The sequence below is a fragment of the Hydra viridissima genome, unplaced genomic scaffold (genome assembly GCF_058129835.1).
Source record: "Hydra viridissima isolate aposymbiotic clone 2 unplaced genomic scaffold, HvirCarnegie_v1 scaffold_1, whole genome shotgun sequence".
In the NCBI taxonomy this organism is placed as follows: Eukaryota; Metazoa; Cnidaria; class Hydrozoa; order Anthoathecata; family Hydridae; genus Hydra; species Hydra viridissima.
The window spans coordinates 30,204,409-30,275,834 of NW_028324300.1; the positions used below are offsets into that span (position 1 = coordinate 30,204,409).

The following is a 71,426-nucleotide window of genomic DNA, read 5'->3' on the forward strand; positions in this document are numbered from 1 at the left end:
AGGCTGCTAAACAGTTAAAATTAAAAAACTTTCAAGGCGTGTTTGTCAGGGATGAGTTACCAAAAAAGCCAAGAAAAAAAGAATGTGGTATTGTGAATACAGGAGATTCAAGCACTGGTGGGTTTCATTGGGTGTGCTGGTATAAAGACGCTGACAAAAAATACAGCTTTGACTCTTATGCTCAGCCTCCTCTTGTTGAACTGGTTGACTACTTGAAAAGTCCAGTCTTTTACAACAGTGAAAGAGTGCAATTTGGTAATACTTCTTATTGTGGTCACTTGTGTCTTTACGTCTTGAAAAAATTACAGGAAGGGGATGACTTTCAAGAAGTTATCAACACCTTGTGGTGACTGCTTAATGAACAAGACAGAAAAACTCACCACCATGAACGTCTTCCGATCACGTCATCACGATGTCTACACCGAAGAAATCAACAAAGTAGCACTCAGCGCTAACGACGACAAAAGGCACATCTTGGAAGACGGAATTCACACCTTGGCTATCGGACATTACAAAACAAGGCAATAAAGAAGAACAGGCATCTTGAAGAACTGGTATAGAAATAACATGATTATTTTTATACTTCTTCTTGATTTTTAAAGACGACTCTTAAGTATTGGTTTTGTCCAAGAACATGATATGAAGTGTTCACCATTTTTTATGCATCCTTAAGTATGGGAAGGGGTCGATGTCCTGGAACCGCCTTTTGACTATATATCTCGTATATTCCGCGCTAAAGTTTTCATAAAGTTTTACTAATAAATCGAGTTTATTAGTAGTCGCTTTATTAATAAATAATCGTTTATTAGTAGTCGCTTTTGTTTTTTATCTTTATTTTTTGTTACAGTCTGTTTCTTTCCAGTTGTTATTCTAGAATTGTCATCATGTGTAAGAAACTCTCTGATCAAATTTTTATATTCGTGATGTCAGCTCCGTTATGTTGTTGTCAACTCCGTTATTAAGAGGAAATCACGGAGTTGACAGTAACGGAGTAGACATAATTACACATAATCAATAATATCTCATTATTACTCATTGGAAAACATCTTTAAAATCTTTTATTGCTATATTGTCCAAAAGATTTAAAGAGTACTAAAACACGCCATATAAAAATTTGTAACTTTACGGAATAAAAAAGTGTAACGGAGTAGACTTCGAATAAGAATATCATTTTTAAAATAAGGTAATTAGGCTCTCATTTTTATATAAATAATGCTTGCAGCACGATATAACTTTAAATGTTAATAAATTCCATAGAACTGGACTTTTTTTCATTATTTTAATTAGTAAATAAGTAAAAAAAACAAATCTGTGACTATTTTAGAATGTAGTAACGGAGTGGACAAAAAATGTGGGGACAGCAAGTTTTTGACAAGAGCTACAACAGGATAAGGTGTAAATTAATATATGTATTAAAATACCATATATTAGCATGTCTAAAGCACCAAATTATGTCCCCGATTAGCCTTAATACAAAAGAAAAAAATTATTGAGTATAACAATATAGTCCATTGATGCAGGACATCTACGGAGTGGACATTTTTGATTAACAATTATGCACACAAAATTTTAAATTTTAGTTGGAAATATCCGATAAAAAGCTAGTTTATATTAACGATAAGTATTACTACCCACGTTGCTGTTTTTTATGTTATTTGTACAAGAATTGCGTTTTTATAGCTGTAGGACAAAATTTCAGTAACGGAGTTGACGGAATGAGAAAATGACTCATATATGCTTTATTAATTATTCCGAAGCGTAGTTGTCATCCACTTTAAGACTGCTTCCCATTTATTTGGCAGACGATCAAACCCATGGGAAAAGAAGTTGCGGTTTTTGGATACAATCTACTGTTTGACCTCGGTTATTGAGTCATCCAAATCGCTGTAAATTTTGTTTATTTGCTAATTTTCAACTAGCGATGAACGTGATAGTCTGTGGGAGCTTCGATAGGTGAATATGGCGGATGTGGAAGTAGTTTCCATCTCTTATGATTGATTCGTCAGCACGATGTTCAATATGAGGACGGGTATTATCGACGGGTGGAAAACAATTCTTCAGAAGCAGAGTTTACTTTTTTTGTTGTAACAAATCTGTAAAAATACAAAGACATTTGGCTTTCTTGTTACCGTAGAGTTCATGGGGAACCCACCCAGCCAATTTCCACACCTTTCCGAGCTTTTTGAGACAACGAAAGATTCTGGGCAGGTTATTGTTGAAGTTGTGAGCTGGTACTTGTGTTGTCTGACTTTCGTGCATTTTATTAACTACAACAGAGAAAATTATTTTTAAAAAGCACATAAAACACCAACGAAAAATAGGCGCGAAAAAACCCACAATAATTATGCATCAACCCAATGGAATATATAACAATATGATACAGAAATATTCTAAGTAGCAAGCTTAACAAAACACTCTCAAACTCGACTGTTAATCTTTTCAATTTCTTTCTGATGTAAAAAAATAACCATGGTTTGGTGCTAAATATTTCACATACTCTGCAGCACTAGTTGCAGTCTAAGTTGCATCAAAAGTTGTGGCAGTAAATAGAATAAACTTTGTATAGTTTAACTACCCCATGTTTACTAGAACTGTGAAAGATTAAATTCCTTTTGAAAAGTTTAGAAGAAATTTCATGCAACCAGTGCAGAATGTAAACTTAGCAAAAATGTATTGACTTTATATGAATATGTTCTACATAAAAATATGAATATTTACGGATTCATATTTTGGGTTTTAACTCAACTACAAAAATCTACGCGTGAAAGTCAGAATTTGTTCTTGTTCGAATGTTAACTAACGGATGATAACTTTTAATTTGGCCTGCAGTATTAGACTGATTACTTTACACCACAATCAAATTGAAACATCACAAATACATTGAAGTTATTGCAAGTTTTCACCTCTTTTAGAAAATGCATAATTTATCTCTAAACTTTTATTAATTAAAAAAAAAAAAAAGATTTCAAAGTCATTGACCTTATGAAAGCGTTTGTACAAGTTTTAAAAAACGCATAAATGTAAAAGGAAAATATTTACTGCTGATCATTTTATGGCAGAATTTACAGCAAGATCAACTAATTTTTTACACTGAAAGTTACGAGTTGAATGAAATATCCCCGACCGAGAGAACACCGACATGCTTTTGTCCGTGAGTAATGTATTTAGAACTTATTTTAAAACGTATCAAAAATGAATATGCGGGACTTTAGCTATCATCTGGCCCAAAGCAATCGATACTAAAGCACCCGTTACTATTAGGATATATGGTTTGAATAGCAATCAATTATAATAATACTCAAATCTTGTTGTGATGCCATTAAAGATATACATTTTTTAATTTGAGGAGCAGTGGAAATTTTTCCTCTTACACCAAAACGTTACTTGTCAAAGATGTTTGTACCAATTTTGTGTAACTCATTATCTATTCTTCACAAAAGGTATTCTTAAATGGACCCTTTTTTTCTACATTTTGTGGTCAATTATGTGGTTCAGCAAAAAATTAAGACGAATTTTAGGCTCCCAATATGGTATGCTCATCTTTTGTTGAGTGGGAAAATGAAAAGTTTGATAATTGGTCTTATAATAGTTTGGAGGAAGCCAAGTTTATGACCATTATTATAGCTGTAGTTTTTAAAATTTTTAATGTTGAAAATGAGCTCTGTACACTTGCCACGTTTACAGATAAAGGTATAAAAAGCACAAAAAAAGTTGCCAATTCTGTAAATGATGATGTCATTTTGCCACTAGCAACAAGTTTCAAGATATCTCTAACTGTATGAATCAGATAATTTATCATGTAAACAACTCTTGTTGTCTAAAAATAAACATGAAAACATGTCTTAGAAAAACTTTTGTCACTCAAGACAGACTTTTTAGCTGTCTTCTGTGGCCCCAAGTAAGCTCCTATCGCTCACAAATGTGTAAACTCATAAACGATTTAAATTTCAAACATTTCATGACCGATATTGAGACTTCTGTTTGGCGCAGTTGTAATGGTTGTCAATGAATTTTTTGGGTAAGCACAATGCAAATAATTAAAATGAAGTCATATAAAACATGCTCTGATAATTTAAAAATAAGTGTAAAAACTCTCCATCAACCATTTTCATAGATTTTCATAGATTTCCAGAAGCTTTTTCATTGATTTCCAGAAGTTCATGGTGACTTGAGTGAAAATCAAGACGAGAGCTTTTTATCAAAACTATAAAGATAATGAAGGTGGAACAGATTTTCTCATCTGTGGGTAAATGTACCACGTAAGAGAAAATGAATTACCCTAATAAAAGAAAATCTACAACGATTATTTTCATAGCGGTAGAGTTGTGTTTAACATCTGTATATTTAATGAATACAACTATATTAGGTTTTTTTTTGTGTAACTCAATATAATTAATTTTTTTAAGTTTTCATGTGATTTATGAATGGCATAAGTGTCATACCGTGGTGTGACCTAACAAAGTCCTATGCCTTAAGAAAGTCTTAATTTAAGAAATTATAAATTTCGTATACATAAACATTTAGAAAAAAAAGTTTAGTTATTTTATCTAACTAGATACACACCCTGTAAAAATGACAATTCATACCAACTTCATGTCCCCTGGGAACCCCTTTAGGGGTAAATAGTAAATGGGTACAAGGTTCACCTCAAGAAATTTCAAAGTCAAAAATGGCCGTCCGAGCAAGATATTCACATTCAAAGGTTTTGCTTCATAATTCTCATTTTCGCCATATAGATATTGTCAAAACTTAATATATATATATATATATATATATATATATTTTCTATATTGAGAAGCTATTTATTGCTACTAATAGAAACAGCAACTGCTTGACATGGGCACCACAATCATGAACTTGGCAGAGTGGATATACTAGGGTGTACGTTTTAACCATATCATAAATTTTAAGCCAAAACATGAAACAGACAAATAAAGGTAAAAAAGGGAATTTTATTCTGGTCATTTCATTTCAGTGTGTATAAAGAACAAATTCTAATGCTACAATTTCTGTCATTCCACATAAATTAACATGTTTACTACTTGACTCCATAACACATTGCAAAAACTAAAGATTACAATCAGGATGAGTTTGGATTGCTGAACTGCTGCCGATGATTAGCAAAGCTGGAATGCATTGCCTTGGTTGTTTGTTCACTAAAGAGTCCCAAAGAACAATTTTTTCTAGAAATTAACTGAGGAATATGAAAGAACAGAAACTGAGGAACAAAAGAAAAAGAAAAATGGAACAGCCGGACCAAAGATTTTCCAGATAGGCCAAGAGTCATCGTGGTTGATCAGCTAAAACCCTATTTTGGAGTTGTTTTTTTTCACCCCTTCAAGTCAGTCGATTATTGTATCATGGAAGCTTGTCCGCAAGTTCCTAGAGACAATGAAACCACCACATAGTCGCGAGTCAGGATGATCTCGTCTGAAACGACATAGGTGAACACGGGATCAGGGCATGGTGATGTTAGTTTTGCATCAGCACTGGCACCCAGAGCGTTTCGGTAGGCCTGGATCGCGATAGCTAAGTCCACAAGATTTCCAGACTGTCCTACTGATACCAGGGCTGTGTTGATCTGCCCTAGGCTTATGGTTACGGCTGAATGCCGTTGCGCATGGGATTGGTTCTATGCTGCCTTGAGATCATCGTGGCGCTGAAACCCAGCCTTCACAATGTTCAAGAAGCGGTTCTGAATATTTATCACAGCTGTTGCTATTATTTTTTCTTCCAGAAAATTTCTTAGAGGCTTCATGTTCCAGAAACTTATGAAAATATCAAAAAAGTCTTGGGCCTTCTTCATATTGACAAGGTACCTTTTATTGTTTCTTGTGATCTGAAGATTGCAAACATCATCTGTGGAATCCAAGCAAAATCTAGTAGTCACCCTTGCTGCTGGTGTCAATTGCATCAACAGATCTTGCCAATGTTTGGGCTCTCCGAGGAATTTTCTCCATAAAGGATTACTTCAAAGCTTTTGAATTGACAGGATACAATGTGAAACAGTTGCTGTTTCTATTTGTAGCAATAAATAGCTTCTCAATATAGAAAAAAAAAAAAAAAAAGTTAAGTTTTGACAATATCTATATGGCTTAAGGTGGCTACCCACTATTTAAAAAATATGTTAATAGAATCGCTTTTTTACCTCACACTTAAACATTTTAGTAGCATTCGAATCAAAACAGATTAAAAAAAATACAAATTTTTTATATTTTCAACATTACGTCATTAATTATGTGCATAATTCACTTAAAAACAGCATATTTTTCAACAAGGATAACTAACTACCAAATTTTTCAAATTAAGTCAAACTTTTCAAAAACATTGTTTATTGTATGAACTATGTGCTGAGTCAAAAAAAAAATTATATATTTTTTTTAATGCTCTGGAATTTGCAATTTAGTGTAATGCTTAAATCAATACCAAAATAGCCCAAGTTACCCAAATTTTTATTTGAATAGGATACCATAGTGTAAATATTTTTAACTCAGCACATTCACCTAACTACATTTTATCTCTGTAAAAAATTTCAAAGAAAAGTATTAAACCAAACTAAAGATATCTTTGTTAGAAGATAGAAAATTTTTAAATGGAGAAATTTTTAAATGGAGTTTGCCCCTTTTTAAAAAACAAAATTAGGGTAAGTTATAAAACTTTTATACCATTGTTGTACGTTATTTATTGTTTATAAATTTAAACCTTCCACAAATAAGAAGAAAAAAAAGTTCACTTTTTTTTTATTTTTTCAGATTTTAATAGTGGGTAGCCACCTTAAATGAGAATTATGAACCAAAATCTTTAAATGTGAATATCTCGCTCGGATGGCCATTTTTGATTTTGAAATTTCTTGAGGTAAACCTTGTACCCATTTACTATTTACCCCTAAAGGGGTTCCCAGGGGACATGAAGTTGGTATTAATTGTCATTTTTACAGGGTGTGAATATTTAGTTAAAACAACTAAGTTATTTTCCGCAAATGTCTCTTTTATATATACGAAACTTGTCATTTCTTAAATTAGGACTTTCTTAAGGCATAGGACTTTGTTAGGTCACACCACTGAACATATTTTTAAAAATGCTTTTCCGATTTTTTCATTTCATTTTAATGTCACTAACCGTGATCGGTTTTTTAAAGACGGACCAGTTTGGACATACCAATGCACTGTATTTTAAAAGTTACATTTTTTTATTTACCCGCATTTGCTTACTCTAGACTGATGTCTGGCAACATATAAGCGATGCACTTTGTTTATCTGCTTTTTTAATTCCTGTTTTACGATCTATTATCCATAAGACAAGAGAAAAACTCACAAGAGCTATGGTATATCATTAAACTATTTCATGAACTTTATCTAAAGTTATGTACAATAAGTCAAATCTACTAAGAATTTATCTTCATATGCAATAGGTGATATATTCTTTAAATTTGGAGCGTGATTTTTTTAGTTTATGATTTAGAATTTAAATTAGAATATAAAAACTAAAAGTTAAATAAATATTGGCTGTTGCTCTTGGAAAAATGCATATTGTTTTGGCAACCTATAACCTCTGGAATATGATGTTTCACTGGTCAATAAGGAAGCATTACATTGCTGAAATGGTATATATATATACACACACACAAACATACATACATACATACATACATACACATACATACATACATACATACATACATACATACATACATACATACATACATACATACATACATACATACATACATACATACATACATACATACATACATACACACGCATACATACATACATACATACATACATACATACATACATACATACATACATACATACATACATACATACATACATACATACATACATACACACGCATACATGCATGCATGTATGCATACATACATTGTTTTATTTCTAAGATAATGATAACTAAAGAGCTGTGTAAGGTATAAGTAGTTCTAGTTAATTACATATTTAAAATAACATGCACTTCTGCTAATATTAATTTATGTAATTTCTTCTCCTTAGATTTCAGATGCAAATATTGATATAATTGCTTTACAAGAAGTATGTGGTGATATAAAGCAGTATCGCAGCCAAATCAATGACTTACAAGAGTTGCTTCCAGTTTATCAATATACATATATCAGCTATGCCAAGAAAAACAATCAAAATCCTTTTTGTGAGATGGAAGGATTAGGGATCCTCAGTAAGCACAAAATTACAAACATGTTTTCTATGAATTTATCTCGTTCGTTAAGCAGTTCAGACATGAATAATAGAGTTGCTCTTCATTTGCAGTTTTCTATTCAACCCGGTGACTATGAATTGGCATTAATAGTGGTACATTTTTCAACAGATCGACAACAGCAAGTACTAGTCTTTTTTAACAGCTTTAAGTTAAAAGCCATGTAAAATTTATTTGTAATATAACTGGCAATTATGCTATAAGTATATTCTAATGATAGGTTTCCAAAATACAACTATAAAAAACTAATAGGAGTAAAGTATGAAATTATCTGGCTTTTTATAATTTATAATTTATAAACATTTTTTTTTTTAAATTTAGTTATTATTGAAAGTTTAACTAATCACAATTGCCAGATGTCTGAATTTACATTCTGTGCCTTTTGGTTTATTAAGATTCTAGAGTTTGTCTCTTAATCTTAGATTTTCAATTGATTTGTCTTCAAAACTAAAAAATGTCTATGAAAAAATTGTTTATACAAGTTTTATTTTATTGGTTTTTATTAAAATTATTTTTAGTGTGAAAATGTGGTTGAACTTATCAAATATATATATGCTGTTGGTGGGGAAAACATGGTGATACTTGGAGACTTTAATGCTTACCAAGATTTCACATGGCCAGTTAATGCATTGATGAATGGAAAGTTTAGTGTAAGTAGTTTGACTTTTAGTGATGTTAGATAATATTTTTATCATTCCTTGTCAAGTGAGTTAGGTGCTCCACATGTACCAATTCAGATTTTAATAAAAACTTTGTGAGGCTTTTTGTATATATAAATAGAAAATCTTTAAAATTTCAATTCATTTTGCTGTTCCTTAAATCTGATCTTTAAAAATTTACCATTTTTCTCTAAAAATGCAATTGTTAGTTTATTAACAATTGCATTTTAAGAACAACTTTTCTACAAAATATTTTTTATTTAGTATTTTTGCATGCACTAGTGATAACCAATCATTTCATAGAAACATTGTTAAAGGGTCTGAAAATTTATTTATTTTTTTGACAGTTTTAATTTAATATTTAAATTTTAACTCTCTCTGAATTTAACATAAATTTTGTTAACTTTAATCTTGACTTTAAGCTTTTAAAGGAGTTTTTCTGATAATTGAAACTGTATTAGTATTAAAAGTCTCAAACTTTAAAGATTATGCAATCCTAGTCTTCCAGGTGATCAAAAACCAAACATAAATTTATAACTGGCTGGAACTACATATAGGACACCATAACTTCTCACTGAATTGTGTCTAAACTTTTTGAAAATGATCTACCTTGTGTGGAAATTCACCCTATGTCTAGAATGTTCATATTTATTTATTGAATTTGAAAAAAATCTGCTTAATGCTAACACATTTGAGAGTAAAGCTGCCAAGAAGATCAATTTTCAAGCATGACAATAATCCTAAATATATAACAAAATCAATAGAGTCTTTTTGACTTGAAAAGAAAAAGTTATTGTTTTCAAATAGCCATCAAAAATAGCACTTATGGGAACATTAGGATCATCAGTTGGTCAAAAGTTAACAAATACAATTTATTTAAAAAAATTAAAGAAGCATTGAAAGAACGACATTTAGTATGTTTGTGGATTCCATGCCAAACTAGTTATGGTGCAAGTCACTTCTGTGAAAGTCTCAGTTCAATAAGACAAAGTGAAAAGAAAAAAAAACGAATGAAAAAAAAGAATTGTTGCCAATCTGTACAAGGGTTGTTGAAAATCTTTTCAAAATCTATTTGTGGATCCCTTGAATTGTTAGTACATTTGAAATGGAATTACCCAGTTTCAAGTTTATAGTGAATGTTTTTTTTTGTTGGTTGAGTGTACTAGTTGTTATTAGTTGAAAAAAATTTATTTCTAAACTTGATTATCCAGAAAATTTGTTTCAGAATTAATCCTAAATACTTTTTTAAAATTATATATGAGTTTTTTTTCATAGGAAAAATAAATTTCATTCTAATAAGAACATAAGTTATTCAAATTTTAGCATAATTTGAGTTTTAAATAAATTTTTAATTGTTTGTTTTATTTATTTTAATTCAGAAGGAGGCTCCTATGTCATGTCGGCGTAAAGGCATCATTTTTGATACAGAACAATACAGAGGTTATGGATATTTGTTTTCAGATGTATGGAAGTCAATTTATCCTAAATACTCAGGACTTACCTTCAGCAATATGGTGAGTTTTTCTGTTCTATTTGCAATTTACATTTGTTACTTTAATATATTCATTGAAGAGCTGTTTGATTCCCTTTTTATTGTTTCTGATCATTGTTTCTTAAAATTTTATAATTCAATATTTAAGACTAAAAATGATTTTAAAAATGTTATAAATTTTTAAATTACTTAAGCCAACACCTGGTTTCATAAATCGACCTGATAGAATATTAGTTTCAAATTCTGGTTTAAAAGTTCTTTCCACCGTGCTTATGGGTAGAGGACAGCGGTATGCATTGAAGTATGTGAATTCCTTATGGTGGGAAAGACTACGCATAATTTATAAATCAATGTACTTTAATCAAGAACCATCCCAATGTGCTGGTACTTGTGGGCCACATGGGTCATGCAGGTAAAATATGTTGTTATCCTAGACTAAGTTATTAACCTAAACTTAAGTTAATACCCAATCCTGCAATAAATACTGTTACACAGTTTTTGAATTTTGATAACATTATACTCACATTGTAAACAAATATTTTTACATTTTTGCACATTTATCATATTAAATTTCTTTCAACTTGATCACAGTTTATAGTCTAGCAGATTTAAATCTGGGCTTCTAGAAGGGATTAGTAAGCTCTGTTTTGTGAATTTCAACTATTGCTGTATGAGCCTGCCATGTGAGCTGGAGCAGAATCTTTAAAATCTAATATCCAGAATTATTCATAATCTTTTTAAGAAGCTTGATTACCAAGTCCGAAATGTCATATTGTGATTTTGCACTTGTCTTCACACCCTGCATACCCTTCACATCCTGATCATTTTTTTTAATAAAAATTTTCTTCAATGTTTAAAGTTTTTACATACTCCTTGTTAAAATATCCTTCTCCTAAGATGTAATTATTTGTTTATGATTTCTTAGTATTCTGCTACTCATTTTTTTGATCACTGATGGAGTTTGTTTTCTGGCAACTACTTCTTTGCTAATCTTCATTACCTTGAATTAATTGTGTGATTGACTAATAACCAAAGATTTTAAAATATTTAGAATGTTTTCCAGTGTTTTCTTTACCTATGTAAATTAGCTACAGCAAAATGATTTTCTTTATTACTTCATGCTTACTAAGTTCTATTTGTTCAGTGGCTCACTGGTCACAAAGTGAGTCACTGGTTCTAACAAAGCTATATATTGATAGGGCTTATTCAAATACTTAAGATTTTACAACTTTGTGTAAAATTATTAGATATATCATTTTGGTATGTTTATCTAAAATTTTTATCTACTGTCATAATTATTCTGGTAATACGTTGTAACAAATAAGTTTCTGCTAGCAAACAATTTTCTGTTTAAACCAATCAAGTTGTTTAAAAAAGTTTTCACTAAATGAATTCTTGTTTAGTATTAGTAAGATCATTAAAAAATGTATACTGATAAAATTTGTAAAATGTAAAATCTTACAAAGAAATAAACTGTAGTCACATGTATAATATGTACTGTAGTTATCTTTCAGAGAAATGTTCATGTTAAGTAAATATTAAATTAGTGAGTTAAAAATAAATGTTCATACATATTTCTATGGATGGTTCATGCAACTACATACAGCTGGATACAGGGTTACAGAATATAGTTAAGAATAGATTTTCATTTGGTATATTTGCAGCTATTTCTATAAGTTCTTTTATATTTATGCTTATTTAGTTTTTTGATTATATTCTTAGATGTGGAGTTTGTATATCAGGTGGTAACAACAATGCATGTGCTGATCATTTTTGCACAGAATGTTCTATACAGAAGTTTTTGATTATCCACTTTGCATTATTTATATTAGTTGCATCATTTTTGTTTCTTTTTATTTCTCTTGTGTCAAAGCTTTTGAGACGAAAGTTTTTCCTCACGTTTTGTTTCTCTAGATCAAATTTGCAATTTTTGCATCAAAATTATATTATTTTTTTTGCACTGATTATTTGTATTTGTTCATGCATGTGTTTAGAAGTAATTTTAAAAGATATTTTATTATTAGTTGATGCTCAGTTACCTGAAGAGCTCCATCCATCAGACCATCTTATGGTTATTTCAAAAATAAACCTACTTTGATTTCATATCATGTAGATAAATTGTTTATTCTACAGATTTATCAGCAGAAATTTTTCATTAAACCGGAAATTCAGGACAAACTTATTTTAATTTATATAAGGTGTGTCAAAACTAACTTTGTAAAACTACAAAATATTTTTTTTTTAAATCTTTGTTTTATAGTGTTTAAAATGTCATAGTAATTTAACTTATTTAACTTTATTAGTTGTATAATTATTAAAAATATGATAAATATAGAATTTTATTTATTAGAGTATTTTTCCTATTGTTAGAGTGCTGATCAATTGTCAATAAGATGACAAGACATGTAGTTTGTTGTTTAAAACAGTTTTGATTAAATAAATTCAATTTTAAGTCAAAAGAATGTGAAGATAGAATTAGCTGGAATTATTTCACCTGTGGGTTTTTTTTTTTTTTTTTTTTTTATTTAAACAAGCATTACACATAAAATACAAATTTTTTCATTTGTTGTACAATCAACTTCTTTTTTTTTTCCTTAAATTTTCTTCTTACTTTTTATACTACTCTTTAAAGCCAATTATATCTTGCAAGTTCTTTTGTGCAAAAACAAGTACTAAAAAAAGCAAATAAAAAACAGTAAAATCGATAAAATTGAGTTTGTTTATTTTTCTTGTGTGATAAAGGTAGTATTTTTGTTTGCTTTTTTTTCCCTTTGTTAATTGTTTAAATGTTTTTTGTGAAAAGTTTATTGTAAAAAAAGTTTATTGTAAAAAATTATTTATAAAAGATATTCTTGTTTTATTCACTAAAATTTATTCATTTAAAATTTTTGAAAAAATATTTTTAAAAAAAGCTTTGTATAGCAAAATTATTGTGTTTTCAAAATGTTCTAGAAAATGATTGAAAAACTATACTCTGCAGCATCAGATATTATTGAAAAAACTCTAAAGAAAGAAGCCTCAGTGAAAAGTCTTTGCTATTCACACCATTTCCAAAATAAGAAGTTGTTGTTTGCCTTAGTTGTAGAGACATTAAAATGTAAGTTTTTTTCTCCCTTAAACTTTTTATGGAAGGTTTTATAAAGTCAAAATAAAACAGTAGACTTTTGATAACCTTTTTTTAAAATAAATAATGGCTGCAAATTAAAAAAAAGGTAGAAATTTTTACAATTTATCTTCAATGATGAATATCTTCAATTAATTGTATAACAATTAAAATCTTCTGTTAATTGTATTTTAAGTGAATACTCTTCTGTTAATTGTACAAGATGGTCCAAAGGTTTCTCACCCCCTCACCCCTTCTTATTTTTTCAATTTACTCAGTTACTATACACATAAAGCATCATTGCTAATGAATGTGAGAAGGTTCAGATAGCAACATAATGAAACAACAATTAATAGTCAGCAGGTACCCAATGACCACTTAGATGTTGGAAAAAGTCATCAAAAATTGGACCTTCAGATTAGACTATGTCAGAGCCAGCTGTGGTGGTCATATACCAGAAATCACATTTAAATTATAATGCCAAAAGATTATTTTTCGAATTAAGTCAATTTCATGTCAATTTAAAAAATCATCTTTGTTTTATTCCATTTCAAAGTTCTATACCTCTAAAATAAACACCCTTAAGTAAAATAATCAATTGCTCTTCTGTAAACTTTAGAGCTCCTGCACATCATGGTTGTTCAATTGAGGAATGATAAAGTCAGTAATCATGGCTCTATAGCTGTCACCATTAACTGAAATGTTCTGGTCAGCATCATTTTCGAACAAGTTCAGACCAATGATTCCACTAGCTCATAAAGCACACCAAACAGTCAGTTTTTCTGGATGTAATGTACACAACATACACTTGAGGGTTATCTTCACCCCAATTAAGACAGTTTTGTTTGTTGGCGTAGTCATTCAATCAAAAGTGAGCTTCATTGCTAAACAAAATTCACTTACGAAAATTGGGATCAATGGCAATCTTGTTTTGGTCCCATTCACCGAATCTACACCTTGCCAGGTGATTGTGAGGCTTCAACTCTTGCTGGAGTTGGATTTTGTAAGCATGCAAACCAAGATCTTTCTGTAAAATCTTTCATAAAGTGGATTGATCATTTTTGCACAGAATGTTCTACACAGAAGTTTTTGATTATCCACTTTGCATTATTTATATTTGGCGCATCATTTTTGTTTCTTTTTATTTCTCTTTTCATATCCAATTGCTGTGCGTGATGGTGGATCGACTGATTCGGGTCTTCCTCTATGCTATGCTCTGCAGCACCAATAACCTCTTCTGGATGCATATTATCATTTATCATAGTGTGCAATACATATTTTGAACAAAACCATGATTTGCAAAGTAAATTTGCACAATGTGGAAGCATTGATCAGGCATCAGTTTATTCATGCTGAAATGCCCAACCAAACTAAACACTTGACAGCTGTCAAAATGGCTGCCAGTTAAAAAAGTGTTGCTGACTTACATTTCTATACCTCTAAAAAAAATACCCTTTGTTAATCTTCTGTTAATAGTATAATAATCAATAGCTCTTCTGTTAACTGTATAATAACCAAATATTTTTCTGTCAATTGTGTAATTGATACTGTTCTATTACTTGAATAATAATCAAGTCTTCTTCTGTAAATTGTAAACCAAACAAATAATCTTTTGTAGCAGTTTGTTTTTTAGTTAATATAGCTTCTCATAAATCTTGCTTTCAATTTCATTTAAAATTTCAGCAATCCATATTGCTGTAACCAAACTTTCTTTTTCTAAATAACAATTTATTTAAATAAGTAATTTTTTTAATTTTCAGTTTAGTTTAAGTGACTAAATGAGAGACTAAAAGAACCATGGTAATGAGAACCATGAGAGGTCAAAAGTTTTTGACAAAACTTTTGGCCTCACATGGTTCTTGTTATGATAGTTCTTTTAGTCTCTCATAATTTTTTTTTGTAGCTTTAAAGTCTATTTTAAAATGAGAAATTTTATTTTAGGATGAGAAACTATTAGTATTCTGTAAAAACACAAGTTTGATATTTAAGTGTACTATTTTGTAGAGCTCAGTTGCAATTAAACTAGATATTTATTTTAAACTTGTAATACATTTCTATTATTTTGATCTGTGGAAATTTATCAGTTTCAGATATAAGAATGCAATAAAGTTTTAACATTTAGTAGCAAGAAGGTTCTTGTTTATCAAACTTGCAATATAGAAGTTCTACCCCGTGCACTTCATGTTGTAGTAAAGTAACTAAAAATTCTCACAATTTAACATTTGATTTTTAATATTTTACTGGTTACTGATATTGTGCTGGAAATTTTGAAATTTTTCTTCATAACTTTTAGATCACAAAATTTTGGGATTGGTGTTAAAGGAATGTCCTGATCTTTGGAAAGGTGTTGATAAAGAGGTTTGCATCTCTGTTCATTTAATCCTTGTTTTTCATTTTTTATCTAGTTTTTTAAACTTATTTTCTTATTGAATTTTTGTGTTATGATGTGCTTTATGTTCATTTGTGTTTAAAAATAAGTTCAGATTCAGTTTTATTTTTAGATTCTGTTTTAATCTTTGATTTTAAGGCTTAGAAATTTTATTCACTATTGTTTTAAAATGTTATTTCAAAAAGCCAAGTTATCTTAATTTTATCAAAATTCATAAGTACTTTTTTTTTTAAAGTCATTCTTTCTTTCAAAGTAAAGCACTTTTGATATTTGATAAAAGCATTATTTATATTGCAATTTTATAACTTTGTTTTAAACAAAACCAAGTGACATCATCATGTTTGTTTCTAGACACTAAAAAAAAAGTATGAAACTTACAAAAAGAATTTTATGTTTGGCCATTGTCACTTCTATCTTGTTTATGCAGCATTTTTTTATTGAGGAAATTAAAACTAAGGATAGCTTAAAAACACATGTTTCAATGCACATCAAAAAATTTGTACCCAAGACAAAACAGGTGCATGTTTGGGGAAAGGCTGCCATTTCTGAGTATTTCTGGAAGCACATTCTTGAAGGTGATGTGCAACCAAGTAAAAAATATATGTGGGATGAAGGTATTATGCAGATCAATAATTTCAAGTTAATTTATTCCACAGGACCCTCCTTACTTCCAAAAACTGCTCCTAAAAATATTAGAGATTTAGTTATAATACTTAATGGAAGAGAAGAAAAAAATGTCTATACAAGTTTGCAATGGTTAAATGCACTTAACAAAGAATTGTTTCCACTACTTGAAAATATTGGTATTATAATTCTTGGTAATGAACGATGCAACAACAGTTGGTTAGTAGATTTCTGTAAACAATCTCAATTGATAAAGTTTGTTTTTATTGTTTATGATATAAACTTGCGAACTCCTCCTGGTTACTTTTATCAATGGCCTTTAGGTGTTGCAACTTACAGAAATTTTCCTCTTATCAAAAAAAATGAAGTAGATCTACACACGCAACGAAAATATTTTTGCAATTTCTTAGGTACTGTTTATGCTAATTCTTCTCGAACACAGCTCAACAGTTTTTTAAATATGGGTCGCTTAAAGAAATTATGTTTTACAAAAGTTCGTTACTCCTGGCTTCCTAAAGAAACAAAAGAAACATTTGAGCTTTATCATAATATATTAAAGCAAAGCGATTTAACTTTGTGTCCAGTTGGTTTTAACTCAGAATCTTATCGTATTTATGAAGCAATGTCTTACGGAAGTATACCTGTCATTGAAGATGTAATGACTGAAGGCCACTGCTCAGGGGATTTGAGTAATGATTTATATAAGGCACCATTTCGTCTACTTAAGAAATATAATGCGCCAGTTATTTTTGTTAGAAATTGGAGTGAAATGTTTACAATTATAGAGACAGAAAGTAAATTGTCCCTTAATGAAAAGGTTAGAAGACGTGAAGATATTTTACGTTGGTATGAGGGGTTCAGATCAAAAATAAGAGATGTGTTTTTAGATATCATCAACAGTAAATTTGAATAGGATATCTGTTTTATCCTATGAATGATTCTGCATTTTTTCTATTTCTTATTTGTATATTATTTATATTATTGATTTAAAAACAAATTAAATATTTTTAGTTTTATTCTATTCATGTCTCTTATTTGTTTTAATTTATTTTGAAATTTATTTATTACTTATTTAAACTTGTACAATTTTCAATTTTTTAATGAAAGTTCCATTTTACACAAACCTTTTTTTTTTTTTTTGTTAGAGAGTTTAAAAAAGGAATTTAAAGCTATATTAGATTTGTAATTATTTTTAAATTTATTTTCTACTTTAACATAATTTTAATTGAAAAATATATTAGTTTTATTGAGAATCATGTTAGTTTTTTTTTTGAAAAAGTTATTACTCTGGGAACTGATGAGCCAATCTGTATCTGTGCCAATTATCTTTACTTTATGTTGAAGAATCAAACTTAGTTAGGACGAAGATCTAAACTCTTAGATATCTTCATAAGCATCCAGCATAATATAACATCCCTCATAACATAGCATGACACCCCTGATAACATAATATAACATCCCTCATAACATAACACACACACACACACACACACACCCCTGATAACATAATACACAATCCCTCATGACTTAACTTAACAAACTTATAAACATTTCCATTTTTTTAAAATGTTCTTCTAAATGTTCTTTTTTCTTAAATCATGAGTTTTAAGCTTAAAGATTAGCCTAGTTTTTTTTATAATCAACTAGATGCTTGCCTTTTATGGAATATTTCTTCTAGTGTCAAGTGTTACATATTTTGTTTTTAAATATCTTATTTTTTAAATTTGTTCAGAACATGTCTTTTCATGATATAAAGTATTCTTATTAACTTTAAAAAGTTTCTTTTAGCCTCCAAAATCACTGCAACTTGTTCTTTTGTATGAAGAGCTAGTTGGGAAAGGTGTTCCTTCTCACCTTGCATATAGTAAAGTTATTAAAAAAAAATTGACACATCTACATGATGTTTGGCTAGAAAAGAAGGAGCAACACCCACAATTACTATCTTACAATGATACAAACAAAGGTAAAATTGTTTCCCACAATTGTGACCTATTTTCTTCAATTTGTGATTTATGTTTCATAATTCTGTGATTTTTTGTGATTCTGTTGAAAAGTTATAAATGTTAAAAACATTTAAATATCTATAAAAAATAATAACTTTTTAATAAAAGTTAAAAATTTTTCTGAGTAAATAAAAAACCTTTAAAAAAATTTACAGTTCTAAAATAAAAATAATAAATATTTACAAGTTTATTCTTATGCTTTCTTTCAGTAAACTTACCTCGTTATGTTCGAGTGAATGTTTTAAAAACAAGTACAGAAAATGTTGTTGAAAGGTTACAACAAGATGGAAAAATTTTAGTGGAAAGAAATGTAGGTTTTAATTATAAATATTATGCAGTTAAACTTATTATTTATACTATAATCTTCTTGTGATATTTAGCAATACAAAGATCTTCACATAAATGAATTCTGTATCGATAAAGATATTCCAGATTTGCTGGTCTTTGCAAGTAGAACTGACTTTCATAAAAATGAGATGTATAGAAAAGGTGAAATTCTGTTGCAAGATAAGGTCAGTTTCTTCTATCCTTGATGTATTTTTATTAATGTTTAGGAGTTTTTAACACCTACTCTAATACATATAATTTACACACACACATTAACATAAGATCAGTTTATTCTTAAATAGTATCATAGTATATAGAGGGTGAGGCAACTAAACTTAGAATATCTTGAACAATCTTTTTTATATTTTTGAGTGTATGTAATAACTTTTTTGTTCTTTTTCAGAGTGAAAGGTTCAAAAATTTGTTTCAAAAGTAAATTTAATGATAGGATTAACCACGTTCAGTTAAAAGAGCTAAAAGAGAATGAATAGCAGACATGCTTAAACATTTGACGAATTGTGGAGACAATTTGGGTGTCTATGAGCACTGTCATGTTAAGGGTAAAATTTCAATTGAAGACATTAAAAAAAATTAGGAAATGGAGGCAGGTATAAAAAACAGAATTTTGTATTTCTAAAGTCTCTCAAAACCAAAATATTGAAAGATCCAACAGAATCCATGAGAAAACTATCCAAGGACACAAAAGTTAGCCCTTGGACATAAGTAGGACTTTCCATACTGATTTACAGGTAAGCTCATATGCAAGGACCTCAAAATGCACAAACTGACTGAAAAAATGAAATTCAGAAGACATGAAAGTACTAAAAAGCATTGCATTTCTTAGTTTTAGATTATCACAATCATTGGTACAATAATAAGTCACTTTCTGATGTAAAAGGAATCTTTAGAACCAAAAACCTAAATCATGGATCTTAAAGTTGTGGCATTTGATGGAAAAAAGATGCCTCTTTGTTTTTTTAAACCTGTTGAAAAGTGGGAGCTGAAGTTTTTCATAACGTCCTACAAGTTACCATGGCTGATAGGTGAACCATCCATCATAGGAGCAATATGTGGACCCAGGATGGTATTCTGCCTCATGCTGCAAAAAAATACACTAAATACTGGACTAGGTACTTTGGGGAAAATTGCAGCATTCAACTAGAAGATCTTCATGTTTCAGTTTTGATCATCAAGCAAGTATTGAGATTAGAGTAGGACATAGTATCTAGAGATTTCATTTTGAATAGTTGCAATGCTGTTAGACACTGTGTTCAGGCACTGTGTTCATTAAGAGAATTTTTGAATAAAATATCTCTTAATGCCCTTAAAAACATTTGTTAAAGTTATATTGATGTCAATAGGTTGGTTATTGAAAAATTAAGTGTTATGTTTACTGTCTTTGATTTTCTAAGTTTTGCTGCCCCACCCTATATATTAGAAATAACTGGTCTTATAACAAAGTATTGCTAAAACTGTAATTAAATCTTGTCTTTTTTTTAGGCCAGTTGTCTTCCAGCATTCATTTTGAATCCTCCTAAAGGTTCCATAATAATTGATGCGTGTGCTGCTCCCGGTAATAAATCTTCGCATCTAGCTTGTCTAACTAAAAATCAAAGGTGTGGATATTTTTTACTAGCTTTTTTGTCTTTGTTTTTTTTTTAGTTTTTGCTGTATTTGTTATAAAATAGCAATACATATGTTTTTCAGAATTCTTTTAGAAATTAGTATACATAAGAATTAAAATAGATAGAATTGGCTTAAATAATTATTTGGCAGCAGGTGTCTAGAACAATCATATTTCTAAGAAATTTAATTTTAATATACAAAATTCAATTTTTATCTGTTTGCCTGGAGTGAGCTACACACTGGAAAAAGATATAGAAGTGAAGCCAAGTTCTGAGGCAGTAGTTATTTTGAAAAACAGCCATCAAATTTACCTTTTGTTATCAGAGGTGTCTGGGGGCAAAAGAGGTCATAAAGTTTTAAGCATAAAGGTGTTAAATCAAAGTTTTTTTATAAGGAAAAATTAGAGCTACTTTAGTATAATAATGTTAGCATATTTTTTTCAAAGTAATTTTTGAAAAGTTAAATGATCTTACTTACATGACTGCCGTTGTAGCTGGTTAAGAACAGTGCAAACTTGATTAAATTTTGATGCAATAACATAATAACAGTAATGGGACAACAGACTAACAAACATCAATAAGATGTACAGATTTTATGTTCTTTACCATTATCAATCTTTACACATTTGTACCTGATCAGTGTAAAAAAAAAAATTTTATATCTGTTTTGCCATCTTTTTAGTTTTTATTTTTGATGTTTTTGTTTAAATTGAATATATATATATATATATATATATATATATATATATATATATATATATATATATATATATATATATATATATATATATATATATATATATATATATTAGGGCCCTGCGAATCGCTTTGATTCGATTCGATTCGTGAATCAAATGACGCTAATGTTTGACTTCGCTTTCACTAAAGTAATTTTAAATTCGATACTTTTTGTTTGTGCTACATCAAGCTATTTTCGCATCAAGCTATAAAATGACTTCTAAAAAATTGGCAGTTACAGAATTCTTTGAAAAAAAAGGAGTATTCTGGCAATGCAAACAAGAAAATTGCAACAAAAAGTATTCTGTTCAGAAAACTGGAACTTTATCTCATCTATGGAACCATTTAAAACGTGACCATAAAAAACTACACGTAGAAGTTACAAAAAAGTGCACATCTGCTACTAAAAGAAAAAAGAATTCCAATAACACAATCGAGCAATCATCAAGTGCCTCGTTAAATTCGTATTTTATTCGACCTCCAATAGATACAGTTATTAAAAAAAACTACGACCGTGCAGTGCTTAGATTTGTAATTGAAGATCGAAGATCATTTGAGACAACTTCTGGATCTAGCTTTATTAATCTGTGCTCGGTGCTTACTCAAGGGCAATATCATCCACCACACCCGACCACTTTATCTCGAAATTTAGGTGACATAGTCAATGATTTATATATTAACTTCCAACAAAGTATAAAAAGCCAGTTAGTCTCCAAACCTAGCATCACTTTTGATCACTTTAAAGCCGACAATGACGATAACTTTCTTGTTTCTACTTGCTACTTTATTTCATCCTCTTGGGTTTTAGAATCATGCTGTTTGTCAGTTGCAAATCTGGAAGTAATAAATGCTTGTCACAAAGCTACTTCCACTGAAGAAATTTTAAGAAACGTGCTGTTAAAATTTGACTTGACTTCAGATAATATTTTCCGAGCTACAACCGATACTACTCCTAGTATGCTATGCACACTTAAACTTCTTGGGATTGATTGGCTAGGGTGTTGTGCTCATAAACTCCAAATTTGTGTGAAATCAGCTATACACAACCAACCAATTCTTATTACATTAATTAGCAAGGCTCATAAAATAGTAGGATTTTTTCACTCATCATCAGTTGGACAGGCAGCTCTCAAAAAGTATCAGATTTCTCAAGGAAAACCTGAGTCAAAGCCTCCAATGGATGTGGAAATGCGCTTTAACAGCACTTCTAACTTATTGGAATGGATTTAAAAAAATAATGATTCTATAGAGATTGCTCTAGTTGAGTGTTCACAAAAAAAAACTGTATAAAAGTGCAACCGACTTGTCTAACTGAAACACAAGTGCAATTATTAACAACAGTCGCTCCTATTTTTAATGCAGTATCTGAAGCCACTACTATACTAAGTGCGGAAAAAAGCGTAAGCATTAGTTTAGTTTATCCGTGCATTACAATTTTGAAAAATTATCTTCGCTTGATGGATAAAAGAGGGATGGGTAAATTTGTTGACGATCTTATTACGCAGTTGGAAATGAGGTTTGATTTAAGTGAAGACGTTTTTCTTACCGCTACTTTCTTAGACCCTCGATTTAAATCAGAAATGTTTACTTTGGCAGAGAAACAAATTGTAAAATCTTATCTAATGACATCTGAAAAAAAAACACGATTTAAATATTACTATGATTCCGCTGAAATTCAACTCAAAGTAGCAAATTTGTCATCTGAAGCAAATAAAATTTTTGATAAAATGTTTGAACATATCACTAAAAATCGTACTCTACCAGAGAAAAGAACTTTAGATCAGCAATTACATTTTGAAACTACTGCATACATCGAAGAGAAAACGTTGGGACGTTCAGATTGTTCTATTCTGTACTGGAAAAACAAACGTAACATTTTCCCTTTATTATCAAAAGTTGCAACTGATTTTCTTGCTGTTCAAGCTACAAATTGTTCGTCTGAAAGAGTTAACTCTGTGGGAGGAGGAGTGATCGACTGTAAACGCAATATTCTTTCCGAGCAAAATGCGGAACGATTAATTTGGGCTAAAAGTAACAAAAAGAGTTTGTTCAAATAACATTCAAATTTTGTAATATTTTGTATAGTATACATGAAAATAAAGATAAAAAGCTTAAATTTCTTTCAACTAGTGATTCGATTCGTGATTCGATTCATAATTCGATTCGATTCGCAAATCAAGACCTGCTTCGATTCGAGATTCGATTCGAAACTAAAAATGCCGATTCGCAGGGCCCTAATATATATATATATATATATATATATATATATATATATATATATATATATATATATATATATATATATATATATATATATATATATATATATATATATATATAAAGGTTTCATTTGTTCTATTGTTCTTTCAACAGCAAAATATTCTCATTTGATCTTGATCGCAATCGTTTAAAACTTATGCAGAAGCTGCTTCATATTTCAGCATCTACCTCTGTCAAAACAAAACATCAAGATTTTCTTAAGGTGATCTTAGTAAAATGTTTGTTTGATAAGAAAAAATTGTTTTGTTTTATAATTAATTTAAATAAGTATACTTTTATATTGTTAATAATATTTTATTAACTTGATCAGGTGCTTGCTATTTTTAGCTTTGTATATGATTTGACTATTTTAGATTTGTTCAAACATCCATATTTAGATATCCTAAAGTAAATAGAACTCAAATCAAAGTTTTCAGAAGATCCACAAGATTCTTTAACATTTTTCCTTCTGACTGTCAGTTCACCTGTAAATTAAATTATAAGAAAAAAGTTCAAATTTCAACTTTTACAATAAGTAAATTATAATTATGAAGGTAAATAAAGTCCCTTCACTTTCAGCTTGTTAAGTAATAACTGTCAAATTTTCTGGAATTTGGCAGTTTGTTGTTGTTACATTATTTCTGATTACATAATTCAGCTGTACTCTTTATCATATAATTTATCATATAAAATATAAATTGCAATACTTTCAAATTAATATGATGTTTTTGCAACTTGTCTATTATAAATCAATGTTTTTTGTTGAAATAAAGAGAACTCTACAGGAATCTTATTTTTATAATGTAAATGTTTTGGAATATTTAATGTAATTGCAACAATATAACTTATACTAAATACTCCAAACATCTAAGACAAAATGTTTCAATTTACAAAAAAATGTTCTACTGCAATATGAAAAAAAAGTTTGATTTGCAATTAGTATCCATTTTTTTTTTTAACTTAATCAGCTTGAATGCTACCCAAACTTATTTCAACAAAAATCAATTTTGTTACAGTATTTTCCACAGAGGTTTGCGTTATCTGATGAAGAAGATGTTTAATATTGGAACATTGAATTTCTAGTTTAGATATCACTTTGGAGAACGCTGACTAGAATTTCTAGAAATTCTAGTCAGCATTCTCCAAAGTGATATCTAAATATGACTTATGATTTTCTTTTAGTTTCTAATGACTAACAATGACATTATTAATTATAGTTTATTTTTGTTAAGTTCAACTTTGTAGAGGGTTTTTTTTTTGTCTTTAAGATTTTTACAAAATCAAGAAATTTAAAATGTGTAAGAATTACATTTCGTCCCATGTCCCCTTAAATTTCTGACTTCAAATTTTCTTATAAAAACACCAGTTGAGATTTATCTGCTATTATTGCTTTGAAGGTTTCTATTGATTTTAAAATTATAGGTTCAACATTCTGATCCTTTATACTCAAAAGTTGAATACATTTTGTTAGATCCATCTTGCTCAGGTAGTGGAATTGTTTCAAGAATGGACGAGTTGTTAGATGATAAGGATGCTGTAATGATTGTATGAAAAAAAAAAATTTTTTTTTTATTTGTAAACATACTCTTGTTTGAAATATTTAAAACTATATATTATGATTTGATTTGTAATGTAATTATTCAATTTTGTGTAAATGAATTTTTTTTTACATTTTGTTTTTATATTACTTATTTACATTGTTAAACTTGTAGACAAATGAAAGTAGATTGAAGGGACTTTCTGGTTTTCAAACTGCAGCATTGAGTCATGCATTAAGTTTTCCAAATGTCAAGAAAGTAGTTTATTCTACTTGCTCCGTGCACAAAGAAGTGAGTTTTTTCTTCCTACTCTAAACCTGGTAAAAATAAATACTAATAAACATAAAGCATGTTTGATTTATGGATTTTTAAAATTAAGGAAAATTAAAGTTACAAAAAAAGGTTCACTTCAGATAAAACTTCAGATAAAACTTGGCATTGTTAATGTCATGTTGTCCGAAGGGAGACATAATTCTTTAATGCTACAGTAATAGTCAAAAAGATGAGACCACATCTTTCTTTAAAATTTACTGTTAGATTTTGGTGAAATAAGTAGTTTTTACTACTTTTTGGTTTTAATTGTTTTAACTAATTTTGTTTTAAAAAGTTTACTTGTAAAACCTTAATTGGAAGGCACCCTACAAAGAAATTTGATTCTTATAACAATCTGAATTAAAAAAGTTAGCCAATAAAATTTTTGGCATTTTCTAACAATAAATTTCAAGCTATATAATATTTTCAAAATTATAAATAATATAATTTACTCTATTTTTTTAAGTTATATCTATGTTTTATTAATAAAAGATCTGATAAAGATTTCTTTTGCAGTTTAATGTTGTTACTAAAATATGGTTAAAAGTCTTTGATGCTGGTTTTATTCAGACATTTTATTTCCATTCCTCAGGAAAACGAAGATGTAGTGGAAAAAGCTTATAATCGCTTCAAAGAAACATTTGAGCTTTGTGATGTTTTTCCAAAATGGTCAACTCGAGGACAAGGAATGTGGGATCAAGGCTAGTTTTTATTTCTTCTTCTTGTCTTACTTATTTCTGTTAACTATATACAAATTTTTTAACAGTTACCGTCTTACAGAGTTTCACACATTTTGCCTTTTATTTCTTAATATAACTTTTTTTATTTCTCTTTCTAGCTTACAAATGTATACGCGCAATTCCTACAATTGATGAAACTAATGGCTTCTTTGTTGCTCTTTTTGAGCGTATTAATGTTGTAAAAAATATTCAAACTGAAATCCAAACATGTGAAACAAAAGACATTGAAGAAAACATAAAGTTAAAAAAGTCGAAAAGAAAACGTTGTTTAAACTTTCCTTTGGAAGTTAAAACTGAACCGTTTGCTTGCAAAAAAAAGAGAAAAAAACGGACCGGTGTGAAACAACCGATTGTTCGCCCTTCTAAATTGGGGAACAACAAATGATTATTTGATGATAATAAAATATATAAAAAAAATTTTTTTTTTATTTTGCCTGCCATCTTTAACTCAACTCTAAATAAGTGTTACTATTTGAAAGCGTCTTATAGAGTATTATTTATTTTCTATATTTTATTATGACCTTTTATCTAAAACCAATTTTTTGCATTTTTCCTTTAGTCTCCTAAATAATACTCATTTTCATCATACGTTGTTTTTGCCTAAAGAAGCATGGTAATTAGTTCTTTTTTTTCTTAAAATAAATGAAAAAATTTAAATGGTTGATAAGTAAAAAAAAAATTTCTTTTATGTTTTTCTTTTTTTTTTTTAGTATTCCGTCTTACAAAAAATAGAAAACGGTGAGTATCACTTTGTTCCCACTACCGCCTTCCCACCACCCTTTTTTTTTTTTTTTTTTTTTTTTTTTTTTTTTTTTTTTTATTATAGAAAAAAGTCATGTGATAAAGAATATCTCAACAGATATCTGATTTTTTAACAGCTCATGACGACAGCGTTTGGTCGGTATCATGGCACACTAACGAAACAGATAACAATGAAAATATCATCACTGGTGGTATTGACGATCTGATCAAATGCTGGAAATGGTAATTTTAAAAATTAACAATTTAAATTACAATGTTAGATGTAATTTTCATATTAGTTAATTCGCTTCATTTGTAATTTGTTTTAAAATGAAATGATTTTTTATCGGACAGGTCAGACAATAGTTTAACGTCAAAATGGAATTTTGAAGGACATCAGCTTGGAATTGTTTCTACAGATATAAATAAAACTGGGAAATGTATATTTCTCTTCTTTTCTAAATTTTTTATTTTATTTTTTTCTAGTTTGAAATTTCTCTTTTTGATAAAAGAATATTTTCCATTTGTTACATTTAGATTTATCTGTTGTTTTTGTTGTTTTTTATGAACGTATTTTTATGAACATCTAGTGGCTGCATCCAGCTCTTTAGATAGTCATATAAGAGTTTGGGATTTAGATGAGGGTAAACAAATAAAAAGTATCGATTTGGGCCCAGGTATAGCCTTCTGTGTTTTTTTAAAAAAAAATAATGGTCATATAAATTATTTTGTAGCTTTATTAGTTTACGTTTTATAAAAAAATTTAGTTGACTCGTGGACAGTGACTTTTTCACCGGATTCAAGATATATCGCTACAGGCAGTCATACAGGCAAAGTAAACTTGATTGGTGTTGAAAGTGGAATAAAGGAAGAAACTCTTGATACGAGAAGCAAATTTACGATGAGTATTGCCTACGTAAGTCTTGTTCGCTAATTTAATATTTAAAATATATTGCATTTAAAATATAAATTTTGACTTTTGACGATTTTAACTGATTAATTGTTTTATATGTAGATAACTTTTTCCTTATTTTTAAGCAAATAATTTTTGCTTAAATTATCATTAAACGATTATTACCCGCACACACAAAAAAAAAACTTAAAGCATAAAACGTTCTCATAAAACGCCCTTATAAAGCGCTCTCAGTAAATTTCCTTATATCAGTAACTTACTAATTTCTTAAAATTATCAAATTTTATTGATCAGTTTTATTATTTTAGAGTCCTGACGGCAAGTATCTAGCATGTGGTGCTATTGATGGTATTATTAATATCTTTGACATGACAAGTAGCAAACTACTACATACACTTGAAGGTGATTATTTGAATTAAATAATGTTGATAGGAATTTATCTGAATAATTAGAATAATTATTATGTTAAAAGAATTTTTGTGACATTTTTTATACTAGAATTTCATTTGTACTTTGTAAAGGTAAAATCAAGCTAGTTTTTCTACGGCTTAAAAATTTTAGGCCATGCTATGCCGATTCGTTCGTTAACTTTTTCCCCTGACTCCCAAATGCTGTTAACTGCATCAGACGACGGACATTTAAAGATGTATGACGTCCAACACGCAAATTTAGTTGGAACTTTATCGGGACACGGCTCATGGGTTGTTAGTGTTGATTTTTCACCAGATAACTCACATTTTGTTTCAGCGTAAGTTGTTTGTTTTTTATTAATCACGTTGTTTTAATTTTTCATCTGTTAACTTTTGGTTCCAACTCTATTAGATCAAGTGACAAGAGTGTGAAAGTTTGGGACGCCGGCAGTCGGCAGTGTATCCATACATTTTATGAACATAAAGATCAGGTTTGAATTTTTCTTCGCTTAAAGTTAAATAGCTTTTTTGTTATATATTTTATATAGTTTATATATGTTCTACAGATTTTTTCCCTGTTTTATATTTCTCTACCCCGAAACAAAGATTATCAATGTAGGAGAATGTTTTTGTTTATTCGCTTTAAAAAGATATTTTTTCGATTGCGCAGTAATCTAAACTCGTACTTTATAGGTGTGGGGTGTTTGCTATAACAGTACCGGCTCCAAAATCGCGTCAGTTGGCGACGATAAGTCTATAGTTATTTATGATGTTCCTGTTTGAGTTGAATAATAACATTAAATGCTCTTTTCCAAACGTGTTGTGTTAACGCGCTAAAGTTGCATGAGTTTCATAAATCGGAATCCATTTATTATTTTTGGAAAAACGTTTTTATATAAAATGTGAGCATATTGACTTCGAATGGTTTTGTTGCTAAAACTGTTTTTCTTTGATGAAGTTTTCTTCTCACTGTTCGTTTTTTTTGTCGTTGTTCGTTACTTGACGTTGTTCGGTACTTTTGTGTAACACGATAGGGAAGACGGGCTTGTAATGACAAACTATAAATAGCTGAAACTTAAGTAATTTGTCCATTTTGAGAAGTCAATAGGCCGGGTGAATAAAAATGAGCAATTGCTTTTACTCAGTAATTGGTCAGCTTTACGTGAATAAAAACTTCAACAACTTTCTTAAGTTTTTGTTCACGTAAAATTGAGCAAATACTGAGTAAATAGGTTACCTTTCGTGAATAAAAATATGAGGAAAACTGCTGAAATTTTTATTCACGTAAAGCTGACCAATTACTGAGTAAAAGTAACTGCTCATTTTTATTCACCCGGCCTAATAATTTGACTGCAATTAACTGCAAATGATGGTGACTTAAAAATGAAATAAATTCAATTGTAGTGTAAGAAAAGTATTAAAATCAATACCATGAGTTATTGGAATATTTTTAAAAGATTTTACTGTTTCACATTTACTTTGTTAATTCCTATTTTATATTTATAAACCTAATCTATTTATACTTAAACGGTAAAACAATAAATAAAATCAGGATTTCATGTGGTGATGCGCATGCTTTCAATTAAAAGCTGTTGTTTTGGTCACGTTTGAAGTTGCCCCTCCCCCACTTTGTTCTTATTAAACAAAAAAAATAAATAAAATGGGTTGGGGGTAACTTCACTCAGATATTTTCTCATGAAATCTCTTCTGATTATTTCCCCTTTTTAATAGATTTCAGTGCATCATGTATTTAACTTTCAAATTCGAGATTTCTTTGCAACCTTCATACGCTTCCGTTGTTCTTCGTATTTCCTGTTCTCTACCCAGCTAACACAAAACGTTCAAATACGTTCGAAGAACGTTGGAAACGTTCTTAGAACGTCCCCAACCGTTTCTAACGTTCTACGAATGTTTCTTGAACGTTTTGTGTTAGCTGGGTAGGTCTCGAGATCTGGAGAAACCACTCACACAATCTCCTCTTTTTCAATATTTCTTTAGTGAATGATATAGTTATCTTTATTTTTAAAAAAAAAAAGTTTGTTTACGACAAACAAGCTGTTTTTTTTTCTGTTAAGAATTTAACGACGCGCCCATAGCGGTTACAAATGTATCATTGCGAAATAGCAAACGATTCTTTTTAGAATGAATTTTTAAAGCACTAAAAAATTATGTTCATGGAAACAAAAGAAAAGTTGAAGATAAATGTTTTTCCCACACTAACACTTTTGATTATGTCTCTTTTTTTTTATCACTGCCTCAAGCCCAGGACGGAAGGACTGGCAGGTGCTGATTGTATAGTCCCTTGACATTAAGTTGACTTTAGTGACTTGATACTTAAGTGGGTCTTTTTGCAAACCTTAACTACGCTCCACACACTGTAGTCAAGGGGATTCAGGTCAGGGCTGGATGGTGGCCAAGTGTTTAGGCCAGAAATTAACCATATTGTCCTGAAGATATTGTTGGGTTTTTCTGTATCCATGACAGGGTGAATTGTCCTGTTGAAAGATGTAAGTGCCTTCTGGGAATGTCTTCTTCAGTAAGCTGATATACACATAAGAGGTAACTTTTAGTTTCTCTTTGATCTAGACATTTCTCTCAATTAGAAACGATGATTCCTAGCATCATGACGAACTGAGGGTGCTTGACATGATACAAGCTTCTTTGATCGCTTCAATCTCAAAGTTTTTAGTCTTTCTGTCAAACGTTGACATGTAGGTTAGGCCACACTGACTTTTCCAAATGTTTTTAGAATTTTTCTGACTGTCCTCTCATCAACATTGAACAGTTTTGCTGTCAACATTGAACATTTTTTACTTTGTATACTGTAATTTTAGACACTCCAGAAATACAAATCACTTCATTTGCAGGAAAATCCGCGTGAATCAAATTTAAAACTTCAGTTTTTTTTGGCTTCCATTGTAAAACTTTAAAATATTTTTTATTCACCATTTTATTCAAAGACATTGAACATTAACCAACGAAAACAAATTTCGGAAGTTTTTATTTACATCACGAAACCTAACCGAAAATTACTCAGAGTATCGCTGACGCACCCTATAATTACGTTCAATCCTACTTTTCCACAACTTCATGAAAAAGTCATTTAAACCAAATTAAATATGTATTGGCATCACGAGATATATATTATGGTAGAAGGTGAAAAATAAGATTAGTTTTGTTAGTTGCTTTAAAGACCTCTCCCGGGAATGCAGTAACGTTTCGCAAAATTTAGAACAAGAAAGTGTATGGCTAGATGTTATGAAGCGCAGTTTAAAATGGCTTAATATTACACATGCCAATATTACGGTGCGAAATCTGTTGTAAAAACAATGCTGAAGTACCAAATGCAAAAACCTTATCCCTATTTCTTAATCAGCTCTTATTTTCGTCCTGTAAAATGTGCCAATTTTGTTGTCATTGGAATATCTATAAGGTTATAATAAACATACAGAATCTATGTTCTTTATTGCATTACTGGTATTAAGCTTTCTTGTTTTCTAAAATGATTGAGACTTTCAATGAGTATTGGTTTATGAAGCTACCAAAATTAAATTTGTTTTAAATAAATGGTTCAGGTAATAAAATAATCTGGGGTCGGTCAACCGATGGAATAGTTAATAAAGATTCTTTGGTAGACTATTGTTTTTTTTCCCCCGGTTACTGTTTTAATTTTTTAAAATGGGATATCTAATTTTTCCCATATTAGGTTTACTGATTCAAATCTAAATTATTCAAAATCAGTCTCATAACTAAAGTTGGTAAGAAAATAAGCTTTAGGAAAGTTAACTTAACGTTTAAAATGTAATGTTTTCTTATAAATATTTTATAGAAATTAATAATCATTTTTTTAGAGAATTTTCAGAATCATTAACGTATCAAAACATGCTCTAAAGTATCAAAACATGCTCTAAATGAACTTTTATTTTTATCTATTTTTTTTTCATATTAAACAATTTCCTCTCAATTTTCTACGAAAATTTAATAATAAACTAAAAGCTGTTTTTACACTATTGTTCATGACACACATTAACATTGGTACATAGTGAACTTTTTTTTTAAAAAAAAAAACATAAACACAAACAAAAGACACAAAAAGATGACAAAGTTTATTACCAATAAAAATAAACTTAATGCAAGTAGTTTTTTTTTCGTCAATTTGTCCACGTGTCTTAACATAGTAAAAGAAAAATTAATGCAAGTAGTTTTTTTTTCGTCGATTTGTCCACGTGTCTTGATATGGTAAAGTTTCATTTTTATGAAAAAAAAAAAACTTTGAAGCCCAAACCTGTAAGCTTCGTGACTTCCGAAAAGCATATGACAAAAAGCAATTCTGGATGCATCGTATATGCTCGGATTTGAGCAAGACAAAGTTCTGATTTAAGTTCTAGACAATTATTGTCAAGGTTTACTGTCCCAAGTGGTTTACTGTCCCAAGTGGTTTGTTCACAAAAATTTCTGTTTACTACAAAGATACTCCATAATTTCTCTATAAAATAAAAAGTTTGATAGAAATATACAAATATTTTTATATTGATAGAATATACAAAAAATTTTATTTCAAAATCTTAGGAAAAATCTTAGTGCTTTTAAGCAGTGAGCAAAGACAGTGTTGGGTAGAAGGACGGTGTCTCCTGAGAAGATTGGTTTAGAAAAAAGATTCCCACCCAAACAAAAAATCTAAAACTTCTAATAAAAATATCTTTTCAGCAACTTTTACCTGTCAAAAGGAAAAGGAGAAAGCAAAATGAAGGGGAAAGTTTTTTGTAACTCAAGCAAACACTTTTTTGCCGCTTGTATTTTTTATCTGTATAAAAGTTTATAAAAGTTGAAAAAGTTATGAACCTTAATGCGTATCAAATATCGGAAATTGTAATAAAATCTGAAAGACTCTAAGACCATCACCAAAGTTTACCCTTATCACAATCGGTTTGAAATTTTCAGCTGATATGTGAGACAGTTTGATCTGAGTAAAAAAGAAAAAAACTTGGTATTGTCTAACTATAACTATTTCCAATCATGTTCTTGTAAAAATTGTCTGAGCAACTTTCTATTTGAAACTCCCTAAACCAAGTTTCATATAAAAACTTAAGAATCATAAATTATTAGATCGATAACAATCAGTAAAATTACAGAATAAGGTCCAATTGATTTTTTGTTTCGGCACTTAAGACCACTTTACGTGTGAATGATGAAAGCGATTTCTCAAGATATTTTATTTTTTTGCACTACCAACTCGGAACAAACATTTGATGACGTATAAGCCAAATTGTTTTAATTAAGGTTAAAATATAACATCGGAAAATGGTTTCAAATTAATTATGTGCTGATTTATATTTAGATTAAAAAAATTAAAATTCCATATTTTCATATAAAAAGATTAAAAATAGAGAAAATATATGCGTGAAAGAAAAGATAGTAATCTAAAATGCTGTATATATATATTTTTTCATGTATATATTGATCATATATTTTACAAATTCAGCGTGTAGTTAATTTGTAGCTTCAAGCAGTCCATAAAGAACAGTTCTTAACCATGACTGCTTTAGCTTGTTAGTTTTTGATTATTTTGTTAAATTTTGCTTGTTAAATTATGTTATGGAGACTAAACTAAAACTTTTTTGATGAGAGGCAAAATTTGTAAAACAGTAACAATGAAAATGAAACAATTTTCATATTGATGGTGTTTAAGCTGTAGAACAAAACAATTGTAATTAAAGTTTTCATAATCATTAACGCTATGACATCATTCTTCGCCATAATAATGATATTCTAAATTTATCATATATAAAATAAAAATGGATACAATTACAAACATTTTCTGAGTTGAGTGTGTTATAATAAATCCTCCTATATAAATAAATTATGTACTTAAAACTTATATTACTTCATAACAATTGAATTATATGAATGAATATAATTTATACCCTTATCTACAGTTTAGTTATGAAGATCATCAGTGTTTTGATAATGATGCTAAAGTCATAATGGTGGTGGCAGTGTTTATGATGAGAATAATAATGTTTTGTAGCCATGCTATACTTATTTTTAAAAACAGTAGCATTTCTTAAGGCTTTAAAATGGTAATATTTTAAAAGTTAAATAAAATTGTTAAAAATGGTGCTTTTCCATTATTATAGGGCTTGTATTTTTTAGAAAAAGATCAGTAGTTAATTGTACTGTTTTTCCCATGTCAGAAGTGGCAAAAGACAGATTGGTAGTTCTCGGAACAAGATTTGCAACTTATGAGCATGAAAATGCTCTAAAGGAAAGTCTTAATAATCAGCTATCAGCAAATTCAGCTGTCATACAACAACCTAATCCAAATACTTCTTCGGCAGATAAGGCATCATTTTGGAAAAAAAATTCTAGCAAAGTTCCAGGAAGGTTAGTCATGCCTTACACTTTATTAACCTTAGCTTGTTACATTTACTTGAATTAAGTATTACTGACATTGTTAACAAATTTTCATCTATTTAAATGAATTTGATGATACCTTTAAAATTCAGTACTTGCAATAAATTATACAAAGAACATTTGATAAGCTAAACTCAATAAACGGTCTCTTTTTTCTGTAAGAGCAAATGTGGTTGCATAAAAGATAATAAATTTCATAAGTCATCTTTTAAGAAGTAGTAATCACTGTAACATATAACTACTGTTTTTGTTCTTTTTGAATGATTTTTATGTGTTTCATTTTTCCTTTTTTTTTTTTTTTTTTTTCTTCTGATAAACTAAAATTTTAAAATGTCACAAAAAAAGTTTTATTATATAGCTTTTTTATTTTAAAGTTTAATGTGAAATTTTCTGTTTATTTTCTTAGACCTGTTTATGGTGCTCAACATCCACCTTTGCAAGCTGTTGAGTAAGTTACAATATTTACAATAGTTATGATTGAGTTAAAGACCTGTTGATGCTTAAACAATACATTATTAAACTTGCTGGACTTTAAAAATGATATTTAATTTGCTTTAGTTAAAAAGTTAAATTAAAAAAATTTTTTGCATAATATTTAACATAAAGTAGAGAAAAAATATTCTTCAGTTTTTATGGAAGCATCATTTTAAAAGCAATAATTTTTTATTTTCTGATATTTGCATTTTTCATAATATACTCATCAGGTTTATGCACACCTCTATGCAAATTTTTTTTTCAGAAATTATTTTTTTGAATTCTTATTATCAGATTTGAACTTATCAAGTATTTCTGCTACTATTACACAATTGTTTTTAAAAGTCATTTGAAACCACTATATTCCACTATCACTATTTCCATAGACACTTCATCTAATATTATCTTTTATGATTATACTTGTAAGTTGATTGATTTCATAGTTTTGTTTACTTTTATAACATTTTTACCATTTTATTTTTGTTTTTTTAATACAAATATTTGTTGAAATGATTGATAGCAGTCAAGTTGTTAAGTTTTGTTTAGTTTAATGTAAACTTAAGATTTATTAGGCTTGCAAATGAGCTAATACATTGAGTTTCTGTTTGATAATTACTTTAAATATTTACCAAAGCTATTATGAAGAAAAGAGCCATTTTGTAAATATTTGTTTTTAGATAAGAGATTTTTTATTGGCGCTCTTTTTTTTTTTTATAGTTTTGTTTGTGTTTTTTTTTTGTAAAGAAATACTATACACTTTTAGTGCTCATCTTGCTACATATATCAAAGGTAGTCGAATGAAATATAAAAATGGGAAATCGTTCCAAGAGTTTGAAGGTTCTACTTTGGATGCATGGGATGAAGGAGATGATGACTCACATTTGAGCAGTTCTCTAACAAAGCAGTCTCATACAGGCATTGCTAGTTATGAAAAAAATCAGAATGAAGAAATCTGTAGACCAGCTCTTGAGAGGGTATACTCTGATGACTCACAAGATCGTCAACCACAAGCAAGTGGTATACAAGAGGAAGCACGAATTTCAATTGCAACAAGTTTAAAGCAAGCTATGAAATTGAAAATTTCTGAAAAATTAGGTATATTGATTTTTTACTAAAAAAATGTTGTCAAACAAATATTTTAAATTTTATTTTAATCAATATTTTTCATTTAAATCAAAAATGTTTTTCAAGTCAAAATTTTTGTGTTTTTCAATGTTAGCAAAGGTTCAAAGTAAAAATTTGTCTCCTGAACATGAACCTACAAACAGCTATTCAATTCCTCCACTACCTCCTTCTCCTATTCACCAAAGTTGTGCTGACATGAAAGATCAGGAGAACTCACGTTTAGAAAAGTTTGGCAAAATTCTTGCTGGTCCAACAACAGATCTTGGTGAAATTTCTATATATTTAAAAAAATCTTTCTCCAAAAAATACTATGTCATTTTAAAATCAGGAAAATTAAAGTTTATTTTCATTATTAAATTTGTTTGTAATGATAGTTGTTATAAATTTTTTTTTCAGACCAGTTGCGTAAGTTGAGTTGGAATGGAATTCCTGGAGTTGTTCGTGGAAATACTTGGAGATTATTATCGGTATTTATGAATTTACTATTGAAACACAAAACTGCTTTAATTTAACACCTTGTAATTTTAGCATAATTGTTATGTTTTTTATTAATTTCTATGTAAATCAAGCTCCTGAAAAACTGCTATATGAATCAAGTTAATTTCCAGGAAAATCGCTATATAAATCAAGTTAAGTTCCAGGAAAATTGCTGTAAGAATCAATTTATGTTCCAGGAAAATTTTTCCTATATAAATTTACAAAAAAATTAGTTTTGTAAAGCCAGGTACAAGAAATCACCAGGTGCAAAAAATTACAGCTTAAAGATACAGTTTGAGGGTAGTTATTTATTGATAAAGAAGCAATACTAACATCCATTATAGTAACAATGCTAAGCTAAACGAATATTTTCACAAGTAGTTATCATTTCTTTGATTGGTTTATCTGTTGACCAGTAAAAATAGAGATTCAAATTTAGATAAATTTATGCACCATCAAAGCTCATCTTCGAAAGTTCCAAGTCCACTGTTTGTTAGGTCCTATTTTCAAATTTCTAAATAAGAAGTGTTCCAACAACAACATAAGGATACATTTATGGAATTTTTTGGTGTGTGGTAAGATATGAACAAATAAGTGTTTTTCCTTTTTTTGTGGTATTAAATTAGATTTTTTAGTTTAATCTCTGAAAGATTTCTTTTGTCTTTTTTATCTGTTAAGTTATCACAAACCATTTAGAAAAATCATTTTGTGGTTTAATTTAGCAGATAAATAAATTTTTGAAATAAATGTACCTACATCAACATTTTTTTAGTTTGAGCAGTTTAGGGGAAATTAAAGCTCCTAAGGGTATAAAGATATCCTAAATATTTTTATTGGAGTTCTACCCTCAAAATATAATAAGGCATCAATTCTATAAACACTTACAGGATATTTGTAAATACACACTGTATTTTACAGTGCTGTATTTAAAAATATCTAAATATTCAATTCTATAAAATCTAGATGCTCTCTGTAATTATAGAACGCAGACCAATTTTTTGTACTTTGTGCAGCTGATGAAAAAAAACTATTTAGATAAATTTTTAATGTAGTAACTTGCTGTTATAAACTGATACAATCAAATGTAAAAAATTATAAACAGCAGTTAACAAAGCCATCTGCTAGCATCAAATTAAAAATTCTTAATTTATTTTAATGAATTGATTTTCTAATGAAGCATAAAACTAGAAGTGCAACTGAAATTATTGATTATAAAAGTTTGCTAAAATTTTTTATTCATATTTTAATACTAAATTCAAAAGGGAGTAAAAGTGGAAATGTTAAACTACAGCAGAATTGGGTAATATGGAACTTATCCTGACATTTAATCCTGTGGGGCCCCTGAATGCCATCACATAAAATTTTATGAGCATTTAGCAAATAATACGAACTGAAGTTTATATCATTTTAAATTAAATTCTGCTTTTTGTAGTACACTAAAAAGTTATCATGAAATATTCTTTTAATATGAAAGAAAATAATTTATAATAATATAAATGGCACTGATATTATTTCCTCAGGTAAAAAAAAAGTAATAAAATAAATTTTTTTCTTCAATTTTCAATATTATTTACTTCCTTTGTAATAGATTATGAGTTGCACTTTTAATCATAAGTTTTAAGTTTTTTTATGTTGGGCTTTTATATAGTAAAGTATGCTTAAAAACAATTCCAAAAAATTTTTTTTATCCTCTGCTGAAATCTTGATTTATATACGCAGGTATATATGTAGCAACAAAATATGTAGCAACTAATCTTGATGGAAATGAACAGTCTCTAAATTTTGTTCTTTTTATTTAGGGCTACCTTCCCCCAAATATTGATCGTAGGCAGGAAACACTGAAACGCAAACAAAGCGAGTACCACAATTTTGTCCTGCAATATTATCCTACTCGTCATGATCAATTACATGAAGAAACATACCGACAAGTAGATATGTCTATAGATTTTGTTTGTATTATGTTTTGAAGCTAGATATTAGATGTACATTTTTAATTAATCTTGCTTCTGAATAGTATACCAAAGTGTCAGAGTTTGTAAGGTTAGATATTTTCTTACATCTGTTCTCCTCTTTTGAATCATTGTTATCTTCATGCTCCAAATTATTTGCACCATTTATTTCAAATTTATGTTCAAGTCATTCGTTAATATATTATTTGCAAGAAAACTTACAAAAGATGTGATCTGTTTATTCCAAGAAAAACTATTTTTTCATTATCTTCTTTTTACATACAGTATGTGAAAAAAATAATCATACATTTTTAAAAAATCTCATCTTTCATGTTTATGACCAAAATATTTGTACTAATCACATAAAATTTTAACAAAAGTTTATCTTAATATACACTAGAATATTAATATCAAAGTATCAGTAGTAGAAAAAAATCTTTTTTTTTTGTATGGAAATTAAGAAATTTAAAAGCAAAGCTGCAGCATAAAAAATAATCGTAGAGTTCAAAATAATCTCAAATTGACCAAATATCATGAAAATTAGTATCAAGATTTCATGACCTCATCTATATGATTTGTCATTGAGTTGACCAAGTTTTGGGTCTCTTCTGTTGTTATTTTATCCCATGTGCTTAATTAAGCTTCTCTTAAGTTGTCTTTGCATCTAAATGCTGGGTCACCAATTTTTATGTCCAAAATATACCACAAATGTTCTATCAGATTCAAATCCAGACTTTGAGATGGCTATTCCAAAAAATTGAGGTTATTTGTATCAAATTATACCTTCATTTTCTTAGCAGTATGTTCCAGATCATTATCCTGTTGGAAAATGAAATCATTTTCCATTCTCAATTTTTTAGTTGATGGTCACAAGTTTCGTTTGAGAATTTCACAATACATTGAAGCATCGATTTTGCTTCTCTTTCTTTTTTTTTTTTTTTTTTTTTTTGCCCCACTTTCTGGATACTAGCAACAGTTTGATCATGATTCTTAACGAATAGATCATGTTTCTTAACGGTTAAGGTTACTGTGATTTTCCAGTTTCTTCTTGGATCTGACAGTATGATTTTCTTTGATTTTTTAAATCAACTATGAGCTTCATTGATGGAAAGACAAATCTTGTTTTGTTGATGCCATTTTGTTTAAAAAAATTTTTATTTTATTTTTAAGATAAAAGTGTGTTTGTTAATTATTTCCATTATTACTTATCAGTTTGATCATTTAATTTTCATGATTTATGCAAAAACAATAACCTATTTTTTTAGTGAATGATGCTTTTTTTGCAGTCAGTTTTATGCATCATTTGATCTATTTTTTAAAATTTGATAGGTTTGACAAGCAATTTGTTTATCAATACACAAATAAATTCTTAAAACAATATTTGATATCAAGAAAAAAAAATTGTTTGACATACAAATCATTTTTTTAATGCGATTTATGTTTGTTTGTTTTTTTTAAGTGTATGATTTTTTATTTGCATACTGTATTTCTGGTAATGATTTATTTCTTAGATTCACATTGATATACCAAGAACAAACCCCCTAATACCTATATTCCAGCAGAAAGTTGTACAAGAGGTATTTACATAATTCCGATTTTTTTCTTCCTTTTTTCTATTGTCTATTACACTAAAATTTCTCTTACCTCCTATTCCCAATATAATCTTGTTAAACTACAAGCAACAATAAAACAATTACTAATGATTACTAACAATTGCTAATTATCACTAACAGTTGCTAATGATTACTTAAAGAAATGTTATTAGAAATGTATTTGGGTGTAACTAATAAAAAATGTATAGTCTGTATAAATATTGAGTTTACTCATATTTATCAACATAATTTGAACTCAGTATATATTACATATTAATATATACACTTTGAAATTAAAATGTAATATATACATGAAGCTGTCTAATTTTGTGTACCAATTAAGTCCTATGATGACATATCTATTTCAACATGGGCAGCTTGAATGCCATCATAAGAAAAAGTCACCAATTTTATTAAAACCAGCTGTGTGTACCTAAATATGACATTAAAATAAGTATTCTAATAGAAGTACAATTCAAGGAAATAAAATGCATAAAAATATCATTTGTGTATAATGATTGTTAAAATCATGATCTTGATTATATACGGCATTAAAATTACTACACATGCTAAAATTTACATTTGTTGATTAAAAAAAGAATATTTTTAAAGGTGTTGTTTTTTTAATCAATAAACTAAACTTTGCTGAAGGTAAATATTTTCACCAGAAATAATGAAATAACAATATACACATTTATTATTTATTATTGTTATTATTATTGTTATTATTATTATTTTATATTATATTATTATTATTTATGATTATTGTTGTTATTGTTGTTATTGTTGTCATTGTTGTTATTATTATTGTTGTTATTGTTGTTATTATTATTGTTGTTGTTATTATTATCATTATTATTATCATTATTATTATTATTATCATTATTATTATTGTTATTATTATTATTATTGTTATTATTATTATTATTATTATTATTATTATTATTATTATTATTATTATTATTATTATTATTATTATTATTATTATTATTATTACTATTATTATTATTATTATTAATTATGCATCTGAGGTGTTTAAGTTAAATCTTTTTTGTTTTGCATTAAGCTTTTTGAACGTATCTTGTTTATTTGGGCAATTCGTCATCCTGCTAGTGGTTATGTACAAGGAATAAATGATCTTGTTGTTCCATTTTTTATGGTATTTCTTGCAGAACATATTGGTAAATCCAAGCTATTGAAAGTTTATTACTGTTTTTGTTTGTTTGTTGTAACAACCATAAAATTTTCATTTTTGTTAACTTTATATTTTCTTATCTCCTTATATTTCTGTAGACAAAGAAGTGGAAACATACAACATTAATAATGTAAGCAAAGAAATTTTGGACATGGTGGAAGCTGATACATTTTGGTGTTTTTCAAAGTTGCTTGATGGAATACAGGTTTGAAAAAAAAAGGGGGGGCTGAAATTTGGTTCAATGTTGTAAAAGAAATTTCTTTGTGTGTGTGTTTGCTATAGTACTAAGTATTTAATTTGATTTTATTTTCTAGTTTAGTTAGTGACAACATGGTTAATCTTGCTTTATTTTTAAAAAAATTTTTACTAATTTTTTTGCTGGGATAGTTATGAAATTTTGTAGTCATGATTTTTATTACTTGAAGTAACATAATTTGTATTACTTGAAGTAAAATGATTGTGCTATTTGAAGTAACATATAAAAGCATAAAAACAGTTAATTTTTTTTTAGGACAACTATACGTTTGCACAACCTGGAATACAAATGAAAGTGAATGCCTTAAAGAATCTTGTTAGTAGGATAGACGGTAGCTTATTATTATTTAAAAATATTTAATAACCTTAAAAAAAAGTTAATTTTTTTAAGTGGAGGAAATGAAGTACTTTTTATACAACTTAATTTCAAAAGGCTGATCATTTATTGACAACCAGTTCACTAATACACAAAATACATGGTGGTTTAAATCTTTTATAAGGTTTCAGTTACATTCTGTTTAACATAACCATAGCAACATCAGTGTTTTTTTTTTAGAATTGAAGTCTCAGTTTTTCTTGTAGTTTGACACATTCTTATTTGTTTGAAAATTTTTTATTTTGAAACATGTTTAAAGCAATTTCCCCAGATAAAAATGTCCTCCTTTTTGGTAAAATTTTAGAAGAAAGATATTTTTGAAAACCTAGTCTTCCTGAGTATTTTGTTTTTTCAACAATCTTTTTCATTCTAATCATATTTATTATAAATATGTTTACAAATGTATAAATTAGATTTTCACGAACATACTATACATTCAATTGATTTCTATGTCGTGCAAATTGTCTTCCATATCTTCTCTTGGTTTTGTTATTTTGATTTTGATGGCAATAAAATGATTATGCAGTAAAATGATTATGTGAGTTATTTTGGGTTTGAGTTATTTTTTCATAAAACACAAGTTTCACTGCAAAAAACTTATAATAAATTTCAGCTGTCATGCAGGTTTGTATCTCTTTTTGGTTTTTGATTTAAACTAACAATTGCTTCAGAAATCTTTTTATTACAACTACCTTGTTTTTCATGGCTTTTAGCCACCTATTGAATGAAAACTCTTTAACTAATAGCTTTAGTAGAGGTGGGAGTCTTAAGAAGGTCATTACTAGCAGACATCTCATCAATATTTATGCTAAACATTTATTCAATTTAATGATTTTTTTTTTTTTACCAATTAACTTAACTATACATGGAATATTATTGAATTGGTATTAATGAGTACATTTTTTAAAATTTTTGTTTTTGTTGACCCAGTCTTTGATGATTTTATTATAAATTAAATGGACAGCTTGAATGTAGCAGGAGGCGGTGTAATCGTAAAAAAGAAAAAAAAAAAGTGAAAGTTAAAATCAACCACCATCTTGAATATTTTCACATGCTTTTTTTTTTTTTTTTGCATCTTCTACAGGTAATCATCGCAAAACACTCCATAATACCCAAACTTTAAGTGCTTTGAAAACACAGAGTTGAAAAAAAAATGTCATAAAATAATTTTCAAATACTCGACATTGAATAAATACAAAAGAAAGAAAGAAATTGATCAAATAAAATTTAAAAAAATAAAAAAGCAATACTAATATTATATATATATATATACAAACGAAAATGAAAAGCCTGAAGACAAAAAAAAAATGGGGGTTACGTTGTTATTGAAAATACTTAATCACAAATGTATTTGTGAAACTCGCATTAAAAACACCCTGCTAGGTGTTTTGCTTTAAATTGAGAGTTTTGCGATGTCTATCTGCGGGTGTTTTTTTGCCAATACTGTAATAAAGCATTAGTATATTGGTAGCTGATTTATTCAAGTTTGACGTACAATTGTTTAAAAAAAGAAAAACATCTCTAGTTTGTAGAAGTCTATAAAAAAATTTAAAAAAAGTTTCTGGACAGATGTACAATTCTTTAGAGGTATTTAAAACAATACATATTTTTCAGAACCGCTCAACCAACATATATCTGATCACAATATTGATTATTTGCAATTTACTTTCCGTTGGATGAACAATTTGCTGATGAGAGAATTGCCTCTTAAAGCTTCCATTCGCTTGTGGGATACTTATTGGGTGAGAGCGCTTTGTTTTTATTGTTAATATCACGCAATAATGTTTTTTTAAAAATGATTTTTTTTTTTTTGGGCATTATTTTTGTCATTGCATTAGGCGGAAAAAGATGGGTTTGCGATGTTCCATTTGTATGTGTGCGCCGCATTGTTAAAAAGATTTTCTAACGAAATTAAAAGTAAAAATGAATTTCAGGTATGTTCATTATGGTTATTTAGAACCATCTGAAATTATGCCATTTATGGGATTCATAGTTAATCTTAAATAACAATTTATTTTTTCAAGTTCGTAAATTTATGTGACACATTTAATCTTAAGGTGGAATTATATGAGAAACGTCTTTTGTTTTTCGTATCTAACGTTGTATTTTCAGGGTGTAATGATACTACTTCAAAATTTGCCTTGCAAAGATTGGAATGACGATGATATTTCCTGTCTAGTTGCGGAAGCTTTCAGACTTCAGTTTATGTTCGCAGACGCACCTAAACATCTTGGTAAAAAGTAAAACTTGAATACTTTACTATTCCGAGTTTATTTCCTACCTGCAATTTTATCAGCAAAATTCGTTCTTTTTAAACGCGTGACGTATCGTAGTTTTTCGACGCTCTAAAATGTTATGATGTCATATCAAACTTGACAGTCTTCACGTACGGCTACTAGAAAGTAATTTTTATATGGTTAGTGAACATAAAACTTCGTTTATACATTTTTGAGTCCTCTTTTTGCTGTGCTTTAGAAAACTTTAAAAGTTTGGAAATTCGCAATTTTTTATAGAAAAGTTTTGAGATTTGCGGATAGGCTACCGGTATTGTAAATATGTATTGTCTGAATGTTAAATTATTTTTCAAGAGTTTTTAAACGTTCTTCAAATTTTCCATGACTAAACTACCTGCATCAATCAATCAATCAATCAATATATATTTCGTGTTAAGGATGTTACAAAAAACACAGGTCATTGCAAATAGTAATTCACTAATAAAACGCAATGACTAAATAATATAAAGAAAAGATAAGAGAAAAACATAAGAAATAAACTAGTCACATAGTAAAAATAGAACTTTACAAAAATTTATAAGTAACACTTATAAAACAGACTTTTAAAAGAATTAAAATATAGGTCAAATAGTTATTATAATGTATTCACATATACATACATATATACGCATATACACAAATAAGAAATTATAAAATGTACATAAACATAAAGAAAAAAGTTATAGAGGTTAAGAATAAAGTTAAGCGTAACTTTTTAGATAAAAATGATGGAGTGACTTTAAGAACAGATTCTTGGATCTAAGGATAAAATCTGTTTTTAGGGTGTACGGAAGAGTGTTCCAAGAAAGGATAAACTGATATGTAATAGAATTTATTCCATGTTTAATTGTCTGTTTTTGTGGGATGGTTAAGTTGTTAAAAGTGACTGATCTTAGGTTATGCCCACACGTTGTCCTACTGTTAAAGTAGTTACGAAATATGGAAGGAAGGAGACCGTGTTGTTGATCCCAGACAAATGAACAATTTAGAAACTGGATTAAATCATAGAAGCGAAGAACTTTGGATGTCAGTAGGGAAGTCTCTTGGACAGAAATGAATTATTCGTATTGCTCTATTTTGAAGCGAAACAATTTTAGACAGACGGACGGTTTTAGATTGTCCCCAAACTTGGCATGCATATTGTAAATGTGAACCAAAAATTGAGTGATATATAGATAGTAATGTTTCAAAATTAACATAGTGTCGAATTTTTGCTAACATGCCGTTGGCACGGTTTAATTTGAGAGTAAGGTTATTTATATGTGTTTTAAATGAACGTTTCTCATCTATCACAACACCAAGATTAGTTATGTAACTAGACAAAGGCAGCTTTTGGCCACTTATTCTAAAGTTCAAGTATTTTGGAAGATTCTTGTTAGTTTTTTTAGAAAAGTTAGTATACTGCGTCTTAAATATTACTAAATATTAAATATTACTTAAATATTACAGGTTTTCCACGACTGTAAATAACCTTTGCCCAGAAAATTAAATGGAAAAAATACAACCTAAATCTTTTTGAATTAGAACAATAGGTTTTCTAATAAATTTTTAAGATTTTGCTTCCACTCTCAAAGTTTTGAATAAAAAGAAAATCTTTTATTAAAAAAAAAAAAAAAAATCGAAATAAAAACAGAATTTATTTTGCCGATTCAGAGAAAATTTTAGATTAAAAGACATCAAAATGTCTTTTAATGCATTCCTCTTTATGACAAGATTTTTCTCTGCGTTTTCCACAACCGCATGTACGTACACCCTATTGTATGTATAACATTTTTGGAACTTTTTTTTCTTTTCTCAAATGATTTCCTATATCATAAATAGGTGAAAACTTATATAGAAAGATTGAAAAATACCTAAATTCGTCTAAAGTCCTTTAAAAATGGTCACTCCGATTTTAAAAAAAAAAAAGAGAGAATCTCAGAATTTTTTAAAGCTACTAAAAGTATTAGTAAAGCGTTATAAAGCTTTCTGAAACTTTCTAATGAAATACCAGCAGACACTTAGAAGAGTGTGCCTTAAAAAGAATCAAACTATTCCAAAAAGAATTAAACTCCAAATACAAACTACTAGATGGTATCAGTTTCTTGGAATAAAATTCGAAGAAAGAAAGACACGAATAATGAAGTATCTAAGAATGTTAAAAATTATAGAACAATATGAATCTTCAATATTGACAAGGTTTATGAATTTTCCAGAAGGGTTAAGATTTATGAATTTGTAAGGAGAGGAAAATAGGATCCCTAAAATGAAATATTTGATGTAAATATTTGAAGTTAATGACTAATGGCTATCCACTGAATACAAACAAAATAATATACTTAGCTTTCCACTTGTAGATAGTAAAGATCTTCAAGTGGAAAGCGAAGGAAAAGTGTGAGAAGCAAAAAAGATGTGAAGTACTGAACAAATTAAGTTAAGAAAACAATTCACCCTCCAAAAAACGGCGAAAATTTAGATGAGAATGCTTGTCTACCAACCCGAAGATACAACAAGAGTAAAGTTGCAACCAACTTAATGACATCTACAAAAGCATCAATAAACAAGTCTGTTAAAATATGCAAACAAAAAAAAAACAATGAAATTGATATTTCAAGCTCCAAGTCAAGTAGCAATTTATAAGTCAATATTCAAAGAGACTGTTGGTGATAGATGAAGTACTTTGTGCAACACAACGTCTCAATAAATTGAATATCCGTTAGTCTCAAATGATGAAAAACTTGAGGAATGGAATTCACAGTTTGTAAATGAAACTAAAGAAATCTTTGATAAATTAGCCTGGTAAGTGACAAATAAATTAGCCTGGTCTTTTGTCATCTAACATGGGTATTAAATGATACAAAAATGTTTTTGAGGAAATTTCTTTTTCCAACGATTTGTCTCCAGAAAATCAATACAAAACTCTCTAAGAAACACTGTCCACCATATTATGAACCATATAAAATTTATTCTTATCATTTTGAATTTTCTCCTTAAGTAATTCTTCTTAGGTAATTTCTTTCGTAAGATTTCATTATATATATATAGGTACGTGCGTATCTGCGATTTACGGCACCGATTTTAAAGATAAAATCTGTGTCCATTTTTTCACCGCGTGCTCGAGGTAGGTGTCGTAAGGATGGATTTTTCTCGTCTTTTTTTTAGAATTTTATATTGACTTAGATAATATTTTAAAAGTAGAGTGTTGTAAGTTTACTGCAATTTATTTTTTTTTTGCAGTTACTAACGTTTTTAGTGGTTTCATTGCTATTGAAAACTTCATTCCTGTTCTGGAAGTGAATTGACATTGAAGGGATGATAGGTTTTTTTTCTAACTTTTGAATCAATTTTATATATCTATTTTCTATGTACCTGCCAAATTTAATAAAGAAATAATGACACGCTCATATTCTATTTTTGCACGCAGTAAAGGTACCAAATATTCTTCTCTTGTAGAGGTTGGGGGGGGGGGGGGTTTCACGATTATGAGCATTTTGTATATTTGACTTTTTTTATTCATTAAAAAATTGTTTTTTTAGAAAAATGAAACTTTATTTAAAATATTGGTGATTTTTTTAAAGTATTCAAAACATGATTTACACACAAACACACACAAAAAAACCATAATCTGTTATTAGTTGAATAAAAATATAACCGAGGCAAAGTAATGCGCAAAAAGATAAACAATGAAGTTCTATTATAAAACCGAACGCTAATTTTTTAAGTTGGTTGCAGTTTTCTTCAGCATTCCTTATAATGAATTTTTGTCACTTAAATGGGCATAACTTTTAGTAGAATCATTAGTTTTTTATGAAATTTTCACCATCGTAATATTGATTTAAAGCTCTTTACAATGATGTAAAATAATAAAATAGCTGAATAGTTTAAAAATTTTGCACACATATCTAATATATATATATATATATATATATATATATATTAAATTTAATTTTCATGTGAATTCTTAAAACAAAAAATCCATTTTTATGAAAAAAACTTAAATTGCTAAACTTCAAAACATAATAAACTTTTTTTTATGAAACTAAAAAAATAGTAAAATCAATAACTAATGCCATAATTTTTAGGATCATTGAACATCTTTTCAGCATAAACTCGATGAGTTTATCAATTTTTTCTCATCGACGTTTTCGAAGGTCCTAGAGCAAGTTAAACTTAATGCCATAAATTTTCAATCGGATTAAGATCAAATGAGCTGACCACCTCATTACTTCAATTTGATTCTATTTAAACCAATGTTTAACAATATAGATGTGTGTTTCGGCTCTTTATCTTGTTGAAATAAGAAGAAGCATAAAGAAGGGGCATATTATTACTAACAGAAACCATCTTTTCCTCAAGAAATTCACGATAAACAAATCATCTCATAATGCCATTTATTGGATAATTCCAACTTCACTAAAACCAGAAAAACAACCTCAAACCATTGTACCTTTTCCACCGCCATGCTTGACCGTTCTACTTGTGTATTTATGATCCAAACGTTTACTTAAAGAGCAACGTACCTTTAAATTGTTATCTGGACCTTTCAAATTGTTCTTTGATTCATCGCTCCACAATACTCTTTTCCGATCATTAATATCCAGTGTTTATGAACATTTACAAATTCAGTTCTAGCTTTTCGATTCTTTGGAGAAGTTTGGGTTTTTCTCTGTTCTTGAGATCAGAAGTCCTGAAAGTTGTAACTGTCTGCGAGCTATAATTTTATTTATTCGCTTTGTTGAAAGGATTCTTTTTGACATGACGAATAATTTTTCTGCCAATAAACGATATGTTTTGAATGGTCTTCTAGGCTTATGCTTTGTTTCTAAAGGACTGCCTTCAATAAATCGCTTGATTGTTCGACATAAAATTTACTTATTAATGGAGTTCTTAGAGGCAACTTCTTTTTTTTTTTTTGACTTTTTTCTTATAATTTTTGATGTCCTTGAAAATTTAAATTATACTTGTTTCCTGCCATTATAAAAGACCTATATTTAAAAAATCGATTTTAAGGCAGAAATCTTTATGTCAATATCACTCTTGATAATGGCACAAACAACAGATCGCAAAAATGAAAAGGGTTAGAAAAGGGTTGTTAACAAAGTTACATACATAAATTAAATGTTTACTGGAGATGAATTTTAACTTCACGAAGTCTTTTTCTTTTTACTTCCTCTAGTTTTAACAGTTTTTTGGGATTCTTAGGACATTAGCCTGTTGGGCTAACGTTGTAAGGCTGGGTCGTTGAGTTGAAAGGGGGGGGGTCGGAACTTTGGGCCTCCTACCCCCACCCCTACTTACTATTTTCATAAAGGTTATAAAAGTTATAAACATCAAACAATTGCTAAAGTTAAAATATAGTTTTTTTTAACAAAAATAGTTTTCTTGACCACCAAATAAAAACTGTCGCCTCAATATTGAATTAAAATTTATTAATTCTGAAAACAACCAAGGCAGGCTGTTTTTTTTTAATAAGATTTTCTTTTCATATCATTATCAGTTGGACAAAATTTTGAATTAAGAGTATTTCAAAAACTTCAACACACAATTTGAAAAACTTCCGTAGATATCCTTTGCACAAGATTCACTGATTTAGATTTAAATTTCTCAATACCTTTGCAATGATACAATTTCAATGATTACAATTTCTCAATACCTTTGCAAAAATATAATTTCAATGATTCCCAATTAAATAGATTTTGTTTTTACAGATTAAAAATTAAAAAGTAGTATAATAAAAATATTTTCCATTGCAGTCATCGCCCGGTTAGCTCAGTCGGTAGAGCATCAGACTTTTAATCTGAGGGTCGCGGGTTCGAGTCCCTCATCGGGCGCAATTGATTTTGTTATACTAATTAATGTTAAAACGATGTCTTTATCGGAAAGCTAAATACATTTAAAAAATATAGCAACATAGTAATGTCATAACAAGAAGTTAAAAATATTAATGACAGAAAATTTAAAGGAGAAAATAATTGTTTATAGCAGCAGGGGCGGATCTAGCTTTTTTTTTTGAGGGGTGCTGAGCAAGTATGTACTGCGAAGATATGTTCATTACCCCCCCCCGCACGCTTTGCGAAGGGGGGGGGGGGTCATAAAAAAAGGTTTTTATAAAGTACGGGGGAGAGAGTCACCCAAAAGTGTACAAGTTTGTTTAAGAGGTGTTCAAGGCAACGAATACGTACGTAGTTTGACTATATTTTTCACCAACTTTTTAAATTTTCAACCTCTTTTTTAACAAAAGAAAAGGCTATATCCCTCTGGGTCTTTTACCTGTCTGCCCATCTTTTTATACCCTTTAAACTGCCCGTATTTTGATTAAATAATCAGAAAAGAAAGGTTACAATTCTTATAAACATATCTATTTTATTTCCATAATAGTATTTTGTATGCAAAATAATGCAGCAACTTAATTTTATTAGCAGTAATTGACTTTTATATCATTAACAATTCAATAACAGAGTTATAGCTAATAAAAATGATAATAAAAATAATTACTCTCGCCTGCCGAATAAACAGGGTTTAATTTCATGAACCCAAACATTGAATACACAATTATTTTTATGGCATAACATAAACTAGGAATGGCATAAGAATTGAACAATAAAACCGAGTTTTGAAATGTTAAAAGTAAACAAATTTCTTACCATAACTGTGCTAAATTTCTTTTTCTAAACTGTTAGCTTATGACTAATATAGTAAATTTCAAATCATGAAACTTTACTAAATTAAAATCATATTTCAACAGTAGGAAAACTAAAATAAACTAGTAGAATAGTTACAAAATGTAGAACTGATAAAAGAAACTTTTAATAAAAATCTAGTTTCAATGGAACTATCCAAATTTTGCTTCTAATATGATTTTTAAACAGAAACTTAGAAATATATAAAGTAACCATCTAGTTTAACTTCTAAAAACATCTGCGTCATGCACATTATATTGCAATTATAACACAATTGTATTACAACTCACTATTAAAAATAATTATTAATACTATGATATAATATATTTGTGTTTTCATCAGTTCTTTGAAATTTGGTAACATCAGTTTGAGAAAAAATAATTGGATGGTTTGAATAAAAATCTGCATTTGTATATAATTCGATACTGGTCAAATATCTAAAGTATTCTGACAAAGATTCGTTTCCAATTAATGATATAGAACAAGCATCAAATAAACAGTTTCCGTTTGGAGAAGTTCTAATAAAAAAACAAAAAATTAGCATGAGCGAGGTAACATAATTTAATGATGTTATGCCACAAAATAATTATTACACAATTTTAAGTCATAAAATAACTTACTGGTAAATCATTTACTAAATGTAATTTTGGTATTATTCAATCATAAAATAAGTTATAACATAATTGATTATTTTCTCCTTGAAATATGATATAAATATATTATACTTAAGCATGAACAAAATTTTACTAGAAAAATATATTTTTAAATTTTAAGCACCTAGGACAAAATTTTACACATCTTTCAGCTTAAAATAAAAATAAGTTTGTAGTAAAATGTTTAAGCAAAAAAAGTTATATATGATTTCTTTATTTGCTATTATTTTAACTATAATTCAACACACACACACACACACACACACACACACACACACACACACACACACACACACACACACACACACACACACACACATATTTCGTTTGTTTTTTTATTTTTAAATTAATATAATTATTTAAGAAACAAATTATTACCTCACTGGTTGAAAATCGCTTTCTGCTCGAAATCATTGAGATGGGAAACTGTATATTTGAAACTTTGCATATTTTATGTAATACACTTAGTTTAGATTTTTCATTAAGCAAAAATTTTTCTCTAATAGTATTATGAGCTTTGACAATAACATTAGATAAAAACGATACCTTTTTTTGATTGAACCCTATTTTCATCTAAAATACATTTTAAAATAATTTGAAGCGTTGAATCCGCCATGTTTAGAACACTTAACCTACGAGTTAACCAAAAGCTTAGTGAAAACCCTCTTTTCTGATTTATGCGTGATTGTCTTGCACCCTTCAGAGATCTTTCTGATTGGGTCAGCACCCCTCAGAACCAGTTTTGATTAGCTTAAGAAACCAAGCCAATCGAAAATAGCTTCTGAAGGGTGCAGGCCAATCAGAAAGCGACTATACTGGAGTTTCCTAGTCGAAACATAAATATATATAAAATACGCTAGCGCTAACACAACAACAAAGATAATTATTTTCGACATCCTTCACAAAAAATTAGATCGCAAATTTTGAGTTGAATAAAATATTTTAACAATTTAATTTTCATATATAACAAAATGCAACAAAATAGTAAACTTTGCTTGTTGAAAGTTGACGGGTGCTGGAGCACCCTTTGAACCCCTCTGGATCCGCCCCTGAGCAGTTTTACCTTGTGCTTACCGCAAACTTTTTCTGTTTTTAAAAATGGGATTAAAGTTCCATTAAGTAAAATAATAAATCTAAATAATGGTGTGGCCCACTATATTCACATTGAGGCAAATTCAAATTAAAGTTATGAAATCAGGGCATCAGCCGAAAACCCACGGCATGCTGAGCAATATACATATTGTATATTTCTCTTTAGAGAGAAGGTTTTATTAAATTTATTATGGTTTTTTAAATAAGTTTCTTCTAACAAAGTGAAACCTCAACTATAAAACTTTATTATAAAGTTTTATAAGCGAGGTTTCACTGTGTTATAAGGTGAACAATATTATCATTAATAAGAAGTAATTGTTGTAATGTGTGGCTTCAGTAAAGCTATTTGTATTAAAATATTTAAAATACAACCCTGTGTTTTGATGTATTTTGATGCATTTCATTAAATAAGCATTTATCAGACTGTCAATTTGTCATTTTTTTCATTTTTTTTTTCGCCTTTTTTGAAATGTCTTTTTTCTTTTTTTCTTTTTTTTTTTTTTTATTTTTTCAATTTTGAAAATTTAAAAAAAAAAAAAAAAAGACAACAAAAAAAGACTAATAAAAAAATGAAACTTAACAGCCAGATTTAGTGATAATTATACGATGGCATCCGCTAGCAAAGTCAGAAAACTTATATTGAACGCCTTTTCACTTAGTATTTCTTGCTGGAAGAAAATTGTTTTTTTGTTTTTTTAAATCTTTCATCTTTAGTGTGTCCTTTAAATCTTTCAAATAACTTCAAATTCAAAAAAAAAAAAAAAAAAAGACATAACAAAAATAACTTCTTTTTGTGGAAGGAAGTTATTTTTGTTATGGTTTTGTGGAAGCAAATAGGAAAGAGAAGATTGCCCATCGATGAGTTTAATCTGATTTTCTTTATATTCATTTAATGTATTCAGTTAAGAGTCGCTCTGTTATATGTGTGTGTGTGTGTGTGTGTGTGTGTGTGTGTGTGTGTGTGTGTGTGTGTGTGTGTGTGTGTGTGTGTGTGTATATATATATATATATATGTATATATTTATATATATATACAGTATTGGACAAAACATTTGCAACCAAATAATGCTAATTTAGTTTCTTTATATAAAAGTGCTGCATTTTTTCAATTTAGAGAAATAACTATGTAACTGTTTAGAGACAAAGTTCTTCAAGTTTTATTCATCACAAAGTTCATTATTTGTACACGAAAATTAATAAATTAATCAAAAGTATTAAAAAAAGTTGATTTCCTTCTGGACAAAACAAGTGCAACTCGACAAAATGTTGACCAAGCTGTATTTCGCTATCAATATTTCGTGGCGAATCCTTTGTTGTCGATTATGATCGACATTACATCTTCGAGGCATAGATTCGATCAGGTGATCAATGAAACTTTGTGGAATCGCTGCTTAGGCCTTTTGGATTTGTTCAAACAGTTGATCCTTATTACGAACACCTTCACGATTAATTCTGCGGCTGACGATCTCCCAAAGGTTCTCGATAGGGTTGAGATCCGGAGATTGAGGCGGCCAATCCATCACCGATAGGTGGTTGTCTTGAAACCACTGCTAGACTACTTTTGCAGTGTGTTTTGGATCGTTGTCTTGCTGAAAAACCCATTTTATTGCCATATTCCATTCAGCATGAGGTAACATAACATCTTTCAGGATATTTTTATACATGAAACGGTCCATTACTCCATCGTTTCGATGTATTGGATCTAGACCGTTAGCAGAAAAACACCCCCAGACCATAACATTGCCTCCACCATGCTTCACGGTCTTATGGCAGTAACGTAAATCGAGGCGTTTTTTGGCCGGTCGACGTACACGGCAAATGCCATCGCTCCCAATGATGTTGAACTTCGATTCATCACTGAACAGGACAGTTCGCCATTTCTGCACATTACAGTCAATATGAGATGTAGCAAACAGGAGTCTTTTCTTCTGGTTTTTTAGTGAAATCAGCGGTTTCTTTGCAGGGCGTCGAGAAAACAATCCGGCTTCAACAGCAAGTCGTCTGATTGTTCGGTCCGATACAGGCAGCTCTAATTGCTTTTGTATCTCGACTGCTGATATCCAGGGATCCTTCTTGACGGATCTGAAGATCATAGAATCCTCTCTAGAAGTGGTGGAACGCGGTCTTCCACCTTTATTATCTGCTGCCAACTTCCCCGTAGAACGATATTTGGAACATAGTCTTGATACGGTCCATTTTTTCACGCAATATTTATCAGAAATACTTTTTTGTGACATTCCACTTACGTAATCGCAAATAATTTTCTTTCTTAGTTCCAATCCAAGACTGTCGGGAGCCATTTTTGCACTTGAAGTCATAAAAATAATAAAAATAAATAATCACGCTTCTCAAGGCTTACCGTGTTACATTTACCTTGTGATGATACAATAATGCTCTGTGGAACACAACGTCTTGGTTGGATGTGGACTGTATTGATGTAATGAAACACTTGTTGTATTTCACTTCTTGTATTGATGTTCTTCGATAAAATACTTTGATAAAACTCACTTCGATAAACTGTCTTGATAATACTGACTGATTGACTTCCATATACTGACTGAATTACATGTCGATTTACATGTCTCTTATATAGTAAAATGAACCTGTGTGAACCTGTTCTGGAAGATTCTAGATGCTTCTTTTCGATGCTTCTGGAAGCTTCTGGATGCTTCTGAATGTTTCTGGATATTTCTGTATGCTACTGGATGCTTCCAGATGCTTCTTCTGCAAACCTCTGGAAGCTTCTGCATGCTTCTGGTTACTTCCTTTAATTATTAAAAAACTTCCGTGACGTTGACACGGAACAGACTTAAATGAAAAATGAAACAAACCAAAAAAGTTGCACTTGTTTTGTCCGCTGCAAAATGGCACTTGTCAACGAAATTCTGCCTGTGTGTTGTCACCTGTCAGCTGATTGCTCATGTCATGGCATGCTATGACTCCAGACTCCTGAACTGTTTGCTGTGGTAGTATAGTTCGTTTCGTTTTTAAGACATGTAAATTAGGAACACTTTTTAGCATTGTTCGATGTTGGTTGCAAATGTTTTGTCCAATACTATATATATATATATATATATATATATATATATATATATATATATATATATATATATATATATATATATATATATATATATATATATACACATATTCACTTTGACAATACTTAATTGTGTTCTATTTTAAGAATGTCAAACGAGTGTTCCTGCTTTGAACTTTTCTCAAGGAGCTTCTCGTCCGTATGAAACTGTGCGTTTGTTAAACATCATAAATCGTGTCTAACATCAAAAATCGGTTCACAAAAGCTTAGTCACGATAGCGATTATCCCAGAAGAAGATGAAAGTGCACCGTCAATACCGAAGGTTCATCAAAAAGCAAGTCCAGCGAAATTCGTTTTTTCTGAGAGAAGTTGCTCATAAAACCGGTATCAACTGTTAACGTGATCTTAAAATTGCTAAAAGGGAATTCAATGTAAAGCCGTTAAAGCTCCAATTGCTTACTTATGCTATTGCCACCCAAAAAAACCCCACTTGTCGGTATAATCCTAGATTTACCGTTTGATTTCTGCTCCAGACCAAGGGGTTGGGATGGCATATTCCACGGTGAACAATTTGTTATACATAAAGAGGATGAGCTCCCATTGCTGATGTATAGCCCGACAACTCCCATTCAAAAAAAACGGTAATCGTCGGGCTGGTGAACTGTGACTCAACAACATGAAGGGACTCATATGATCATTGTGAATGCTCTTGGTACAAGGAATTCATTAAATAAGAACTATTGAACTTTGTACCAAGAACATTTTTTAAGCAAATTTTTAGCTTTTTAACTAAAAAAAGCGATACAACGATACTATCCACCCTGTCCTGAAAACTCCGACAGGTTGATTAATCTGATCTGGTGGATGTTTTTTCCACACGATCAGTAAAAAAAAAAAATTGTAAGCGTCAAATCAACCGACATAATTTGATGTAATGTATACAAAAGGTTACGCATACTTGTAGTATAGTTACATAGTGCGCGCGCGTGTACAAATAATCAAGAGAGAATCCTCAACAGTTCATGTTGAGGATTCTCTCTTGATTCATCCGACGATTGCACATCGTCGGATGAATCAAATACATAAATTATCATAAAGAAAAAAATCCAATGCAAGAAAAAAAAAACAGTTTTTTGGAATTTAAATATTTCGTTTTTTTTTTTTTTCCTTTTTCGAATGCATTTTTTCGTCACTTAAACAAACTAGTATACGTATATTCATGAATTACAACTTCACTACAATTTCAGCCCCGCATTATTGTATATTTACAGAGGGGTTCACGCAAAAATTTCGTTTCGACGTGTAAAACCACGTGAAGAGAATCTCTGAAAAAACACAGATAGGATGCATTTTATTTCAAAGAGAATGAGCACTACTAATGATTTTGGGTGCAAACGCAGATGTTCAAAACAGTTAAAAAAAACAAAAAAAAATTCATTCGTTTACTGCGAACATTTACAAACAACTTTAAGCCTGGTTTAGATGTAGAGAAATTTCAAAGCTCGAATAACACATACAGTTATATAAATAAATTCTGACTCCCGGGCGTTTAAGAGCAACTGAGATCTAATGCTGAGAGCTGCTCTTTCACGACATCATTGCCGCGTAATAGCTTAAAACCATTCGATCCATCGGGACCAGTTGGATGACGAAGAACTACAAAACTTGAATAAAAAGAATAAAATTATTATACCAGCTCAAGTTTGAATTTTTTCACCAGAATATTATTACTAAAGATTACTTACGCGCTTGCAGCGCACTCCGAAAACCTAACACTTCTTCTGCGGGCTAAACGCTCTGGCCGCTCATCACTATCAAAACAAATAGAAAATGCATTACAGGTATGAATTATAGGTGTTACTCCGAATAAAATTTAACTTCACGAAAGCTACTTACATCACTTTTTGTACACGTACTGCGCTTTTTTTCCCTGTCTTTTGGTTATTTAGAAGAGCGAACGTGACTTCGTCACCAGTTCTCAAGTCACTTGAATGAGTATCTATCAATTCACTCATGTGAAAAAAAACACTTTTACCATCCTCGTTGTCGTATGATATAAAGCCAAACTAAAGCCAGTATGTTGAAAAGATAAGTTTTATAATAAATGAATAGCTCCCCCCCAAAAAAAAAAAAAAAAAAAAAAAAAAAAACAAAAAACAAACAAAAAAAAACCAAAAGAAACAACAAAAAACAAACAAAAAATAAAAAAATAAAAAAAGGAAATTGATGTACAACTTGGAATTTCTCAAAATTGAAGTTTTTTACCCGTTTCAAAGAGAAATTTCTCAAATTTTTTTCTGCTAACATTTTATTATTGTAGAATTATTTATTGTTGAAAATGTTTAAAAATAAGAAAAATATTATTGTAAAAAATCTTTCAGTTAACATGCAAAGTTTTAGTAGGAAAGATATTTAACTGAAACAAGTTTCGTAAAAGTTTTTCAGCTGGCTTTTTTCTATCTAGTTTTCCTTATGGTCTTGAGCTACTAACATCACATTTTGATTCATGTGTTCTTTTCTATACAACACAATGAAGTTCTGAATCAATTATATATATATATATTTTTTCAAATTATGATTAAATTGTGAAAAATAACCCAGTGCAGCTGCCTCAACTTGTGCATGATTAACATGGACTAGAGAGATAGCTCTTGAGGAACTAAGCACGTCATGAATTCAAACACATCTCATCAATATCTCATCTTCATTCATGATGATTGTAATACCATTTTTTATTTGCACTTTAAGCAAACAAGCCTGCTGTAAACCTGGCTTTATGGCAGGCACCTGCCTGATTTTAAACCAGGAACATCTCCACTCAGATAGTAAATATAGAGTTGAGATCTTTTAGTATTCTCTGGAAAGTATTACTTTTCAAAGCAGTTTCTTCATAATGTGAAGTTCCCTTTGTTATAACACTGAAGGAAGAGTCAACTTTTAAAGAAGCCCATCTAAATCTAACCTAATTCTCCATTGCATTACAAAAACTGTAAGTGTACATACAGCTCTAATCTAGGTGCCATAGTTTCAATACCAGTTAGTGCAGCCATAAAATGTATTTTGATGACATCATGATGACACGTGCTCTAGATAAGGCTATTTTCAAGAACTTTTGTTAGGTTTTGAACTGTTCATCAAAATAATAAAAATAAAAAAGTAGCAGAACGTTCGTTGAACTAAAAAACATTGAAGAGATGTAACCACTGAAGTTAAACATCTCTTCAATGATCTGGCAAACTAATGCTCTCATTCCTGTTATTATAGGGCATGCAACTATTTCTTTGGTGAAACAAAACCAATCCTGTATTGAAAAAATAGATATTTAACAGATTGCAATTTCACAATTATTATTTTGTATAAAAAAAGTTTTGTGGCATGCATTGTGAATTTTTATACAATTATCCAATGTAGAAGATTTATTTATTTGACTGATTTGTCTTTCCTACTAGATATTTAGTTTCCCCAAGACAGAATGCATTTCATCTTGGGGAACTACATACCATTTCAACTTAAGAAGTAATGACGAGAAAGAGATTACCAGTCATCTCTTTCTTCTCTGTACTTCATAGGTCAGTAAGCACTGACTGGTTATCTCTCATTATCATTCAAAAATAATTTTCAGCATTAAAACTCAATGGTCAGACTACTGAAAAATGAAAAAATAAAAAATTAACCTAACAGATTTGAAAGTATTGCCAAATGACCATACTTCCTAAAAATGTTTTGATTGTATACTTGAACTTTTTTTACTCATATTTTTAATACTTTTTGTGCTTAAGTACATGAAACAAAACAAAAATTAAATTAAATTAAAAGCAAAAAAGATGCCTTTAAAAATGTGTCATTGTATCTTATGGACTATTCATCCATAAAATATGCAATCTTCTCAAATAATGCTGTGCATTACAATGTATTTAAGTAAAGATAATCACTTTATATGAAAATAAATAAAAAATTTTGTTTTTTTCTTTACTAAACACAATTGCATATAAATTAACAAAAAATAGAAAAATATGGCTAAAATTTTGAATTTTCCAAGTTTTTTCCCAACTTTTACACCAAGCACTAATACTTATCTTAGGTCAACTTTTTTGGTATATATATATATGATATATATTAGTCATGATAAAGATAGCACACAGAACATTTCTTTTGAGGAAGGGGTAGGGGGATTTTTATTTAACCATTGATGAAGTTGTTATTTCTACATCTTAATTCAATTCGTAATTGGTTAATACAATTATCTTATCTTATAATGACATCTTGAACTAACCTGGCCTTTCAATGAGTCAACTCTTCCTCTTAGCATATTTCGCTTACAAGCTACTTGAGTGGCTCGTATTGTTTTTGTGACAGAATCAATGCATGTTTGAAATGTTACCTGAAATACCAATTTTAAAAACCTCATCAATGTCAACATAACACATCATTTTGCATAGAATAAAGCACTAGGTAAATTTTAAAAAAAATTTTAAACAATTTTTTAAAAAAATCTTTCATTAAAGTGGGAGCTAACCTTATTGCCAACTTGAAGCTGTTCTTTTTTATCTACCAAGCTAGTTATACCAAATCGATAAACTTCCATTTTTTCATCATTTTCATTTTCAGGTGCACAAACTTGTATCAAACCTTCATATTCATTTTGCTGAAATAAAAAAATATTTGACTAGTTATAATAGCAGCTCATATATAATTAAATATTTAGAGCATTGTAAACAAAGAAGCTTGAATAAATAAGTAAAGATCCTTTTAAGATCAAAATGTCAGCTCAAGAAAGATGTCCAAATTTTTCATTTATAAATGGAAAAATATTAATGATGTAAATTATCTAAGAGAATTCTTTCTGTTGAAATGAGCTCAAATTAAAACAAGAAAAACTTTGTTTTAAAAAAGGTCATGATTCTTTTTGTGATAATCAAGATATTTATTGTGAAACATATCCTCATGGTTATATTATTATGGCATTTGAAGATGCTAAACTTTCATAATTTTATATTGAAAACACTCACATCAGGATCTACAGTTCTCATTGGTCGAATTACTATTCCCTCATAAACAGCAGGCATAATTTCATCTTCAGCAACCTGGTTTAGTGCAATCTTAGTAACATTGTCTGCACTTACTTTTTCGCCTGATTTTGTTTCTATGAACTGCACAAAGTCACCTAGTTCAAGTAAAGTTCCATCACTGACAGCACTGAAGTGAAAAAAATATTCATGGTCATGAGAGCTGACCTCAATGAAACCAAATGTTTCCTTAAGGGCACACACATAGCCCTGCCGAAAAACAGCTTTCTCCAGTATGCTTACATCACGGGCAAAATGATGACCATTAGATTTCTTTGTTACTAAAACAAATTCAACTTTATCTTGATATCGTGGAGTTTCCCGAGGTTTGCAGTCACGCAAATGATATGATACTTTGGTTGGGATACCACCTATCTGGGCCTGAATTAAGCCAGTATCTTGATCTCTAATGTGAAGTAAATAAACTATTTGAGAGAAACAAATAAAGTCCACATTTTAAAATGAATAAACTTACAGCAAAACAATGTTTCATTTTAGAAGGTAAAAAAAACTTTAAAACATCTTTTATGAATACAAAAAAGGTTAAAATTGATAGGAATGCAACTACTGTTTATTCTAAAACACCTCATAAAATGTTCCTTTTTATCATTCTTTATTTAAAACATTTAAAAAAAAAAAAAAATATTTATATACTTGTTAACTTTGCTGGGACTCTTCATGTTTCTAATTTGTGCAGCCTCTTGTTCTACAACACCAACATATCGCTTGTTCGAAACTACTTCAAATGAAACAGAACCTTTAGCTAAGAAATGAACGCGAGTTGCATGTTGACGCCTAGACACCACATCCTGATTCAAATCAAAATGCATAAACCAAATACATTTTAAAAAATAAATTTGTGATTAATACATATATGGGCTTAAATAATAGGGCTTAAATGTGATTTTATCTCAAAAAAAAAAAAAAAAAAAAAAAAAAAGAATGATTTATCTAAAAATTTAACCATTTTATTAAACAAGCAAATCTGGGGATTCTTTTTTTCAAAAAAAACAAAAAAACAACAAACAAACTAAGAAACTAAAGAGCAAAATTACAGTTAGAATATATTTTCAATGCATCTATATTTTTCTCAGAAAAAAAATCCTTAAACAAGATTTCATCTGTTAGCCAGTTAATAAAAACAGATATAATGAAACAGAAGGAAAGCATTTGCCAGTGGTCTGTCATGAAAAAGTCAAGCTATATGTAAACCAATTGTAGACAATGAATAAATAACACTATAACAACAGATTAAATCAGAAATTAACTAACTTACATTTTGAATAGTGAACTCAACTTCATCACCCAAGTTCATCACCCTAGACTAAATTTAAAACACATATTACTACTTTGCCCTTAAATATATAGATAATAAGAAGAATATAAATAAGAGTTATTTATACAGTCTAAATTACTGTATTTCTTTAACACTTATGGCAATGAGTTTTTGAAAGCATTTTAAATAGACAAAATAATTTGATTTTAAAACTTTGCTCCAATTTCACTTTAATGTATGCCATCAAACTAAATTTAATAATAGGTAAGTTAGATGCAAAATAAATAGAAATTCTAGTTTTTTTAAAACAAGCTTACTCATAAAACCTGGAGAGGTTAACTCAACAAAAAACTGACATTTCAATGGATTTAGTTTCTCAATATACTGTTTACTACAATGATTGCTTGATGTGTAAATGTACTGTAGTTCAAAGTTATTATTTCATGCAACACAAAAACTGTTTTCCAAAATAGCTGTTACTTAATTAAAGATTTCTAAAAGAGTGACTACCTGGTTCTAAACATGTTTTTCTTGTTCAATAGAAAACCTAAAAGAAATGCAGACAAGAAAAAAAAATTCTGGTTGTTTTTACATCAACTTTCTAAGAAAATTGTGAAACTTTTTGGAAGTCAAAATTAAAAGATAGCTCTTTTTTTTTTTTTATTAAACAATGCACTGACAATAGTTTAAATTAACCATAGGACAACACACAGTTTCTAACAACAGTTAGAATATGGTTTTAACCATAAAGAAATCCCTGCTCAAAATTATCATTGATTTTAACTGAACCATTATAAGTGTTTTTGAAGAGTTTTGATCTTAACCAAAAAATTTATTTCAAATAAAACAAATATCAATGATAGTGTTTAACTATTGAAATTTTTTTTTTTTTTGTTGCAAATTTTTTAAAAAGAAAATATCACTTTTGAGATTGTAACTGACACAACTCAAACAAATAAACTGGCGCAGGAATTTTGAGGATAAAAAATCCAGATTAAAGGGGCAACAAAACTACAAATGTTTTTTTTAAAGATTTATTTAAAATTTAGTCATCTGCCCTTTGTTCTTAAGTACCATTTCAATTTTCTGAATGCTTTCAGAAAACCTTTGTATTACAGAGAGACATGTCCTGAATCCAAACTCTTTTTATTTCATACTGCAGCGCACTCAACAAACCTTGGATTTCATTTCCTTCAAAACATTTTCAATTGGATTGAGATGTGGGTTATTGCTGGGTCACTGCAACATTATTTTCTTTGCTCAAGAACCATACCATTGATTGTGTTGATGTATGACAGTGTGCACAATCTTGCATAAAGAAAGTTGATTGATGAATTTCAAAAGGGTCCAGAGGTTTTTGTTCTATACACCTTATATAGTGATTAGAATTCATTGTTTCATTTTTAGAAAGAAAGTAGTCTACCTCTGCCCTGTTTGCTACAAAAGCAACCACAAACCATTACATATATGCTATGTTTGACAGTTCTTTGGGTGTATTTGGGATTGAATTGGTCAGAACCATGGGGAGTGGGGGAGGGGGCAAATCTCTCACTTAAATTATTCAACTCAGCTTGTGTAAACAACTATGATTTTAAGTTTTCTGCAGAACATTTGAGCTCATTATTACTTGGTTGACTTTCAATAAACTAACGTTTTTTTAAAAATTTTTTTTGCACTATCTCATGGATATTGCAAATTTAAAAGCTTTTTTCTCTTTCTTATACCATTTTTTAAGATTCTCTATACAAACATAACATACTTAACGAGGAACCCAATATTTGTCTTGATTACAAATTATGCAAAATATACTTTTTTCACTAAGTCAGTAATGTTTCTTTATGTGTTTTGACTACAAAATCACCAAATATATAACAAAAAAGTGTTGAGAGAGTTTTTACAACCATGGTTAGCTATACTTAGAGTGTGAATTAAAGCACATAGGTTAAGCAAAGAGAATTTATTCCCAACCTAATAACACTTGAAGCATTAAAAAGAAAATTTTTTTAAACATTAAAATGTGAGAAATAGGTGGGTGATACGATGTTATTATCAAAATTTTTGGAATCAACACACTAAACAACAAAGGAATTAAGCAAAATTATTGAAAAAATTTTTTCATTATTGGCCTGTTACAAAACTGTCAAATTACACCCTTTTTTTCTCGTTTAATTTATCAAAATACCTGTTTTTAAGCACTAAATTTAAGTTGATTTGATCATGTTTTTATTTCTGTTTTAGAAAAGACCACTCTCCAGTTCTTTGTAATAACTATAACTTAACTATTCAGGACAAATTCTAAAAAAAATTAAAAAAAAAAAAAATCGAGCTACATCAGCATTTTTGTGGTTGGACTCACCCCAGTAAAATTGTGGTAAACATTTAAATTTTAGGTGTTATGTTCATTTTTAAATATTTTAAGAAATTTCATTGGATTTGTGGGCCCAAAATATGTAAAGGTACAAAATTTCAGCTTTCCAACACACATATAACAGAAACTAGGACCAAAACCATTTTTAAGAATGGCAGTTTTTTGTTGGTTGGAGGCAAACTTTAAATAGCTATATCTTAGGAACCAATTGAAATTAGATGATAAAATTTTCAGGATGTTTATAGTTTACTAAAATCTGTAAGTGGTTTAAAAATCAGCAAAATCTGAGACTTAGGGTTGCATGCCCTGGATGTTTTCACACAGAATCACCCAATTTACAACAGTGAGAAATCTATTTTTTAACAGTAAATAACTTGCAAGAAGGTCAAACTTCAAACTTCAGTACCCAAGTCAGAAGGGATTCTTCTTGGGGAGTTATTAAGAAGAATACCAATACTTAACAAGTGGTTTAAAAAAATTATTTTGAACTTTAAAATACCAGCATAGGAGAAATGCATCAAACAAGTTGAGAAAATTACTACCCTCAAGCAACATTTCTTCCAAAATGACCCAGCAATACAAGGAGCCTAATATATACAAGTTTAAGTGATTTACTTGTGTAGTAGAAAGATGCTTTGACAAAGAAATGTTACTCTTCTAAATTAAAAATGTTATGAAGTTTTAATAAAGCTAAAAATCTGCTTCAGTCTCACAAAAAGATTAAAGAGTAAGACATTCAAGAGCTCATTTGAACTGAAGTTTGGTTTTAGAAATGTTTTCATAGTTTTTTGTTTGAATATTTTGAAAAAAATTACTTTATTACTTGTTGATGATAATTCCCCTGTGAAAGTTTTACCAGGGGAATTCAGCAGCTCATAATATACTTTCCCTTTTCCTCCATAAGACAAGTTTATTTGATCTTGTACTGGCTTTTTGTGCTTAGAATCACAGTGCTATGTATTTTTATTGTCAAGGTTAATCGCAGTGTAATTTTTTTTTTAGTTGCCTTATGAAAAATATTTTGTACATTAACAGACACTTTTTATTATCTCTTGGTTTCATATCAAGAGGTGCCCAACTTATTTGCTGAAATTCAATCCCCAGTTTTTAAATGAATAATAACAATTTCTGGACTAACATCAATTGATACTATTAATTTGTGAAGCATTTGAAACAAATCTTCATTCTGTTTTCCATTTTTAATTACTATGATTAAATTGTTTAAACTTGTCTTTGAACATTTTTAAAGCAATGCCGTTTAAAAAAAGTGTGTTGTAAAAAAATGTTGTAAAAAATGGTTCAATTAAGCTTCTATGTTAAAAGCTTCTATGTTAAAAGCTTATTGAAAACACTTTTCCTGAAAAATTAGAAATTTTTATGAAGAATGCTGAAATTATTTAAATCATCTACTAAAATTTGGTTGGTTCTTTTTTTTAAAAAAAAATTCTCAATGTAACAAAATAGACAAAGAATACAAATTTAAGCTTTTCATGTTTGTTTAAATATTTATAACAATTAAAATAGAACAAAGGTATCAAAAACTTTGACACTTAATACTTACTTGCATGTTGTCATAGAAACAAGTCATCTCTTTATGTGATGTTATTATTGAAACAATGTATCATTCTATTTGGATATTATCATAGAATTTATGAGTCATCATTTACTATATTTTAAATCAGTTTTTTTATTTTACAAAGTTTTATAAAATAAAACAAATTGATTTAAAATATAGATGATAAATGCTTCCTCAAAGGTTGCAAGTTACAAGAAAAATACAAGTTATAAAAACTATAAAAATTTTAAAAGCTTTGTATTTAACTATAGCTAGTAGCTAGTCAAATATATGAAATTAATAATTATGTTCACTTTATGTTTATTATCTATAAAACTGGTATTACAACTTTTATTTAGCCATGACTTCTACATCTACTAGATGTCTTCTTAAAATAATTTTCAAGAACTTATAACTTAGTGTTGGTACATTACACATCATTTAAATCTGTTTAATTAAACATACCTGCTCAAGAACTTCGCTGAAATGAAAGAAAATACTGAGCTCTTGATCTGCACATTTTATGAAACCAAAACCATCTTTTAAACTTGAGATAATGCCTACATCACGCGTCTGCCCATTTGGTACACACACTGAAACTAGTTTAATATTTACGGCACGTTGGAGTTTATCTCGACGATCTATACCAGGAGAAAAACTATCAATGATGCTAACTCAGTAAATATAGGTGAAGAATGAATGTGTAAAGTAATTACTACATTTTTTACATTGTTGGCTTATACCATCTGCTGACAATAAAGTAAATATATGCCTATAGAAACACACTGATTTAAATGTAGCAGCCTGAAATGATTTAAAAATTATTTTCTATTCTAAAACATGAAACCTGTTGAAACATTAAACTCTACAATATCTCCTTTCTGCAACATAATATCATCTTCACTGTCACGGTCTCCAAAGAGAACTTCATGGGTATCATTTTTTCCTTGATATTCTATCACTCCTGTTAAATGACCATCTATATTAGATACTGAGGATGAACATATTGCTTTTATGACATGACCTTTATAACGTGTCTGAGAAATGTCTTCAAAAACTACAGTTCCAGTAGGTAATTTCTTTATGCTAACAGCAGTTTCTTTGCCCTAATTTAAAAAACCTTAAAATGCAAATATGAATGAAATCTGAAGGAAAAAAGTTTATTAGAATATAAAGAAAGGGTAGTTAAAAAAAAAAGTTAATATAAAAAGAATTTATTACTGCACGCTCTTGCAGCTCATATTCCACATCATCGCCAATAAGAAGTTCATTTATGTCACCTTTATACTCGCTGTAGTGAAAAAAGATCTCTGCTACTGCATCAGCTCGTTCAATAAACCCAAAAGATTCTTTTAAAGAGCTCACAATGCCTTGGCCAACTTTAACAAGAGGCCGGACATTACTGAGCTTTAATTTGCGAGCTTTTAAAGATCCAGTGCGTTTGTTTGTTGCAACATGAAATGAGACATAATCTCCTTTGTTAATTTTTTCTCCCTTTTCAATGTCCGAAATAGAAAAGGGCAGGAAAAAAAACTCCTAAAAAAATTTATGAAGAAAGTTAAAAAATATACTTTTAAAACATGAAATTTACTGGTGATTGTAATATTGTTCACACCACTGTAAATTAATCATGGGATCATAATGATAAAGAAAAAAGATACAACTTCATCTGTAGCCTTTTTATCATTTCTTTTTTACAACTCATTTAGTTGGTTATTTGTCACAGCTTTAACAGAAAAAAACAGTTATTATTTTGGCAACTAACATCATTCTAATTACAACAGCAATCATGTTGTTCTTGCTATCAATAGCAACAACTCATATGGCTGCTTAAGCAATCACATCGATGACAACATTCATAGCCATAATAACTGACACAACAAATACTGCAGTAGATGTGGTAGTCATAAGTATAAAAACTGCTAATTAAGTGATTTCTAACTCCACATTATTGTTTTGCTTACCAAAAATGATGTTGACAGTTTTTTTGTAACTAAACCAATTTTATTTATAATACTAACTTTATTTATACTTCATTACACTAGTGTAAGACTACTTCTATAAATTCATATGAATTTGTATAATTTTATAATAATTTTTGAAATATAAAATTTAAATGAAACAGTACAAAAAGTTCTCTTTTGAGTTTTTCTGAAATATTTTTATATGTAAATATTTTTATATGTAAGTAGTTACACTATTAAACTTAAGATTAAATCAATTTGAAAAATGACGGGAAAAAAAAAAAAAGTTAAATAATTTGAATTATTTTTGACACTAATGATATTTTTATCTTTTTTTAAATAAAAATTCATTAATGACAAAAACTCGACTAAAACAACTTACTCCGCTTTTATCATAACTAACACGCCCTAGAGTAGAGATATCTGCTGAATCAGGATTTTTTGAAATTTTAGGTTCAACTTCAACTCGACCCATGCATACCTCCTCACCTAAAGCTTCAATAACAACAGAACCTGGTGGCAGCTTTGTCAAATTGACTGCCAAGAGTTTATTGTTTCTATGATCTGTGGTGAGTGTAAATTCTAAGCAATCTGAAAGAAAAAATATAATTAATGCAATCAATTTGTAAAAATAAGATGAAAGATTCAACCAAAAGATTAAAAACAACTGCAATCATGAAATTTAACTATTAAAATACCAAATTAAAATCTTAGTAAAATATTAAATATCAGGTATTTGTTAAGTGTACCTCCAACAACAAGCATATTAGGATCACCATCAAATTCACTATAGTGAAAAAAAACACGATAGTTGGTCGATGAGCATTCTAAAAAACCATAGGAGTTAAGTAGTTTCTCTACAACACCTTTTTCTCTCTTTCCATTAGTATTGTGAATGCCAGGGGAAGATGTAGCATGTTGACGCCCATTCATCTTTTCATTGTTCTTGTGCTTGTGAGGAGAGCTATAATTTATGTTGTGGTTTCCATAATGAGTAGACAACCCATTTTTTTCTCTCTGAAAGGAAATTCCTGATTAAAAGCATATTATTAAAAGTATTGATAAGAACAAAAAATAATAATGAAAATAGTAAAGAAATAGCTATTAATTTAAAATTACAAACAAAAAAATTTAGCATTTTTTTAAATAAAAATTGTAACCTGGTACGAATCCATTAACTTGATATTTTTCCTTTTTTTCCCTTATCTGAATGCTTTTAATTCATTAAAATGTTGTATAATTTTGCTGGAAAAAAAAAAGTAAACTAAGAAATTTAAAGATTTTCTGGCTTTCTTTTAAATTCTGTGAAATCATCACAATTGAGGTCAACAGATGATTTCAACCAAAAAACATCAAGCACACCATTGATTGAATGGAAAAAAAGGTAATATAAAAAGTAATGTGAGTTTAAATGATAAATGAACAATGAAATAGACACAAAAAATTGAGTTATCACCAGAAGAATGACATGAAAAATTCAACAAAGATACATTGTTTAAAAAATCCAGCAAGTATCAAGTTCAGTAAAAATATAGTATTGCATGAATTATTTTTATAACTTTTTTTAAAATCAAGAGTTAAAAAGTAAAATCTAATAACTTCTAGGAAAAATATTTCTTTTTCATACTTTTGAAATTTAAATTATGCTTGATTAAAGTCATTTCATAATAACTTAAAAAATAAATCAAAATGAAATTTTAGTGACTTGATGAGATTTTTTGCAATAGTGTAAAACTTATAATAACTCAATAGAGGTATTGTTTTTATAGGAAAAACCAGTATTGGCAAGTTGTTTAAAAACTGGTAAAGTATTATAAATATTACATCAATATCTTTAATATTATTAAAGATAGTATTAATCCCACTGATAATATTTAAAGACAATATGTTGGTAGTGAAATATCAGAAAACTTGGTCAGCAATCAACTTCAATCAGACTCTTTTTTATTCACATAATTTAAAATACCTTTATGTCAAGTAAAAAAAGATGAACAGTTTTAGCTGCTGAGCCCTGTCAATTACTCATCTTATTGTTAATCTGATTAAATTTGAAAAATATACACTTATTAGAAGTTGGGGTGATGTATGATGTCAAAAACATAGGTTGGCTTAAAATCAAAGGCATTGCAGTGCAACAGATTGGTTGGAAGTGTTAGAATGTGTTTTAATCTTTTTGCAATGCTAAATGTTATTTATACCAGTTGGTAAAAACCTTATTTTTGTGTTTAAATTTAAATTCAAATTTTGGAAGAAGATTTGCTACTACTTCACTGGAAGTTATAATACTAATAATATCAAATAAAAAGCCCAATTTATTTATTTTTAGCAAGAAGTTTTTTTAATTGCATAAAATAAAAGATGAAATGATTGAACTTGAAGCATAAAAATTAAAGATATTGTAAAGAATACTATTGTTAATAACTTAAAACCAAACTTTAGGCAATCAATATTTCAGCACTAAATGAAAAAGAAAACATCTTACCATAGATATCCTAGTCCCGTAAATATATTTGTTCTTGTTGTTAATATTTTATACTACCCAGATTGTCTAAAACAAAATTAACAAGAATAAATAGTTTTTTTGTTGGTTTAACTTTTTAAGAACAAAATCTTAAAATAAATATAATATCTAAACTATATATTGTGCAACAATAAATAACAATAACAATTTTGTTTTAATATTAGCAAATATCAAAAAAGTAGCCTAAATACTTAAAACTTTTAATAGTTATAATTGCCAAAAATTTTAACATTAACTAATGCCAATAACCAAAAAAAAGTGCCTAAGTAAAGAAGTTGCAACTACAAAGATAGTGTTACAGTTTTGGGACAACTATTTTTCTAAAAACTGCCTCTGATTTTTCTAATTTGTATACTGTTTTCTATGACATCAACAATGAAAAACCAACTTCTTATCTAATATACATGTTTCTCCTTGACAAAAATGTGATTTGCTTATTTAACACAAAAGAAATCAAATACAGTATTATGTAAAAGAAATTCAATTTGCATATACATGTTGTAAAATTTACAGAATATTCTTATATCTAGTCAAGAGTTAAATAAAAATATTAGAAAAAACTACTCTAGAATAAATAATTTAACAATAACGATGCAACTTTGTTTCCTTAAGATCATTTTATCACAAAACATAAATATCTTGAGCAATACAAAATTATTCTCTGGGACCTTTTTAGAAAATACCCTGACTTTTTTAAAAATCTCAGACTTTCTGTGATATTACTTGAAAAAAAAGTTTAATTGATTGTACCAACCTTTTCATAGCAGGAAAAAAAAATTGGAATGTTGATTTCTAATGTTTAAATTCACATATATAAATGTGACAAACAATTCATAAAACACAATGTTAATATTATTAGGTAGACTGTTATCTATATTCATTTGCTCCAAAACATTATAAATTTAGCTTCATATATAAATGAAAGCTTTGGTACCAAAGGAGTTTTTTTTTTTTATCATAGATTTACAATTATACAAAGCTCTCAGCTAGGTATGCTGA

At 28.9% G+C, this 71,426-nt stretch overlaps 6 protein-coding genes, 1 non-coding gene and 1 pseudogene across 13 annotated transcripts in view; 6 read left to right on the forward strand and 2 right to left on the reverse strand.

The window, feature by feature from the left end:
* Positions 1-7,170: 7,170 nt before the first annotated feature.
* On the forward strand, positions 7,171-12,724 carry LOC145192273 (uncharacterized). 4 transcript variants are annotated; one of them, XM_090086383.1, is made up of 7 exons: positions 7,187-7,324; positions 7,462-7,603; positions 8,010-8,354; positions 8,748-8,879; positions 10,268-10,402; positions 10,575-10,792; positions 12,103-12,724. In XM_090086383.1, exons 2-7 carry the CDS (start codon positions 7,523-7,525, stop codon positions 12,476-12,478), a joined length of 1,287 nt encoding a protein of 428 aa, XP_089942509.1. In that variant the 5' UTR covers positions 7,187-7,324; positions 7,462-7,522; the 3' UTR covers positions 12,479-12,724. The 4 variants fall into 4 exon arrangements, with proteins under 4 accessions (XP_089942524.1, XP_089942509.1, XP_089942518.1 ...); XM_090086398.1 differs by lacking the exon at positions 7,462-7,603 and having other exon boundaries at positions 7,171-7,411; XM_090086392.1 differs by lacking the exon at positions 7,462-7,603 and having other exon boundaries at positions 7,200-7,324.
* A 581-nt stretch (positions 12,725-13,305) lies between these two features.
* Positions 13,306-26,423, forward strand: LOC145191933 (28S rRNA (cytosine-C(5))-methyltransferase-like). Its single transcript, XM_090086375.1, has 11 exons — positions 13,306-13,477; positions 15,777-15,841; positions 18,285-18,459; positions 18,709-18,809; positions 18,880-19,011; positions 20,327-20,442; positions 23,563-23,671; positions 24,871-24,993; positions 25,161-25,277; positions 25,891-25,999; positions 26,137-26,423. The coding sequence occupies exons 1-11, from the start codon at positions 13,336-13,338 to the stop codon at positions 26,421-26,423; spliced, it is 1,476 nt and encodes a 491-aa protein (XP_089942501.1). The 5' UTR covers positions 13,306-13,335.
* On the forward strand, positions 16,128-17,522 carry LOC149894428 (ribitol-5-phosphate xylosyltransferase 1-like). 2 transcript variants are annotated; one of them, XM_090086419.1, is made up of 2 exons: positions 16,571-16,715; positions 16,820-17,522. In XM_090086419.1, the coding sequence occupies exons 1-2, from the start codon at positions 16,694-16,696 to the stop codon at positions 17,407-17,409; spliced, it is 612 nt and encodes a 203-aa protein (XP_089942545.1). In that variant the 5' UTR covers positions 16,571-16,693; the 3' UTR covers positions 17,410-17,522. The 2 variants fall into 2 exon arrangements, with proteins under 2 accessions (XP_089942538.1, XP_089942545.1); XM_090086412.1 differs by having other exon boundaries at positions 16,128-17,522.
* A 114-nt stretch (positions 26,424-26,537) lies between the features above and the next one.
* LOC145191934 (uncharacterized) lies at positions 26,538-29,071 on the forward strand. Its single transcript, XM_080069069.2, has 10 exons — positions 26,538-26,651; positions 26,749-26,776; positions 26,917-27,022; positions 27,134-27,219; positions 27,370-27,456; positions 27,547-27,695; positions 28,001-28,094; positions 28,254-28,440; positions 28,515-28,593; positions 28,796-29,071. Exons 1-10 carry the CDS (start codon positions 26,649-26,651, stop codon positions 28,883-28,885), a joined length of 909 nt encoding a protein of 302 aa, XP_079925195.2. The 5' UTR covers positions 26,538-26,648; the 3' UTR covers positions 28,886-29,071.
* A 4,308-nt stretch (positions 29,072-33,379) lies between these two features.
* Positions 33,380-44,568, forward strand: LOC145192248 (TBC1 domain family member 22B-like). The gene is made up of 14 exons (XM_090085041.1): positions 33,380-33,651; positions 34,039-34,486; positions 34,923-34,964; positions 35,754-36,085; positions 36,210-36,380; positions 36,512-36,582; positions 38,392-38,520; positions 40,053-40,118; positions 41,200-41,314; positions 41,427-41,533; positions 41,840-41,915; positions 43,574-43,701; positions 43,798-43,893; positions 44,072-44,568. The coding sequence occupies exons 2-14, from the start codon at positions 34,290-34,292 to the stop codon at positions 44,201-44,203; spliced, it is 1,662 nt and encodes a 553-aa protein (XP_089941167.1). The 5' UTR covers positions 33,380-33,651; positions 34,039-34,289; the 3' UTR covers positions 44,204-44,568.
* A 5,176-nt stretch (positions 44,569-49,744) lies between these two features.
* On the reverse strand, positions 49,745-52,160 carry LOC149894429 (uncharacterized; annotated as a pseudogene). The gene is made up of 2 exons (XR_016449601.1): positions 51,923-52,160; positions 49,745-51,409 (listed from the first exon to the last, which is right to left on the reverse strand). The product of XR_016449601.1 is annotated as an uncharacterized LOC149894429 (transcript).
* Trnak-uuu (transfer RNA lysine (anticodon UUU)) lies at positions 49,970-50,042 on the forward strand. Its single transcript has one exon. It is a non-coding gene; the product is annotated as a tRNA-Lys (tRNA).
* A 4,899-nt stretch (positions 52,161-57,059) lies between the features above and the next one.
* Positions 57,060-71,426, reverse strand: part of LOC145191890 (cold shock domain-containing protein E1-like) — a 14,629-nt gene continuing 262 nt past the window's right edge. The window contains exons 2-16 of one of the 2 annotated variants that reach the window (XM_090074928.1): positions 70,389-70,454; positions 69,067-69,151; positions 68,656-68,923; positions 68,289-68,497; positions 67,164-67,478; positions 66,790-67,048; positions 66,408-66,583; positions 62,020-62,067; positions 61,398-61,552; positions 60,687-61,149; positions 60,194-60,322; positions 59,951-60,058; positions 57,574-57,743; positions 57,423-57,488; positions 57,060-57,341 (exon numbers count right to left, since the gene is read on the reverse strand). In XM_090074928.1, the coding sequence (XP_089931054.1) occupies positions 57,227-57,341; positions 57,423-57,488; positions 57,574-57,743; positions 59,951-60,058; positions 60,194-60,322; positions 60,687-61,149; positions 61,398-61,552; positions 62,020-62,067; positions 66,408-66,583; positions 66,790-67,048; positions 67,164-67,478; positions 68,289-68,497; positions 68,656-68,923; positions 69,067-69,081 (2,496 nt within the window). In that variant the 5' untranslated portion in view covers positions 69,082-69,151; positions 70,389-70,454 and the 3' untranslated portion in view covers positions 57,060-57,226. The remainder of the gene's footprint in view (positions 57,342-57,422; positions 57,489-57,573; positions 57,744-59,950; positions 60,059-60,193; positions 60,323-60,686; positions 61,150-61,397; positions 61,553-62,019; positions 62,068-66,407; positions 66,584-66,789; positions 67,049-67,163; positions 67,479-68,288; positions 68,498-68,655; positions 68,924-69,066; positions 69,152-70,388; positions 70,455-71,426) is intronic. The other variant, XM_090074935.1, reaches the window with a different exon arrangement.

Coding starts and splice junctions, on each gene's coding strand:
- LOC145191934 (XM_080069069.2), top strand. Junction 27,023..27,133: donor CTGATCAAATGCTGGAAATG/GTAATTTTAAAA, acceptor TTTATCGGACAG/GTCAGACAATAGTTTAACGT. Junction 27,220..27,369: donor TATAAATAAAACTGGGAAAT/GTATATTTCTCT, acceptor ATGAACATCTAG/TGGCTGCATCCAGCTCTTTA.
- LOC145192248 (XM_090085041.1), top strand. CDS start 34,290: ATGTCAGAAGTGGCAAAAGACAGATTGGTAGTTCTCGGAACAAGATTT. Junction 36,381..36,511: donor TGGTCCAACAACAGATCTTG/GTGAAATTTCTA, acceptor TTTTTTTTTCAG/ACCAGTTGCGTAAGTTGAGT. Junction 36,583..38,391: donor ATACTTGGAGATTATTATCG/GTATTTATGAAT, acceptor CTTTTTATTTAG/GGCTACCTTCCCCCAAATAT.
- LOC145191933 (XM_090086375.1), top strand. CDS start 13,336: ATGATTGAAAAACTATACTCTGCAGCATCAGATATTATTGAAAAAACT. Junction 15,842..18,284: donor GGAAAGGTGTTGATAAAGAG/GTTTGCATCTCT, acceptor AGTTTCTTTTAG/CCTCCAAAATCACTGCAACT. Junction 26,000..26,136: donor ACAAGGAATGTGGGATCAAG/GCTAGTTTTTAT, acceptor TTCTCTTTCTAG/CTTACAAATGTATACGCGCA.
- LOC149894428 (XM_090086412.1), top strand. CDS start 16,240: ATGAAACTTACAAAAAGAATTTTATGTTTGGCCATTGTCACTTCTATC.
- LOC145192273 (XM_090086383.1), top strand. CDS start 7,523: ATGCATATTGTTTTGGCAACCTATAACCTCTGGAATATGATGTTTCAC. Junction 8,880..10,267: donor TGATGAATGGAAAGTTTAGT/GTAAGTAGTTTG, acceptor ATTTTAATTCAG/AAGGAGGCTCCTATGTCATG. Junction 10,403..10,574: donor GACTTACCTTCAGCAATATG/GTGAGTTTTTCT, acceptor AAATTACTTAAG/CCAACACCTGGTTTCATAAA.